Raw genomic sequence first — 72089 nt, forward strand, 5'->3', positions numbered from 1 at the left:
TCCATTTTGAATTTCTTAGGGACCACAAATAGCCATTTTATTTGCTAGGGACTAAAGCGGCTATCGTGAAATTTGCTGAGGACCAAAAAGACTATTTACTCTTATTAGAATTAATAATTAATTAATAAATATGACCCAATAAATTATAACTATTAGATTGACAGAAATAAACGATTAAGATTTAATAGTAATAAGTACTAAAAAAAAAGTAATAACTATAACTTTTCCTATAATAATATTATTAATAATAATAAAGCTGAGTCTGTTTACTCTACACTAACTTAAACATTATTTGCATTTGGAATTTTAACTTACCGTATATGTGTCGATTTTTCCTCAATCAGCAATATCTATTAACTTTTAAAAAACAAAAAAAAAAAATGAATAAAAATGAAAAGCTTAAAATTTAACTAGGCACATTAGGTGCCCTGCTGTTTAGTTTGTTTTGTTTTTTGGGCTGTTTAGCCTCCCATCTACCGAAAAAAAGTTTATTATTTTATACTTAGCGCCATTGTTCAACATCAGAAACAGATATATTCAAATGGCTCTTCTGGATTATTCTCTCTGTGCGTGGCAAAAGTGCCACGGTGTCTACAGTGAAACACAAGGACATCACGATTAGCAAGCAACACTAAAGTGACATCAGAGTGAAGCTTTTTCTCTTTCTGCAGATTGTAACTTACAAAAACAGGAACAACAATCGTTTGAGATCTCCGAGTGATAATATAATATATATTCTTCGTAGAAAAATGAAAAACATGAGAGGAAATAATGAAATAAAATAGCATTTGAATAATAAGATGCCACATTGTTAGATGGAGGGTTGATGAATTTTGCACTGGCTTTTTAACATATGGCCACGGATGTCAAGAGTTAGGGCACCGTTGACTTCACTTATGGAATAAGAATGGACACGTCATACACGTCGTTTAAAAGCTCTCGACCAAGAAAAAAAATTGACCACTTATAAGTAGACATGTGTTTCAGAATTTGGGGTTGACTGCTTATCTAAGTAAAAGTTCTGGGGTTGACACATCACTATAGCACCAAATCCATTCTGTTTGTACGAGTTAAATTTATTAAAAAGTAAACGAAACGTTAGACTTACCAGAACAACCAAACAAAAAACAATAAATTAGCAATTAGTTTGTGTATGAATTTGCATAGTTTTTTTGTTAAAAATACATTGATTTAAAAAAAATTATAATATAAAAAATGATTGTAGCTTTGGTGTCAGAAAACTGAGCAGGTAGACGTGAGAGCATGTAGGAGGGGTTTAAACTTTAAAGCCTTAATATTGATATCCACCCCGAATTGGATTAGTCGTGAATGTTAGAATTTTCCTTTATGTGGGCAATATTAATTAATTAGTTTTCTGTTTTAAAATTAATCGGGTTAAAGAATATTTCAATTGTATTATTTTGATAAGCTCGTTGTGATCATGTTGAGTTGGGCTTTTGACATCTGTTGGTATTGGGCCTAGTTGGGCAGCAGTGTAGGCTTTGGTGTGACCCTGGTTTTTCGTGATGGGTGGATTCAGTAGACACAAAATCTTTTTAGGGTATTTGGCTAGGTCCCCTTTCTAACCTATTTATATTGGGATTAAATCTCATGAGCCGACATGCTCCCATCGCTGAAGGCTGCCATTTTGGAATAGGTCATATAGAGGAAGACTCTAGCCGTGAGATCAAGGTTCTTCGCTTAGTAGATAAGATGGCTCAATCAGGTACATAAATTCCTCTAAGAAGATATATGGTACATGTGTTTTATTTATCATACATGTATCGATCTTTTGTTGAATTATTGATGATGAAAATATGTTACAGTGAAGCGATAAACTGATTAAAATATATCTAAAAAAAAATATACTATAAAAAAAATATAAATTTTAAATATTATAAGTATCTCCTAAGATATTGTAAGATCTTGATATTACACTTGGAAATCATTGTTGACATTACTCCCTCATTGGTAAAGACAGCCAGAACTTTAAGCTTGCACCCAGCACGCTAAGCTAGCCTTTTAAGATCATTACATGATTTTGTTCGCTGAACTTTTGAAGTGCCGAAACAATCAATTTTCTATTTATAAGTAAGGGGTAAATCCAGATATGCATGAAAAGAAAAATAAAGTAACCTAGCAAGATCAAATGGATGCTAGGCTAGCAGCAATCATGAGTCGTTAATTACATCACTTAAGTATGTTTAATTCTTTATACCAAAACTTACCAATTTTGTTACTATCTTAAGCGTCAATACGTTTCTTTCTGGTTTTGCAACTATGTTTCTTCAGTACGTAAATCACCCTGATCTGGTACACTGGTAATCTGGAACCATTGGCATAATTATCTCCCTAGGTTTGATTAAGCTTTCTCTCTGTTTAATGAATGGAGTATTTATTTAAAATAAAACAAGTCATGATAGCCAGTTCATGGTAAGGTGTATAAGTTTGACCCTAGCCTATGATAGACATAATCAAAACGTCATTCACATACAACATAATCTCATTGAGAAATATAAGGCATGTTTCGATATATATATATATATATATATATATATATATATATATATATATATCTTTGTTTGTTTTCATAGTTTGTGCAAGAAATGGTGGGAAAAAAAATCAGATTTGATATGGGCTCGTAGTAACGAGATAAAGGGACAAAGACTTAAAAAGTCTAAAGAAACACGTTCATTCTTCATATACATCATCCCACAAATATAATAACATTAACTCAAAACTCCTGAGCCTCCTCAATAGTCAATGACTGAAGAACAAACACATGATTCTAGTTAGGCCTAAGATGCATAGCCTTCAAATAGGCATCTCGCAAATGGGATAGGCTATAGAAGCCACTTGAATCCGCCAATTAGATTATATGTCGTCATACTAAGGCAACATAAGCAAGCAGGGCATGCCATCATTATATAAAGAAGGCTCAAAATCATGTATGATCATCTTTTTCCATTATAACTTAAGTTCATTGGTTAAATATTAACTTGAGCGTCAGAGATCCTTGTAGTTATCTCCCCACCGTTTGTCCTAGGCAAGCAAAGATTTCAAGTGGCAGCACAACCATCCCGTAAGAGCATCTCGCATCAGAGCCCATTTTGCTGCAGACTCATCTCAGATTTCAATTGGACTTGACTAAATCGTGGGTAGTCAGGCCCAACATCTCTTAACTGATCAAGATATTTTTTAATAAATAAATAAATTAATTATTCAAAAAAAAAATAGTGACATTTTTATAATTATTAGCGAAGATAATTTTTTTTCTTAAAATAAAAAAAAAGTCCTTAACAAAAAGGTTCTTTTGCATTGAGTTTCTTTTAAAATTATTCAAATGAGAATATTCTTTCTTAAATTTCAGCGGATTTTGATTACGATATATTTTAAATTAAATCAATGACAAATATACTCTTACTTATTCGAGACAAACTCAATTCATTAGAGAAAAGTCTAAAGTTCACATTGAGAGAAAAAATAAATGAAAAATGAAAGCCACCAAGTGGTATAATGAAAGAGTACAACACATTTAGTTTTTTTTCCAAATGTTGATAAGGGAACCGAACAACCTTACCGCCCCTCATTCCGAAAAAACATCTAAATCTAAGGTCACACTCAAGTTCAATGATCATTTTATCTCTGTAATCCCATCACACTTTTACAATGAGAAAAAAGTCAGCTCCCCAGTAGTGTCTTTTTCCCTGTTATAAACCTCTCCTTCTACATATAACACAAACATGCACCTGTTATTATTATCAAACTTACACATCAAACGAAGTAAAAATGACATTAAAAGTGACATGTAACAAATCATTTTTCTTATACCTAATGTCGTGTTATGATTAATATATAGGTGCTAAGGTGCATATTGCATGGTATATGTATTGTTTATGCAGTATACAGTATGTATGTATTGCATACGTATATATAATGTATATAATTAATTGAATGAAATGTATATAAATAATTAACATCTACATTGAGAAAGACGTGGCACTGTGGCAGAAGGGCGGCACCAAATCCTTTTGACTTCAAACACATAGCCCTGTTTTCTTGTGCTATAAAAGCAGGGGTCATCTTACTTTGCATTAGAACCAACAAAAGTTTACTTTCGTTCCTGTTTTTATCTTTGGCATTTGAGTGCACTTTTTGGCTACCCTTCTGGAAATCATACACCTTATTACTTCTCATCCGCTTCCAAAATGGGAAGATCACCTTGCTGTGACAAGAATGGACTCAAAAAAGGTCCATGGACACCTGAGGAAGATCTCAAACTTACCAACTATATTCAAACTCATGGACCAGGAAATTGGCGAACCCTCCCCAAGAATGCTGGTACCTACTACTAGTTTTCTTCTTCTTCTTCATATACACCCTTCCCCAACTCACTCTATACACGTTTTGTATGCTCTTGGTTACAGGTCTCCAAAGATGTGGCAAGAGTTGCCGCCTTCGATGGACAAATTACCTGAGGCCTGATATCAAGAGAGGAAGATTCTCCTTTGAAGAAGAAGAGACCATTATTCAGCTACACAGTGTCCTGGGAAACAAGTAGGTGTAAAATTTTCCTTCTATGCATAATATAGAGAGTTAATTCATAACATCATATATGACTAAGTGATTTAGAGTTTCCTTTATTGCCTCGATTCTTTTAATAAAAAGGGATATTTTAGCATAAGTTAAGTGTACTCTTGTATTATTTGCGCTTCAAGTCCAAAGAACTCTTCCGTGAGGTATCCCCATTCAACCTTCTCCGGGTACCATGCCCTCGGGGTACGGCCCGTTTGGGCTAGCCCCTCATTGTAACAGTGGGTGCACTAAGCTTCGCAACCGGAGAAAAGACGAGACTAATCTCTCAACCGAAGATTTTTGGCTTATCCTCTGGCCCCCAAAGATTTTCCAAGAAACTGCTTGAGGCAGGGTTTGATCCCTGCACCAAGCAATCCCTTAAGAGCTCAGCTGCCAACTGAGCTACCTCGGGGGTTAAATAATTATGTATTTCACTTATAAGAAGTATTAACTTTTTTTCATGAATCAAAGAATGATTATGCTTGTGTGATGTAAGTTTTATTTTATATATTAGATGCTAATCTATGTTGTTTGTGCATATTTAGGTGGTCAGCTATAGCAGCTCGGTTACCAGGAAGAACAGACAATGAAATAAAGAACTATTGGAACACCCACATTAGGAAGAGGCTACTTCGAATGGGAATCGACCCTGTTACTCACGCTCCACGTCTTGATCTACTTGACATGTCTTCTATCCTCAGGTCAGCATTAGGTAACCCATCTTTTCTGAATCTGCAAGGCCTATTGGGTGCTCAAGCGTTGGTGAACCCAGAGTTGTTAAAGCTGGCTGCCACTGCCTCTCTGTTATCTATGAAGAATGACAACCAAGACTTGGTTTCACAGAATCTACAACAAATCAATGGTGGGAATTTTCATGTACAAGGCCAAGTTGCCCCACCACTAGAGATCATGAGTCAGTTTCAGACACCAACTCAAAGCACCAACGTTATAAACATGAACTGTTCAAGTTCCCCGGAGAATTCAATTCCTTCTTACCTTGGGGAGAACCTCAATATTTCTCAGCAAAACCAAGTTGATTTGCTACAGAACCCGGAATTAGTACATTGCATAAACGATGCATACCAAAACATAGGCTATGAATCAGTTCTGTCTACACCTATATCGACTCCAACCCCATTAAATTCATCATCCACTTATGTGAATAGCAGCACCGAGGAAGAGAGGGACACCTATTGCAGCAACGTATTCAATTTAGAAATTCCAGAGAGTCTGAACATTGATGACTTCTTGTAAATATGTGCATGAATATGATTGTGTTTGTAAAACTGCTAGTTAGTTTGCATTTATATATTCTTCTTGTAATTTATTTTTGTTTCATACAGAATTTTGTAGTCGGGTTGTTTCTTTGTTCATTTTTGCTTCCCAGTTGTCAATGATTCTTGTTGATAACTATAGTCTTTGTATTTTTTTACCAGTATTTTTCTTTTGAATGTTTTCTCTAGTTGCAATTTTGCGTGGTGAAGTGTAGTTGATTGCACTCCGAAAATGTTCATTAGAGTAAAATCCCCTGGTTTTGGAACTGCAAAATTTCCCTGGGTCATGCAGAATAATGAGTTGAAAACAACATTCTGAACGCTGTTAAAGCTTTAATCAACTTAACCATACATGAAGTTCAATTATAATTACAAAAGAAAGAAACGAAGGGTTATCATGCGCTTGACAGGATGATGATTTTTGCTTATAAAATATAATTAACTGAAAATTTATCTTCAAAATTTATTAGAATCGGACTAATTAATTTTTTTTTTTAAACTGATCCTACTTATCTCTTTGAGGAGAATCAGAACTCCTGGTGTCCCACGGGTTCAAATTAATGATAACGAGTTTTGATACTTTACGAAACATCATAAGTTCAACATTATGTGCTGCCATCGTATCAAAGAAAGCGCAACTTTATTCTTTTTGGAATAGTGATATTAATTAATGTGATAAATGTCAAGATTGAACTCCACTCAATAATTTGAATTGTTATATGAAGAAATGAATATGGTTATGCATTTTTAATGGGAATATAGTTTCTCATATTTATAAGATAAATTTGTTTCATGCAATAAACAAAAAAATTGATATGACCACTTGTTTTCTTTTTCCTCTCTTCTCCCAATTGGTGGGTCTTATCCACTTTTTTGTGTGGCACTAGATAATTTATCTCATACAACACAAGAAACTATATTTTTAATATGCCATCTTGTGTAAAATTATATTTTTACTTAAAAGTAATGTGAATAATACATAAGTTCATTTTACTTATAAAACATAAATTATTCATATACTAATTTTTTAGATACTTAATTAGTACTATACCATGAAATCATATATCTGAAAATAAGCCCTCTACGTTTCTTTCACGGGTTATTTTATCTTTCTTTTTTTTATGTCTATTTTACCTATCACTCTCAACATTTTTAGATCAAAATCTCATTTAACTTTTACTATTTTTATCTTCACTTAAGATTCTGATCTAACAGTGTTGTAAATTAGTAGGTATGAAAAGAAGTAGGTAGAATAATATATTACTTCTTTCATAATATACAACTTCTTCTTTTTTTGATGAATTGCAAAGTCTTTGTTTAATAAAAAAAATTAAATGCTGATTTGAAAAATGGCCGAATAAGTGGTTTAGGAATATTTTTAAAAAAAAGTTGCATAAGAGATCAGCACTTGGATAGAAAAGGAAGAAGGGTAAACAATTAAACATCACACTAAGTCTTTAAAGACTTTGAGCTAATACCGATTGACCTACGTACTCGTTAGATAGTTTAGGAATTGTAAAAAAAAAAAAAAAAAAAGCAGCGTGTGATGCATAATAATAATAATAATAATAAAATTAAGGAAATCTACTTCTTATATTACAGCAAAAAAATCCTTTACAAAAGTACATAGTTATAAAATTATTTTTTTTCTCTTTCTCTTTTCAAAAGTTGCCGGCTAACAGAGTGAGAGAAAAAAAAAATTCATATTATTATTATGTACTCCTTGAAATACATAATTATAATCGATGGCAGAAGAAGACTTTTTTTGCAGTAACAAGAGAAAAAATGACCCTAATAACAATAATAATAATGGGTCCCGTAAACGAAATTAATTGAACTCCGAATAATCGATTGAATATATATATATATATATATATATATATATATATATATATATATATTGGCTTTAATGTTTCTACAGTCAATATAGATAAGTTGTCTACATTCACTTCCAAAACGACTATGGCTTTAATGTTTTTACAGAGAATATAGATAAGTTATCTATATTCACTCCTCAAAACGATGTCATTTTGGGTTGAAAGATTAGAAAATCATAGTGAGAAAAATTATTATATTCCTAAAATAAATTATAATTAGAAAAATATCTTGTTTTTCGCCTCAAGACGACGTCGTTTTGGGCTTAATGTAGATAATTTATCTACATTAAATGTAGAAAAATTAACCCTATATATATAGGTAAAATCATTTTTATAGCCGTTTTACGTACTGCAAAAGACAGATGTATGGTTATGATTTCCCACGTTTAATATTTTCATCTTTTGTATGGTTATGATTCTCCACATTTAATGCTTCACATTCACATATATATATATATATAGCAAGTATTTAACTGCTGCAATCTGCACATACAGCAGCTACAGAAATATAAATCCCATATATATATATATAAGTAAAATCATTTCTGCAGCCGCTTTACGTACAACAACGACATGTGTATGATTATGATTTCTCACATTTAATATTTTCATCTTTTGTATGGTTATAATTCCCCGCATTTAATGCTTTCAAGTATATATATGGCAATTATTTGATTGCTGCATGTACAGCAGCTGTAGAATGTAAACCTCATATATACACACATATATATATATAGGGGAAGGATCTGTTTACAAGTTTTTTTTACAAATTTTTGCAAATTGCACTATGTTCTCCTGGGAGAAGATAGTGAAGTTTATAAGAGTTTGTAAACAAAAAAGTTTGTAAATATAACATGCCTCATATATATATGGGGAATGCTATTCTCATTTTACATGAGAGTGGTTCTCTCATGTTACAGAGAGAAACCACGTGGAGTCCACCATTAAAGGATAAGAAAAGAAAAAAAAAGTGGGTGGAATTTTCAAAGTGATATAATATGAGATAATTATCTCATGCAAAATAAGAGTAGTATTTTCTTACATATATATATATATAATTTTTTAAAAAGTAACGAGTGATGCATAAAAAAAATCAACAATAAAAAATCTACCATAATACGAAAATGGGACAATGGTGTGTATTATTCATTTTATCCTGGAATATTATGCTTCCATCAGAACAATGATTTTCGCTACTCTTAAAAATCCAAGCAACTCACAAAATGTAATACGCTTAAAAAAGAAATGAATTATATGGTGGATAAAAATTGCACAATTTATGGTGAAGGTTGTCATTTCCACTAAAAATGTCTTTTTCCATCTCGTGGCAAATTGCTGAAGGCGAAGTAGTTTAAAATTGTAACTTTGAAGAACAATATGACACATGGACAAAGGAAAGCACACACCACCTCCATCGTGTTTTAATCAATTTGATCTCATGGTAGCCAATCATCATCTTCGACTTATCCTTCTCTTCATTTTCTCCTTTGTTTGCTATCCCTCTAGCCTCCACCGCCCACAAAAAATGGTTGAACTTTGAACAATTGAAACGCTTGCCGCGTTTATTACGAAAGCACAGCAATGGAGAGTTGTCGTTTATCATTTGAAAGTTGATCTTTGACATTATGCGACGCTCAAAAAGTGTACCCTTGTCCTTACGTGCCCACTTCCGACAAATAGGACCATATTTGTTTCCTACGTGAAGTGGGAAAGGAACCTTTTTACCTTTACTCATTAATTAAACCCCTTCTCCTTTTAGACATAAGACCTTGTTGTTGGCACATTTGTGGCCATAACTCCACATACACACTTCATTTCCGAGACCATTGTATTTTGTACCGTATCTTTAGCTTTCACATTTTTATTTTTTTTGGTGGATTTGTTTCTTACGCACAATACAAAACATCATTTCTACAAGCAAGATTTTGAAAAAAGTCTTTCATATTTTTTGCGTATGGGTCCTCCCTAAGTCCTAAAGCAAACTTATATCTTGACAATAAGAAAAAGAAGCAATAATGGATGCACATATCCATCATTTGCTATGAGACTAAATGCATATTGCTGAATTTCTTCATATTTTTCTTAGTACTAAGACCATGAGAACAAGTGGTAGACTGGTAGTGAATACAAAACATAATCAGCAGCACTTTTTGACGGGCCTTGATGTAAAGTTCTCGGTGGACTTAAAAGAAAACTGGGCAGCTGAATTTTTTCCTTAGGTAGTGTTTGGTTTAGGATTTTTGAGTGGTTTCCTAGCAAACTGATTTCTGAATTCTCAGTTCTCCACGTTTGGTAGAAGGATTTCATGAATTTTACCATCACTCTCAGTTACCTAGCTATCTACAATTATGTTAAAAAGGGACAAAACTACTGTTAACGAAAGCAGCCTGGGACGTGGTATTTTTCTAAAAACTGGAGAAGTGAATAAAGTGGTACAAGATTACCCTCACACGTCAGCAAACAACTTTTTACAAAACATCACTCATCTATGTTCTGAAACCCAAAATTGGCGGTTCTGAAGAAACCCAAATGGAAGTTTGAGTGAAGAAAGCCAAATGGTTATGATGGAAGGTCAGGTAAACGAGAATGAAACTCGGTTATTTTTGCAGTTTTGAGTCCAGTTTATGTATATTCTCACATTTTAATGAAAATGGCTGGACCCGATTGTATGCGTTGTGGAGATATGTTAAGACCCTCTATTTGGTAGCTGGTTCCATTCTTGTAGCTGGTCGAAGAAGACGCCCGTGAACAAGATATACCGCGTCAGAGAAGTTACAAGGGTTATGTGTAAAAGGGTTTTTTTGTAACTTCGTTAAGTTTTCCCATCAATCTTTTATCTTCAACCAAACACGGATTCAGAAATTTCACTCAATTTTCCTGGTGAAATTTTGTCCAACCAAACAACTTTTTTTAAACTTTCCTATCTAACTCAATTTTCCTACAGATTCCTAGTAATTACGTTTCTCTAGTAAAAAAAAATTTAACCTGAACCAAACATCCCCTTAAGGTTCCTCACGCTCCATATACGGTGGAATTACATCACCTTCATGATTATGGTTTTCAAATTGCAATTAACAATAAACCCAAAGACTTCTAATTTAGTCAGTATCAGACACCAAATCAAGGTAACCGATTAGGCTTTTGGTCAACATTTATTTGTGATTTTTAAGTTGTGGTTGCTTTACACAATACCTAAAATTGCAAAAAATTGTGGCTGCAATTACAGCGACGATGTTGAGGTTGTGGATCATAATTTGAATTCCTGCATTTTTCACGAACTGAATTTGAAGTTTTGCTTATAGGTAAAATTTGGTGTTTTAAACCCGCCATAACCAAGACATCTATTGCTAACATCTATGATCTTTGTTAGATATAAAAATAGGGTTTTATAAGAGTTATATTGTAGGAAAAGTGATTGTGTAATGTTATAGAGATTCGTTTTGCGTGCCGTAATTTTCTATTTTTCTTTTTTCTTCAAGAAGTGTGAGCCCCACAAAATGTTATGTGTGTAGAAAAGTTTGTTGTGTCATGTTAAATGACAAATGCAAACCCCATAAAAATAGCGGCTTAACTTTTAAAATAGTAAGTATATGACATGGTATAAGAGGTTTTATAATTATATAGTTTAGAATTTGTATCATTTTTATTTTTATTTTTTCAAATAAAAACCAATTAAAATTTCAGCATAAGATAAGTCTGTGTATTGATTACGATTCAAGTTAAACGATTGAATGAGTGTATTAAACATGAAAATCATTGAATGTGAATTCTTTTAGAATATTGAATTGTGACGAAGTCTCATATTAATTGATAATTAACTAAGTGACTATATAAATAGATGGATCAATAGATTTAATATTTTAAAATTTTGAGTTGAAATATAAATTAAATTTATTTATTATTATTGATGTAATTTAACCCAATTGGTAGTGGTCCCCACAATGGGTTCTCCCTCACCCATTTGACAGTGATAATATATGACTACTCGGAGAAAGCTTCCATACAGGGAGAACGTACTATCGTAGTCATGACTCATGAGCTCCCACTGACACACTTTCGGCTACAATTTAAGTTTTTAGAGTAATTGATTTAAGAAAATCTTCGTATATTTCTCTTGCAAAAAGTTATATTTATAAATTTTTTTGTTTACAAACTACAATAAGTATGATCGATCATATTTTAATTAAGAGTGTATGACCGGCCATACTTAATACAATTTGTAAAAAAAAATTGTAAACGGATCCTTCTTCGTTTTTGTTTATCTTCATTCTTTCTCCTCCTTCCACCCCACGCAAGAAGACTGAAGCTGTTTGAAAGCTCAAGATTTCACGCTACTAAGAGCCCAAAAGTGCACCCGTGTCCTTACTAGTCGCGCCATTTCTCTTTCCTGTATAATCACAATCTTGAATCAACAAATTAGAGACCCATAAAAATCACATTGGTCCTGGCTTTCTTCCGCAACTTGGAAAAGGAACCTTCACCCCATTAACCCCATCATTTCCTTTCATAAACAGAAGAAGTAGTTGACCCATGTATCCATTTATGCAATTTTGTATGGACATAATTAAATGGCTACTTTTACTTCAATATTGATACAAGTTATGATTTTTATTAAAAATTTAATCCAATATGTGAGTTGTACCATTGGCACTTTCTTTCTTGATAAGATGTAACTCATGCAATGCAAGACGAATTTTTCAACAGAAAGTTTGACTTCACTATTGACTTTAGGAAATTAGAAGCAATACACAATTTCAAACAAGAAAAATTATCTTTAATGGAAAAAAAAAAAAAACCTTGAGGCCAAGAATTGTATTAAGTAATTACTAATTAGAGGTGGCAAAGCGGCCTGCCTGCCCCGTCCCGTCCCGTCCCGCCTTGCCTTTGAAGGTGGGCTAGATATCTCAGCCCGCTCCGTTCCGTTTGGGCGAGCGGGACGGGCTGCCCGCCAAGCCCGTGACATTTTACACTAAAAATAAAAAAATAAAAGAAAATCAGCCCGGACGGGCTGGCGAACTTGGCAGGGCAGGCTTGGCGGACAACGGATTTGAAAAACTCAGCATGACGGGACGGGGCGGGCCGGCCCGGCGAGCTGGGCCCATTTTGCCAGCTCTATAAGTAATGAGGAGATTAGTCAACAAAAGTGGGTACAGTTGGTCAATAGTTTGGTCCATTCCTCTCAAGGGCGTAGGTTCAAACCGATCAATGTGAGGACTTTGTTGGTGGGTGATATGTAATTCCTTCCGAAAATTTTCAAAGAAATTGAGGGGTTTTCCATAACCTAAGTGAGATACCGATGTCTAATTTCACTTAATCTTAATTTTTTTCAAATAAAAAAAAAGTAATCAGGAGATTATTAAATTTCAGAAAGTACATCCAGTGTTAATTTTTTTAACACTTTTTTATACGTAAACAAGGTTGGCAAAATAAGAAAACAACAGTAACTGAGGTACGGATAAGAGGCACCTCGCACTGATCATACACTGAAACCACATCATGGTATTGTGTAACAATTCTGGTTTAACCATTTCTCCAGTGACAGTATTATTGCTAAAGACATTGCTATGGCAACTTATGTGTTTCGAAATCTAACAGATACTTAAAAATTGAAATAATGGGATCGATTTTATGTTCTTTCGAACAAGGTGTAGATGTTCTCAAATCTTAATATTTGTAAGTTGCTGTACGTATCATTGATCAATACTTTCTGTGCTTGAAGGGAATCGCTGTAAAATCATGACCACCCTACGGATAGATCGAGCTCAATGAAAACGTTGTGGAAATAAAATACATCACTTTTTGTATTACATTTACATTTACATAATGTTTGTAACCATGAACTGTTATTCAGTTAACAAACTAAGCTGGATGGGAATAGACTAGTTGGAGTGCAGGAGTCAAATGGTGTGAGGTACCTAATGGTCTTAAAAATAAAAAGTTTATATATAATATGTTGCATAATAATTTTTATAGTTTAGGGTTATATAAAAGAGATAGGTTAAAATTATAAAAAAATTTATTATAAACTCTTACAAACTATACTATATACTATTGGTAGTACATGCTACATAGTACATAGTATAGTTTGTAAGGGCCTGTTTGGTATGACGTATAAGGCATGATAGTATAAGCTTATACTTTACGTTATGACATTTTCAGTTGTTTGGTGTGACCATCGTATAGTATAAGTTTATACAGCACAATCCCTTAATACACCAAAACGATGTATAACTTAATCCGGCCTAAGGGTGAGGGATAAGGTCTGATAAGAGATTGATATATTAACATCGTTGACCAATGTAATTCTCAAAAATTAATATATTATTTTAATATTAATCTATTAAAATAAAAATTAACTTTTCAATATATTATATTTTTATTTTTATAAAAATTAATTTATATTTTGGACACATTGATCAATAAATTTTTATTAAAATTAATATCATATGATATTTTTTGAAGAATTATATAAATTCTTTATTAAAGGATATTTTTATTAAAAATATTTATTTTTATCATATATAGTATTATACAGTACATTACCAAATACTAGATGATATTATTTTATACAATATATTATTTTATACAATACTGTGTCAAACGCTAGATAGTATTAAAATTCAATCAGGTCTTATACAATCAGGCCTTATACTATCATATCTTATACTATCAGGCCTTATCCTATACTATGCACCAAACATGCTCTTATAAATATAACTTTTAGACTATATAAAAATAGCAACGTCGATATACTAATGATGTTTGCCATTGCCCTGGTAGGCAACCATGTACGTAAGTCTTCCAAACTGATCAATCTGAAAATTAGTCTTCTATGGGCTTGAGAAAAGTGAGCCCAACTAGGAAATGCTTGTTTTTTTGGAACAAGGAATCGCAATCAATAAACTATTTCCATAAAATACTGCAAAAGGACCAGCCCAAATTTTACAAAAACATAAAGCAACAACGCTTTCTCATATAAAATATTTTTAAATAAAATGAATTTAATTAGTTGTTATTGTTAACGTTAATAAGTTTATTATGACATCTGCTAATTTTTGACATATAATAAGTGATTACCTTTATTTAAAATAATAAAACAATGAGATGATAATGGATAATGTGTCAAAATATTAATAAATACCAGTATAAAATTTATTTAAATTAATTGTTCATATCAATTAAACTCGAATATTAAAGAAATGGGAATGTTTAACGTTATCAAACAAAAGGAAAGAACCAACCCAGCCAGAAAAAAAAGGAAGCAAATCTTTTTCTTTCTTTTTTTGGATAATGGAAGCAAATCTACTATATGTTGAAAATTTATGTCTTTTTCATCTTTTTCTCTTATGTAATTTTTGCTGAAATTTTGTATAAATGCTGTATTGTATGGTTTTCCTTTGTGCTAATATCTTGGCTTTGAGCTCCTTTGTTTCACAAAGCCCAAACCACCTAAGAAGACATCCTAAGTGTTATGGAATATATATTTGATGATGATAAATAATTTACAAGAAATCTTAAATTAAAAATGGAGCTTGAAGACACAAGTAATTAGATTTTTAAAATTTTGTCACGCATTATATTATATCACATAATATTTCTCTAAGCTCCATTGCATTATATGCATTTCATTTTAGAAATAGAAATTAAAAGAAATCTGTTTTAATAAATAATAAAATAATATAAAAACTAAAGTAAAAAGTAGTTTTTAAAATAAAATGAAAAGTAGCTTTTACAATTTGATAAAGCAATCAGGTTCAATAATTTAAAAAATATATAGTCACGTGAGGGAACAGTGACCAAAATGTCATTGTTTACCAATTTTTTTATGCAAATACCACGCGAACAATATTATTTCTCAATATGCCGCGAGGGCGAGTTCATCACTGAGAGTAGCGAACTAGGTGACAATTAATATCCCTCTGCTCTGACAAAAGCAGAACATGTGACAGTGTCATAGAAGTTCGCTAGAGATAATAGCGAACTAAGTAAAAGTCATCTGACACACATAATTTCGCTACTTAATGTAGCGAACTATGTGCCACTAAATAATAAAGGGACATCTACTAGTACAAGATTAGGCCAAAAGTGAGTACTGAGGGGTATTAATTATAGGCACACAGTTCGCTACTTAGTGTAGCAAACTTGTTTGTGTCAGACACATGTTTTAACAGTTATTTTTACTTAGTTCGCTATTACCCCTAGTGATTTTCTATAATACTGTCACGTGTTCTGTTTTTGTTAGATCAAAAAGATATTAATTGTCACCTAGTTCGCTACACCTAGTAGTGAACTAGATGGCCACAAGAAACACGCCACATCAGCAAATCAAGTTCGTTTAGCATTGTAACGAACTCGGACACGTGGCATTTTGAGAAATAACACTGTTCGCGTGACATACTGATAAAAAAGTGACCAATGTGTGGTACATTGGTCACTATTCTTCACGTGGGTTTGTTCTCTTAAATAAAATATAAAATTAATTTAGTCATAAGTTTTGTTTTTATTAGAAAAAGTGTAAAAGAAACTGCTTGCACCTTTCCTGTAAAACAAAATGATCGAAATATTTCTTTATAATAATAATAATAATAATAAAAAGGGAAAAGTATTTCTCCAGACACCGGAGATAAAGTTATCTCCAGTGACTCAAAACGATGTCGTTCTAAGGTTATAAAATTAAAAAATTATAATGATAAAGACTAATATAACTCTGCAATATATTATAATTACAAAAATATCTTGATTTCCGTCTCAAAACAACGTTGTTTTGGACTCACGGAAGATAACTTATCTTAGGATTTTACCCTAATAAAAAAGAGAAACTTTTCCAATCATATACATCTTTCACAGTACCTATACTTTTACGCTCTGGAAAAATAGTTCAAGAAGAAGCAATCTCGTTTTCTATCTGTTAACATATTGTCCAAAAAACTTTTGATCTCAAAAGAAGAGTCTTCATCATCGTCTCTTCATTCTTTTGGCTGGAGCTCATATTTCTTCCACACCGCTTCTGCTTTCCTTATTTTCGTGTGGGTTCAGAATAAAAATTTTGGGTATTTTTTTTGTGCTAAAATCGTGAGTCCTCCTTCATCATTCTTCCCGGTGGGTGCATCATTTTTTTGAGAAAAATCTGATTCTATATGTGAGATCAAATCCTTTGAAACAAAAAATTGGGGCTTTTTATGGTATACTCAAGAAACTCAAATCCTTTGTGAATCTTTGATTTAAAGCATTTAATCTGAAATTTTCAGATCTATTAATTCATATGTTTTAGAGATTTTGACTGGTATACTCTGAAAATTAAATCTCTTGAATTGTTCATTGGTTCAGAGATTTACTATTACAATTTCAAATCTGATTTTTCTGTTTATATTGTGATAAATTCTGTTTAAATCATATCTCTTGAAGTTCATTGATTAGAAATTTAATCTTGATATATCGAAGCTCTTTGTTGCATAAATTTTAGGGATTTTGATTCATATATCCTTGCAATAATTTTCTACATACATCATAAATTTTGGAGTTTAGTTTGATATTAACGTGGTATATTTGGTGTGATAGAATATGGTATTTTTTTTTATTAATTTCACTTGTTACAGTTCTGAAAAATTTTGTATTGGTTGTTTAAAGTGAAGTGCGCGTGTGTAAAAAATCTGTGCTAAGTGTGTGGATGCAACCGAGTGGGTTGGCGACCTTGTGCTTAGCTTGAGAGTGTGTCTCAAGGCCTGGAGCCTCAAGAGTCCACTAGAGTGTGTGGAGTTCTTGTGTGAGAAGAGTTGGTGAACTCCATAGATTCGGCTTGAGAGTATTCTCAAAGCTTGGAGCGGTGTAGGCACTAGGAAGATTTTTAATATTTTATTTGATTGCTTATGTGAAGCGTGTTTGTAAAACAGGTACATTTATGATAAATAAAATATCTATGGTTACTTCAGTTTGGACGTAGCACCCAATTTAGGCTTAGTGGATGTGAACCAGGATATATTGTGTGTCTTTGTCTCTCTGATTTAATTTTTGAATATTCTATTTAGAGACTGACAGTTACACTTATTCTCGTTTGAAAGTGTTGTAACACCTTACTGGTTCTAATATAATTGTTGTAGCACATAAACTGTTTTCTAATATTTGGAAGTTAGTCATGTTTTGATTTTTGTAAGAAAGCTTGTTGCTGCGTTTTCTCTGTAAAATAAAAGGTCAGGTACTTTTTCTATTGATATACATCATATAGAAATCATTTTGCATATAGGGACCTAAGGTAAAATTAGTAAAATTATTATAGTTGTGTGATTGTTTACTGAATTAAATTTGTAAAATAATTTTGAATTGTCTATCTTTTGTGTTGGTGTGGTGATTGAACTGATAAAAGTTTACCTTTGTCTAGACTTTACAAATCTAAAGATCTACACATAAAAAGTTTAGAACACCGATTCACCTCCCCTCTAGATGTTCCGCAAGCATCCTGTAAAAAAGCCACTTGCCCAATATCCTAATTTTCTCATGCCGGAGGACAAAATCATAAAAAGATGTAAGCTTATAGATTCTAGTTATGTCTATGTGCTCTATAATTAAGCTATAAAGTTAAGAACATAAAAACATGTTAAGTCTGTTACTTAACAACCATATCTTGACTTAAAAATAACAACAACAAAAAAGAAAAGAAAGAGGATGAGACATTAAAGTATGAGACTTTGTTGGGCAAGTGACTTCTTTATCTAGGATGTGAAAGAACACCTAGAGAGGGAGGGGGTGAATAGATGTTTCCATATTTTTTTTAAACAAAAATTTACACATATCTGTAAAATTGATATGCCTCGACAAAGTTGAACTTAACTGTTCAATCACCACACTAACATAACAAGATTGACTGTTGTCAAATTATTTTACTATTTTAGTTCAAATAATAATCACACAATTATTACAGTGTTATGATCTTACTAGCAGTCCCTATAGACCCAAATGCTAACACAATCCTAAATGAATATATGAAAGTAAATAAATTGTACCTGACCTTTTAAACAAAGAATAAACGCAACAATAACATTTCTTACACAAATCAGAAAGTGATTAAATTTCAAATATCATAAAACAATTTAAGTGCTACAGCACGTATACCAAAACCAGTAAGATGCTACAACACTATAAAAATATAGCGGAAAATGGAATTTATGAAACTGTTACAACACTATGTAAAACATATGAACTAAAGATCTGGAAATTTCAGATTAAATTTTCAAATCAATGATTAACAAAAGAAACTAAGTTTCTAGAGTATACACTAAACAGTCCCAAAATAATTTGATTCAAGGGATTTGATCTCACATGAAGAACTAGATTTTTCTCCAAGAAAAGGATACACCCACCACTAAGAAGGAGGATTCACGATTTTGGTACAAAAAGAATCCTAGAAATTCTTCACTCGAGGAGATACACACACCCGGTTCTTTCTTTTTTCTTTTGGATGGTGTATGGAACAGAGGTGTATCGAACAGAGAGACAAAATGCCTTTTCCTTTTCTCAAAAGTTTAAAGTCAAGAGAGCAAAAAATGAATCACGAACCAATGATTTCTAGAGAAAAAGATGAGAGCCAGTGTTTTCATATTTTAAAACTAATTTTTAATATGAAATAGTTTTTATTTAGTTTTCATATGTTTCTTTTTAAAACTGATTTTTCTAATTGATTTTAAACCAAACCCTTAAAAAAGTTAATTTTAATGTGAAATGCATAAAGCTAAATGCATGTAATGCAATAAAGCTCATAGAGACATTATGTGATATAACGAAGCGTGTAACAAATTTAAAATATAAAAATATCTAATATATATACTTCTTTGCTTCCAATCTTCAATTTAAAATCTCCATTAAACCTTGACATCATCCAAACATTTTAGCAAAATCTTTTTTTCTTTTTTGAGTAAACTCAAGGATATCCTTCAGCCGTAACCGAGAACTAATCCCTTTTCGAGCATGGATCTGACCCTTTCGGGAGTGACTCTCCCAAATCTTTTTTTTCTATTCCAACTCGAGATCATTGATTAAGGATCCAGATTCCTTCCACTTGTACCAAAGGAGTTTGGTTAGCAAAATCTTTTAGCACGACACTTTAGTAGTACTTAGGAGGTCCTTCAGACTTGAGAGATCAAAAAGTTTCGTGAAATATCATAAAGACATCATTGCCTTGTTAAAAGTTAAAAAGTGGTGTACATATGGATTTCTTTGCCAAAACCATTTGAAAATGTTCCGCCAACGTACGACTCCGGTCCCCTCATTACCTACCTAAAGATTTCAAGAAACCAGGAATAGCTCTTCACTGAATCACTTGTCTGAATATAAGAAAAAGTTCTGTTATGTTAATTATAGGCTTTTTGACCCTTATAATCTTTTATTAATAATTAATTATCAAATTGACTTTTATTTTAAACTATTTCAAAAATTTAACCCCCTCCAAAAACATAACATCAATCTGCCCCTGTTTGACCGTTGACTACCAAGCTTACCCAGGTACACCCCTCCCTACCCGGGTAGGAAGGGGTGTACCCGGGTATATTTCTTGAGATCTGGAAAATTGCTTGAACTATTTACCCGGGTAAGGAGGGGTGTACCCGGGTAAATTGCTTGATTTGGTTGAACAGTGATGAGAGGCTCCATTTGGGGAAAGCGAGCAATGAGTTGAGAACGTTTTGTGACTCCTGAATGACCTCCCACTACCGGAACATCAACCTCTCTTGGATCAACTCTCAGTACCTCTGCCTGCAAGAAAAAAACATGACAGGACCAACACCAACCTTACTCATGCAATTCCACTAAAGTAGCATTGTAAATAAATCTCACAATATGGAAATATCTGTTATGTCCAACCCATTGTTATAATTATAAATATTTCTCAAAAAAACTTAAATAAACTAATTGGATCTAACAGTTAACATTTAGGAGTTATGTGAATCCTCATTAGTTATAGATTCAAGACCTTGATTATATTTTAAACTTTCTGTCTCCTTTTCGATATTTTAGTTCTGCAACACAACAAGAAGGAAATTTAATTATGGGGCATAGGCTGTTTAAATAAGAACAGGAAAGCAATGCTTACCACAAAAGTATTTTCCCTCACACCGTCAAGGGTTGTAACACCCAGGAGCCGCTTTGGATCATATGTACCAGCTTTCTTAAAAACCTAAGCAGCAATTGCAACAGTGGAATTCACTGGATTGCTAATCAAGTTGACAATAGCATTGGGGCAGCACTTGGCAATTCCTTCACAAAGGGTCCTCACAATTCCAACATTTATTTTAAATAAATCATCCCTTGTCATTCTAGGTTTCCTTGGCACACCAGCAGGTATAACTACTAAGTCCATGCCAATGAGTGCACTCTCAAGTTGTGGCTGCCCCAAAAAGCCACGAACCTAGAAGCCCCCAAAAAAATTTGCATTATTCGAACACATAGCAGCTAAACCAAGATAAGTTCCAGCATCAATTTAGGCTATAAAACAAGGCAAAACTGCTACAGACACATATTTACCCGGGTACACCCTCCTTACCCGGGTAAATAGTTCAAGCAATTTTCCAGATCTCAAGAAATATACCCGGGTACACCCCTTCCTACCCGGTTAGGCATAAAATTTCAAAAAATATCCGGGTAGGGAGGGGTGTACCCGGGTAGGCTTGGTGGTCAACGGTCAAACAGGGGCAGATTGGTGTTATGTTTTTGGAGGCGGTTAAATTTTTAAAATAATTTATAATGAAGGTCAATTTAGTAATTAATTATTAATAAAGGGTTATAAGGGTCAAAAAGCCATTAATTATAACATCATGATTAAGCAACTATTCATACCATCACACCTTTGATATGCACATCCCATATTAAATGTAAAAAAGGTTATGTCAAGGCCCTCATGGGGAATTAAGCTATTTCATTTACAACGCAAGGTCGTAGTTTGTATCAGTTTCAAGAAGAGCTAAACTAAATTGTTATGAAGACAATACAAATGACACTTTCTAATGTAACACACACGTAAGAGTTTGATTTTAGAAGATGCATCTTGGATAGTTGCGCTGTATTAACAAACACGTAAGGGAGCCAGACTATTTGGAGACAAGAAAAGTGTTAGATACTTTTTCCAAAAGGTTTGACTTTGCAGTCTTGGCAACGTCAATAGGAGATTCTTCTCTTTTTTATTTTTAATTAAAAGTGATACTTTAGTAAAAAAACAACTTTTAAATAACAATAGCTCAGTTGATTACTGTTTTTAAAAATAATTTTTTAGTTTTCAGAAGAAAAAAAAAAAAAACTCGTTTGATAAAGTTTGTTTTGCAAAAAATATTTTAAAAACTATAATTGTTTTTTTGTTTTTAGAATCAAATTTAGAGAACAGACATTATTTTTGTTTTTTGTTTTGATTTTTAATTTTCAAAACAAAAAAAATACAAAAAATAACTGTTTCTATAACTTTTCTACATAACAGTTTTAAGAACAAATTAAAAAATCAAAATATAATCAAACAGGCCCAATGTTTCCTAATTGTTAATTTTTTTTATTGAAGTGACATTTCCTAAAGTCAAATAATGAGGGGAGTGAATTTTCTTATGTATTAATTAGCATTATCATACCACGTAGAGAAATCACAATCATACAAAAGTGGATCAATGGTAAAATTGAAAGAAAGAGAAAAAATATTAAAATAATTAATTACAAAATATCACCATTAATTAAACTTTATATAATTATAATTTTTTTATATAACATAATCACATAAAATTAAATACGAGAAGATCAATTTAAAAAAAATGAGAGACTCCAGTACGTGCCAAAATCAAAAAATAGTAAAATAAATAAATAAATAAAATATGATGAGATTGAGAATAAAGAACAATGACACAGAAGAAAAAAGAGAAAAATGAAAAAGATAAAAGGACAACACAAGCTGCCAAATTCTCTGACAAACTCTTCTTTACCTGCTTTATCCCTATCCTAACCCTCCATTTGTTATCAAAACCCATTTATTTATTTATTTTTCATTTTCCATCGTTTTTCCTCGCACAATACTAATAACAACCCACTTCATAGTTCACATATTCAGCTTAGAAGTAAATAAAAAAAAATAAAAATGCAATCATTCACTTCAATTCTCGCGTGCATTGTTTTCTTAACCTCAATATTACACGTTTCACATGCTCTGGAACACGGTGGCGGTGACTACCCTTCCTCCACCACCGTCCCTGCATCTCCGACTCAAACACAGACCCAAATCTGCCGTCTCGACCTCTCCAACGAGCTATTCGGCGGCGTCAACGACGCCTGCGGCAAAAACCTCGACCGCAGCCGGTGCTGTCCGGTGCTCGCGGCTTGGCTTTTCGCAGCTCACGCACGAACGGCTCTGGAGGTTTCTGCTCCGGCTCCGGCGACCTCCGGCGATCTTCCGATGATGCCAAACGACGACTCGCAGAGATGTGTGAACTCGCTCCAAGACTCGCTTCGTAAACGAAACATTCAAATCCCACAACCCAACGCGAGCTGTGACGCCATAATGTGTTTCTGTGGGATCAGGCTTCACCAGTTAAGTTCCCTGAATTGTCTCTCTGCGTTTAACGTTTCTTCTTTAATTCGCAACGTCTCTCGTGCTCAAAACGCAACCCCTAGTGCTGCCGTTCGAAACTTGGAGAAGAATTGCCGTAACTCTTCCTATGCTGGTTGCACCAAATGCCTCGGTGCCCTACAAGAGGTTATAAATTATTATCCCTATTTCATGCTTGCCCTTTTCCTTCGTGTCTTTGTCGGATTTTGCTAAAGTTGATCTTTCATTGAGAGTATATTAATTTGGGGCATATGATCATAATGCAGCCTTGAATTTTATTTTTTTAAATTTAATTAGTTGAATACTAATGTTGGCCTAATTAGGAATGTCATGAATATGAAAATGGAGTGGAAGTAACTCACCGTTACGAATATTAACAGGGCAAGCAAGTCGAGTCGAGATTTTATCTGGTGTTTAAATGTGTCAGTCTGATCTGACGAAACTTATTAGCTATTATGAATATAATTATTGATCAATGGCTTGATTTATTTACAAAAAACAAAAACCTGATTTAGCCTATATAAAAAAATAAGACAATAAAAATTTCTCCAAACAGAATATACAATCAACATCACTAATAATTTCATAAATATTCGTAAATTCAATGTATATCCAAACAACATAATATAAAATAAAATCATTCGAAATGTCTATTTAACCAATAAAATAGGATGCAATTGATTAAGGAGAGAGATATTATAAGTAGTATAAAAAATATAAAATAAAAATTAATATATTAGGCCAACAACCAATTTTAGACATATAAATTCAGGCCTTCACGAGCCGAGCCAAATGTCTCTGGTTCGTTTAGTACCTCTGCTCACCATGGAAATTAGAAAAATGAATTTTTATTTTAGTGCATGTTATCCTTGCACCCTTATAAAAATAATAAATCTTATACTAATTCTCATTATCCAAAATCAGAGTTATTAAATATTAATAAAATCAACATCTAATATTAAAAATATAATTTATAGATATAAAATGACTATAACCCATTTTTACTATGTCTCATTATAAATGGGAGTAAAATTAATTTACACTTAAGAGTCACAACTCTTACGAAAGATGAAGAGGCTCAAATCTAAAATTGGACTAATCGGACCGATTAGGATTTTTTACATCCACTAGTATTTTCTAAAAAAATAATTTAATATCAAATGAAAAAATCTTATCCCAATCTAAGACTACTTGCATGATTCAAAATGATCTCAACAAATAATTGCCAATTGCTAGAACCTTCTCCTTTTTCCAAATGGTGGGCACAGGACCTAGCTATAATATAGGCTTAACTTTTACATTGTCTACGATTTGGTCTAAGCCAACGATTTGTTATTCATGATCTTGATTAATCCTGTTTTTAAAGTATTGAGTGAAATAAGGTTTGGTTGATTAACACACAGGTAAAAGTATACAAGAAGGAGAGCAAGGAGAATGAGAGGGCTAGGAAGATGTTCAACCGAGACTGCCAACTGATGGCTCTGACATGGCTTCTAGGGAGGAACAAAACGGCGTATATACCAACTGTTTCGGCGGTGTTGCGTGCAGTTATGTACGGAGCTCATCCACACGAAACCAAATGTAGCCCTGACCAGGAGAACATGCCCTTGGCCGTTGATTCTCTGCAATTCGAAAAGAGCCAGGCCTCATCTTCGCCGTTGATATTACTTTGGATAACGCTTGTGCTTGTGCCACTGATCGTCCTGAACTCTGCTTCTGTTTGAACTTGAAGGTTCCCCCTAGCAGCTCGTGATGAGGGTCCTCTTCTCTTATCACGTGAAGCTATTGGACAAAAATATGCAATGAGGTCTTTCTGAGTTTTTGTCTTTTCTCACTGTAAATTTCGTACTTCATTAACGATTTTGTCTATTCATGGTGCGAGTGCGACTAGGAATGCCATTTTACATTTCACGTGTCCTTTTTGAGCTTGTATATAGTTGCTAATATTTTTTTTCTCTCTTTATGGAATATATTAATTATTTTAAATGTATTTATCGTAGTTAGAGAACCAAATCTGCAATAGATTTTTTTTTTTTTTTATAACAAAATCTGCAATAGATTTTACAATATTTCTGATAAGGTAGGCAGCAATCATAGGACATTAATATGGCTGCTAGTTAGAGCTCAGAGGATAAAGAATGGGTTTACGTAACTGATGGTGTCAAGGACAATGGTTAATTTTTTTTTCCTGTAACAACAGTTTTTTTTTTTTTTTTTTGGATCAAATGTCACGTTAAGATAAAGAATGGGTTTACGTAACTGATAGACTGATAGTGTCAAGGACAACGGTTGATTTTTTTTTTTTTTGATAAAATTTATTTTTGATCAAATGTCACATTAAAACCTTAGTCCAAACTCGGCACAGGGGATAAGCGGCTTGAACCCCTTTAACTAGAGGTCTCGAATTTAAGCATTGAGAATGAAAAAAAAGATTTGGGAGAGCCGTCCTCCAAAAGGTCCGATAGTGCTCGATAAGGATTAGTCTTCGGTTATGACCAATGTTTAAAAACTCGGTCTGACCATCGACTCGGTCGAGGTCAAAGGTCACAGGTTTAACTAGAGAGTCATGAACATCACTTCGCTGACCCAACTTTATATATTAAAAAATATAAATATATATCCTATATGAAAAATTCAAAAAATCAAACTACCAATCATCAAAGATTCAAAATATATTTAACATAATTCAACCAATTACATCCACAAGTCAATATTACACAAGCTAATCAAAGTATAAAACACATATTCTCATGGAGTTAATGAAAAGTTATATCATCAAAGTTAGGCTCACCTTATCCTTCTCACGCACCTACAGTAACATATAAAAGGAGATCCCTTACCCAAGAGAGAACGACAGAGGAGATGTGGCGGCGCGAGGAATCAACGGGGGAGAGAGAAGAACTTGCATGGCAAAAGAGAGGGAGAAAAAAGACCGAAAAAGATAGGAGGAACCGCCACCACAGCGGAGGAGAACATTGGATAAGGAGACTGGGTTTGGGTCAGTGAGAAGATCGAAAGAGAAGAAAAAGAACATTTCACATTTCAGATCTAGTTCTAGATCTAGGCAACAACGACTTTTTGTTTTTGTTTTTTTGTTTTTTGTTTAACACACCAATGACCAAACAACATCTTTTCGTTTGTAATTTTTTAAAAAAATAAAAATTAAGTGACCCCCTTTGACCCAGGAGTCTCAGAATCAATTAATCGAGAGATTTCGGGGGTCAAGGACTTGGGGGGGTCAACGTGCATGCAGGGTCTAACTGCTGACCCCAACCCTAAGAGAGAGAGAGAGAAGGGGGGGGGGGTCAGTGACCCGATGGAATTGACCCGTAGACAGGGAAGAATTTTAAAACACTGGTTACGGCCGGAGAATACCATTAAGATTACTCAAAAAAAAAAAACCCTTAGCATTCATTCACAGAACAATGCTTAATAATTAAAATAATCATTTTCCTTTTTATTTTATGAGTTTTATTATTAAAATTGTGATATAATCCGATTAAAAAATTACTTTATTTTTAGAAAAGTTAACTTTTATACATTTTCATTCCAATTCTTTGATTACTTTATAATTATAACCATTTTTACCCAATTCATCATAATGCATCAAATATTATACAATTTTAAAAAAATATAAGACTTTGTTTTTTTAGTAACTAAATATACGACTATTTTTAGTATAGTAAACATAATAATAAAACTAATTTTATCACAATTATTGAATTTTTTCACATCTAATCTAAATACACTTTCAAATCAAAACAATTAAAAGTGATGAAAAATAAATAAATACTTATGTTGACCGAAGAAACGTATGTAATTAATATTTTTTAAAATAAACTATTACAAATCTTGTTTGTGCTGTCTTTTATCCTCAACTTTTTTCATTTAAACTTAGATATTTGATTTTGTATACCTGTTACATTCACCTCTAGTCATTTTTTTTCTTACTCTTCCTTTATACAATTTTGAAACAACTTCGTAACATTACGAGGAAAGGAATCTTCAATATTAGTCTTGAGTTTAAGAGTGAGGAGAAACTTCACAAAGTAAAATAGGGAAAAAAATGAAAATTCTTTTTTAGTCAAACTTGTAAATCAAAAATTAATATTCTTTTATCAAGGTTCTAAGCATTTAGAACAACCAGATTGTGCTCCGATACAGTCGAAACTTGTGAATCACAAAATCACAAGTACCATACAGTCTGGGCTCAAAATCTTTTCTGTGAAAGCATATTTGATTTATAATGTAGGGATTTGAAGTCCATTAGAAGCAACTTATGGTTTGGGCCTAACTGACATCCAAACGAAAAATAATATATGAAAAGACCTTAGATCTTTAATAACATAATAATAATAATAATAATAATAATAACATAAAAGGAAAACCCACTCTTTCAGGGTTAGTCAAACCAATTGGATTAGACCCAAATGGAAAGAAAGCCCAAGTGGAGGATGTATAATTGGTCGATTGGGCTTGGATTCAGAGGTTGTTAACTGCACGCAAATTTAAAACAGACCACATCGGAATTCGGATGATGTATTTTTTTTTTTTTTTTAAATATTCTAATTGGTTCATTCTTTCGCAACTAATTTGATTTGCGACGGGTCCAGGATTAAAGCTTAAACCCCTCCCAAAAGTGATATTGGGGAGACCGATGATGTATCTTTATAACATGCTTTACTCTGCAGATGTAGGTACCAATTGGAACTTCCACAGTCCTGGATCAATTAGGAATGGTTTCTTATGTGACTGTTTCAATTGAAATCATTCTTATACCATGACAAAAGAACAAACCCAAATCCCGCCTAGTAACAAAGAATAGTATAAATATTACAAAGAGAATGTCATGTATCTAATATTAGATTACGAATTTAATATGAATGAAACACCAAAATTAACCAATTCATTATTTTTTTATTTAGCAAAAGAACACGCAATAAACTATAAACAATGGTAAAAAATTTTTTACAAGTCCCCACATCAGAACCATTCTCTAGTTTGGCATGATTGAGATCTCACCACCCTTTACCTATTAACCACAGCCAGTCAAGTGTCACCCCTGCAAATATACCTCCAAGTAGAAACAACACCAACAGGTTTCCCAAGGCATTTTGTTCTGGACCCTACAAAAAGTCAAAAAGTTGAATATTAATGTGTCTCAAATTGAATTCTAAAACATGCAAGTCATTGTGACTGTATTTAACACTTAAATAGATTCACCTTGTAACCTTTGGGTGCAGATGTGAGTACACACACAGTGAGGTAACCATTGGATAACCCCAAGAAGGATGTCAACATTATCATCCAGCCTTGGTCACCATAATTTGCAGTGAAATAAAATGCTGGAACAAGTAAGTATCGACAAAGAATTGCTATCATTATCAACTTTCGGGACTCCAACTTCAAGAATTTCAAGAGGGGAATGTATCTTCCTATTAGATCCCACACATTATACATTGCAATTAAAACAAGTGCATACCTGAAACAATTGGAAATATAAACTGTTACAAATGGTACATATAATCACAGAATGCATATCTTGGCCTATTGTTTTGTGTATGGTTGGTTATAAAGGAACAGGAATGAAGCTAGAACAAGGGCATTAAACAAGCTATGCCATAATGAACATACCAGGTGCCTAAACTATGTGATCCAGTATCTTCTGACAGGAATCCAGGGAAAATAGATAGTGTCAGCACATATATTAGGAACATATCAAGTGCATAATCAATGTTTTCCAATAACAATTGCTTGATTCCCTTCCTCTCTTGTTCTTTTGCATATTCCTCACCCTGAAAAAAATAAAACAAAAAGTCCTTATTGCAAAAGCTGAATCCTGAACAATAAGAAAGTTTTGGGACATATTGGAAAGCAAAAAAGAAGAAGATAGAAACAGTACTCCTCCAGGTAAAGTCTGGATGCCACCAGCTGCAAGGTCAGCTGAAACGGTTTTAGATCCTTCTGATGCTGCTTTTGAACGGTAGTACTTCACAATTGGTAGTTTAGGAAAAACAAATGCATAGAGAAGAACACAAAGAAGCTCAAAGAATGTTGATATGGCAAAGAACAGAACTGCAAGGATAGTATAACATGAAAAGTGATCAGTAACTAAATAGTATGGGGAGTTAGGATGGTCATAACTATATATAGTTCAATGGCAACAAACAAGAAATGGAACCATCATCACAGAATCACGGTGAATAAGAAGAAGTGTTTACATTGTTGGTCTAAATAACAAAGTGACTTCAAATTCATAAGGCACATTATATTGCAATAACATGGTACTAAAAGAATTCAGGTATTGGAGAGTTGAACCTACTGGCTCCTTTGCGAAGACCATCCTTAGAATTCTCAAATGCTGCTTTTGTAATTAACCTCAAAGCAGAGGTTAATGCACCGGATGCTGCCAAACCAGCAAGGAAAGACTATAACAATAAAAATATAAAACCATATTAAATAAATTCATATGCTGAAGGCAGCTTTAATAATTTCATAGTAATTATATTACTGCTGCTGACCTGAATGAATTCTGAACTCATGAAGGACAGGTCTCCCACCATTCCACCTTGAACATGAGCATCAGCAACTCCAAAAGCACCACTAATTGCACATATACCAATGAAAGTTCCAAGTCCCCCTTTACCAGATGTTGCTGCATTCACCTATGGCAGGTTGATAGAAAAAGTAGAATCAAAACCATCCTAAAGGAAACAAAGTTCACAAACAAGTGAATAGGACTTACAATTAACACCAACAAAGTGCTTATGAAGAAAAGAGTATATCCAAATAGGTTCCGTAATCGTGTATTGATTTTTGCTTCATTATAAGCCAGTATTGCAAGTGTTCCAACTGCAAATGGCTGATATACTAGAGTAAGCACCCTAGGGGGGTGATATTTCTGCACAAGGAGAAAATTAAATTAAACTATTTTCTTTACCAAGACAAATCTATTATTAAACAATTACAACATCTAAGAAGCACAAAATAGAGTATTAAAAAAATGTCACGAGTTTGATTTTCACTGCATTTATTTTTCTAATAAATATCAAAACTACATATCATAAATTTCAAAGGACATTTTTTATTCTTTTGCTTATATCAGGAAGCTTGTTTATTTCAAAATATGCAAGTTTGTTGAGGAGAGACAGACTTCAGGGTTCTTAGCTGCCTGAACCAATTCTTTGACAGTTGGCAGGTGATATGATGAGGTTCTATGAAGCACCGATACGCGTTTTCGATACGTTATTCGATGATACAGAATGTAGATTACCAAACAATACGTTTCCGATACGCATATCCGATACGTTGGCAAAAAAATTTAAGAAGTATCGGTGCTTCTGTTTGCTAAAATATGGAGCTTTAATTGACAGAAAAATGAAATTTCAAAGAAGTGGTCCAAATTGGAATTGTGCCTGATTTCAATTTTGCAAACTGGCCTGAAAGTAATGCTTGCTATACTATTTAAATGAGAAGTCAGATAAGCAGAAAAATGCATGAGAAATATACAACATTTACCGGAAACAAGTAAACGTAGTAATCTTCTATTGTCAGCATACTGTTCCATGAGAAAAGACATCCATTGCCAAGAAGCCAGCACACAACTATTGCAGCATATTTTCCCTATTAATGCCAAGAAATGGAAATTAAGAAATAATTCACTTTCCCTTCATTAACTAAAGTAGTAATAGATCCAAGCACAAACCTCAAGACGTGTTGGATGCTCACTGTTTACCATGGCAGCTGTTGATGCCTTTTTTGAATCAAGTTCTACAAGAAAGTGAAAAACTTCAAGGTTATATAGAGCAGCATATATGATGATTCAATTTGTACATAATCTACTTGAAATACAGCAGATACTAACTACTAAGCCACCCCAGGACCCACCTATCTTTGATTTTTAAATCCTTGTGCCATGTGCCACTCAAACAAGTCTTATCACCCCAGGAAGAGAAGAAAAGACAGGCATTTGTAAAAATTGAAAAGTGTCTCTGGAATTAAAAAATATTAAATAAAAATAGAGATATCTAATATATTAGGATTTGGAGTAATGATGATGTTCACATTTGATATTTAATATATTAAGAATTTAAAAAATATATAATATTTTTTAATTAATTATGTAAAGAACCTTGAGATACACTACCCCAAAAGCTAGCTCAAAGGGTGGGAGTGCCCAAGGCCTTATAAACTCCACATTAGTTGCACATACAACCAATGTGAGACTATATATCTCAACACGCCCCCTCACACAAGAGCCCATTGGGCTTGAAGAGTGGACAATGCAACAGGCCAAACCTACCTGTGCTAAGAAACGCCACAAGAGAAAGTGGGAGGCGGCGAGGCTCTGATACCATGTAAAGAACCTTGAGATACACCACCCCAAAAACTAGCTCAAAGGGTGGGAGTGCGCCTTATAAACTCCACATTAGTTGCACATACAACCAATGTGAGACTATATATCTCAACAAATTAGTAAAATTTATTCATTAAATACATTACTAATAAAGGATATTAGAATTGCTAAAGAATATTACTTAACAACACCCTTAAAATAATAGTAATGAAGAGATGGCATCTATACACTCAGTGGAGTTGCCTAAGTCAACGCTTCTATTTCGGGTTTAACGAGTATAATCTTGCATGATGTAAGAAAATTTTTCTACACTCACAATAAAGAGAAGAGAGAAAGTGAAATAAAAAAAGAGAAAAAAATATATATGAACCCCACCTCTTAGTTGTGTGTGTAGAAAATTTTTCTTAAGTCATGTAACATTATACTCATGAAACCTTCTTTTATATATTATGAGCCCACGATTATCGCAATATTATAATTCTTGAGCAGCGCAGGCATTGTTAGTTAAACACGTTAAAAAAAACACATAATTTATAAGATTTGTTTTATTTTTATTAATAAAAAATGAGTAGGGTTATATTGATAAAAAAAAATTTCTGATCGATAATACACGTAGTGTAGTTTGTAAGCAAAAAAATTATAAATATAACCTTCCATGTAAAAAAATATATATTTATTTTACCAAAAATGTTGAAAAAAACGAACAAACCAAAACATTTCATTTCTTTAAGTTCGTTGTGTCAAATGCTTCTTAAATAATCTATTGCGGAACTCCTGCTACTATTACAATAATCCAATACCCAGTGATGAAATAAATGAGCAATATGCAGGAATAGAGACCAACTATTTGATTTTGAGAACATACGGGAAAAGTGTGTGTATTTTGAAAGACACATACTCTTTTTAAAACAGATAGTCACATAGAAGACACCATTTTTCCATACAAAAATATTATCATTTTCGAGGCAATAAGCGTTAATAGAAAATCCGTTGACAAAATAAAAGTAAATATTAATTGTGCAAAAGACATGTAAGAAATCAATTCTTCCTTAAGCTTAAAGACAAAATTGATCCGAAAGATGGTTTTATGATATCTACAATTTTTATTTTTATTTTTTGCTATTTCCAAGGGTGGCTTTCTTATTTTCTGAAACGGGGAGAGATAGTGGATAAGAAAAATAAATTAAAAAAAAACCATGAAGGGACACAGCATAGCACCAAAATTGAATGAAGGAAGAAGAAAATGAAATAGTAAAGGGAGAGAGAACTCACAATATTAGTGTATTACTGCAAGGTAACCCAGACGAGCGGAGAGGAAGAGAAAGAGATGAGAGGAGAGAACCAGAATCAATTATTCGATCCAATGGCCGTGTACTGCAATAAGTCAAAGGTGAAAACTAGAGTTTCGTAATCTTTGAAATCAATATGCTCGAAAAGAATCAATATCTCCAATTATATTTGTTTACATAATACAGTTGTATTCTTTTTTTGGTTAATAATCAATTCATTACAACTTGGCCGTCACTGTTGCGATTACTCTTTAGTCTTCATATTGGTGTCAGCGTGGCTATCTAAATTTTGACAAAAGTTACATATACTTTATTTTATTTCTATTATTATAATAAATATAAATGGGGTGGAAACGGTTGAGAGAATTTTGTTTCCCTATATAGATTGAGGAATAATATTTTTACTACTAAATTTTTTTACTATTAATTTACTACCCATTTAATCGCCATTGAATCAAAGAGAGAATACTAAAAAAAATTTGAAAAAAGAGAAAATATTGATCCAATAATAATTAGATAGGTAGTGAGTTGGTAGTAAAAAATCTTGATAGTAAAAATATTCCTCCTTATATAGATTTATTCGACTGGTCACGAATTAATTGGAATTTAAAATCATTCTCAGATTCTTACCCAAAAAAAAATAAAAATCATTCTGAGATATGGAAAGTTTTATAAAACAAAATGCAGAAAAATATTTCTGCAGGAGGTAATGCAGATAAGTTATCTGCATTTACTTTCAAAACGATGTCGTTTTGGAATAATATCATAATTTGTCTCAAAACGATGTCATATTGGACTTACTGCAGATAACTTATCTGCAGTAATTGCAGATAATCTTGAAATAAATTAAAATTACAAAAATATCATAATTTTTGCCCCAAAACAATGTCATATTGGACTTACTGCAGATAACTTATCTACAGTAACCTGCAGAAAAACGAACCCAACAAAACGAAGAGCAAATAAGACTCAAATCCAGGCACTGAAAAAAAAGAATGTAAATTCTTATTTGAAACTTTTGAGCTTCTCAAACCAGCCAGCTACTAGATTACAAAATAATCATTATATAATTTTTACACTATTATTTAATTAATTATAATTGTACCATGTGAACTATGGTTGAGGACGGTTATGGATGGCTTCTTTGTGTGTTTCAGGGGACAAGAGGTGATTGTGTAACTAAGAAATTGAGATAAAAATTAAGGTGGAATATGCAATAAAAAAAAGGTGTGTACATAAAGGTATGGCCTTTGTATATATAAGAAAGGAAAGCCTATTTATAAAAAGATGGGTTTGACACACCTTATCCCAACGAAGGAGACGTATCCGCCGCTATTTTAGAAACTACCCCAAACAAAGCTCCTGCATTTGTCAACAACTTCACAAACACTGAATAGGTTGACCTATAAACTAAACTATCAAGTGATTCAGTTGAAACATTGGAGCGATTATTCATTTAATTCGGTATAAAATTGATGAATTAGTTTTGAATCGGGTTCAACTGGTATTAAACTGTCACATGTTTATTTGAAAAATCAATTTTGTTGAATTTTGGACGAAATACTTGAAAGATAACACTAATGAGATTCGAACCTAGGGGAATGATATTGTAACAATCAAGTTGTGTTACTATCAAGTTACTACCAATCAATCTCACCGTTAGATCGATTATGTTGATCCAACGGTTATATTTATTTTCATCTTTGCATAGTCATGATTTCTCAAATTTAATACTTTATATTTATTTCCACCTTTGTATGGTTATGATTTCCCATATTTAATGCTTTCACTTTAAATATGGGGAATCATAACCATTCAAAGATGAAAATATATATAACCGTTGGATCAACATAATCGTTCTAACGGTGAAATTGATTGATAGTAACCTGGTAGCAATACAACTTGGTTGTTACAATATCATTCTCCTAGGTTATATTTATAAATTTTTTATTTATAAATTTTTACAAATTACACTATGTGCTACAAGTAGGACATACTCAAATAAATATATTATCCGTATTACATAATATATTTTGTAAACAAAAAATTTATAAATATAATCCTCTTTCAATTACCATAAATTAAAACACGGACTTATGCTATAAAATATTGAGTCTTAGTTCTTAAAAATAAAATAAAATTGAGTTTGTTGCATATACTAAATGATGTTCACTTATATTATCAAAAAGAAAATGATGTTCACTTATATAGGTCTTGGGCCTGGTCAACCATGTTCCAAACAAATTAAATGGGATAATCAATGAATTAGTTGAGAGTTTTTTTTTTTTTTAAAACTAAGTTATAATTTAATTGTTATGATAATTAAACAATAGCATAAATATTATGTAGTAAAAAATAAATCAAAATTAAGTATTATAATATATACAATAAAACATCGATTTTAAATTACAGTGACTACACCAGCAGCTATATAAAAAGAGTTTTATGTTTATCATGTAACATGATATAACATCACTTTCCTACACACACATTAAAGAGGTGGGATCTACATGTTTTTCTTTCTCTTTCATCATTTCACTTTCTCTCTCCATTTTTGTGTGTGTTGAAAACAACACTTAAATCATGTAACATAACACTAATAAAACCCATATAAAAAACCATAAACGTTATAAAACGCATTGTAAGAATTCTAAAGGTTCAATATTTGGCAGCACTAAGCTATGCTTTGCATTAAATGAAATAAATAAAAAATAGAGAAGGACCGGGGGGAGGGGATACCCAGAAAGTGAAAAATTACAGGGAAAAAAAGTACTCATTTTAAGGTTCCTTCTCATCCTATAACTAAGAGCTTCAATTGACAAAATATTGATATGATTACAAGATGTGTATATGCATTAATACAAAACAGATTGTTAGAATTTCAGATTAAATATATATTACCTATGATGCACCGACACCGACACGGGACACGACACGACACGCTGACACGTTAATTTTAAAAAAATATCATATTTCGACACGTTGAGACACATTTTGATATTAAATAAAATTTTTAATATATATAATATAATATATATTTAATACATATAAGAGTTCATAATAAGTCATAATATAACCAATCAAATATTTAAATTTCATAACATAAATATAAATATAAATAATTTTTCGTACTTTGTTAATTTTTCATGACAAATTTCGTAACAGAAAAAAATTAATTTATAAATTAATTTTTTTATATTTAGTTAATAAAATAAAATTAAGATTAAAAAAAAACGTGTCGGAGCGTGTAGGAGCGTTGACCACGTGTCGGAAAAAGTTGACTGTGTGTCGAAAAAACGTGTCGGAGCGTGTTGGAGAGTTGACCGCGTGTCCCTAATGTTGACTGCGTGTCGGAGTGTCCGACACGCAAATTTTCCAAAAACATCTGTGTCCGTGCTTGTTAGTATATTACAATAGATAGACGGCTTTAAGAAGTCTAAGCCCAACATGGAGCGTCACCTGTTCTGAAATCTGTTTCAACCCAAGGAACAAATGCGACCTTCCCATCATCCATATCAGAATGCACCAATGCCAGAGACTGTCCAACAAAAACGAACAAAAATATTCATTACTAAACCAGTAACAGATAAGTGAATAAAATATAACTGAATATTGAACCATTACTGGTTTGGGATAAAATTGATGTTTGTGTTGATTGAACACTATTGGTGTTGTTAAAAAACTAATGATAAGAAGTCTGAACGTATGCTCATTAGTCAAAACATTAGCAGCTAAACGAACTTGTCAAAAGGTTTTCCAATTTGCAGTAGGCCCTCTCACAACTCTTCCCTGATCATTGTACTGAGATCCATGGCAGGGGCAAATGAACTTGTTCTAAGCTTTGTTCCATGGCACAACACACCCAAGGTGAGTGTACACGACATTGTTGGGTTGCATCAGAGCTCTTATTGAAAGGGTCAGTAGAAAGCAATTGGGCTTCTGTTCCCAGGTGAGCGGGCGGGGGTCCGGGGGAGCCGCCCTGGAGGGGATGTAGGGGCAATGCCCCCTACCCTATAGAGGCCTGGTACTGTTGTGGGCTTTTGTAATTTTATTTTTCTTAGTAGTTTGGGCTTGGGCCCATGAATAGCTGTTGTGAGGGTTTTCTAAATCTTATTTATATTCCTTTATAAACTGAGTGACTTATAACGAGTGGTGTTGGGGTAAATATAGTACAGACAAGCTATACGTAATTTACATTGGGAGAACCAGGGTAAATCACTGTGTCAATTTCTCTCTTCCCTTTCTCTTTCCTTTTTCGATTTGTGTGTATGTCGATTTCCAACAAGCATAAAGTTTTGTCTTTCTCCACCACGAGATAGGTAGATTCTCTCTGTAAAAAAAGGGTTGGCAGGATTCAAATTATGTAATGATCAAAATAGTTATTATGGTTGGAAGCTTGAGAAGGAAATCATTTTCAATTCTAAAAGGCCCAACCTTAGGTTTCTGTATCTAAAATAACAATTTAAGTTTCTTTTTCACTGTGACCAGAAAAATTTGGCATAGTGTAGCAAGCTAAATTTGTTGAGGAAAGAGAACTCTAAGAATTGAAGGAAAACAGCAATGAGAAATGGGATTGAAACATAGTCCTAAGAAACTATTGCTTTCAACATTACCTATATGGCATCTGTAACTTGTTGAAGATCTATGAGAATACTAAACACTAAAAAAATGTACACACACCTTCAATCCTTGTGTAAGCGTACGGTCCCCGGGTTGATGTGTGTAGAGCCATTGCTCAGCAATTACATCATTTCCAGTGGCATCCTTGGCAACAGTACCACAAGTTGAAGAACCTGACTTGTAATTTTCCCCAGTCAGGTTATGATTTGTATAGATGAATAAACTAGGATTGAAGAATCGTAAACAGCACATTGGCAGGTCAACAATTAATCATCAAACTTTTGGATGCTAAATGCATTATGTGTTGAACAACATGGTAGATTTTTCTTCTCCTTGTCTTCAACTAATAATAAATTAACAATATATGTGCCACCTTTAAACCAACTAATAGTTTAAGTGCAGAAGATAGATTTTAATGCTAACGTAGCAAGAAAGAAAAGTGAAAGAACGGAGGCAAGATTCCAAACAGTAAGAAACAATCAATTCAATACTCATCCCCCAACAATTGGATGGAATGTGCCAATTTTTAACTTTCGTTGTTTCTTTCCGTAGTGTAAAAATCATAACTATTATTATAAACCACACCAAAAGTGAAATATATGAATTAGCCTCAAGTAATATGATACAACTGGTTCAGATTAATGATAAACAATAATAACAGACGATGATTTTTGGTCCAAAAGGAACTCCCTATGGGATTTTCTATATATTGACGACTGAAAATTACAAAGTAACGAAAATAATAAAATGACTATACTCAGCTAAAATGGAGTAATTCTCCCTAACAACTGAAATAACAGTAAACAAAATTAAGAAGAAGAAATGATAGCTCAACACATTAGAGAGGTGTTGATTCTCTCCCAATCCCAATGCCCAATTCCAGTCTGCCTTTTCTTCACGCCTGATACTTGCCTCAAATAACCACCTCACATTTTGCCACATCATCATTCAATTCTCTCTCCCTACCAGCAATTCTAACAAAATTTCCTTCCTTATTTCCTTCTAGAATATTCACTGTTGAGTCAGCCATCCCAATCAATCCTCTATGACGTTTCCTAGAGTAAACCTTCATTGCTATCGTATCAATACTCTCCCCTAGAACTTTCACCTTATCCCCAAGATGGAAATCTGGAAAATTCTAGTTGAGCCTAGCTGAATCTTCCCAAGAGTTCTCAAATGAAGGTAATTGTACCCATTTGATTAATACTTCTGTGCGTCCCAAAGAATTTTTCCTCTAATCCAAGACTGCTTCAGGTTGAACTTTTAATTCCAACTCGTCAGTCAATATCAAAGGCAGCGGTTACACTATGGTAGACTGTGATACAGCTTTCTTTAGAATAGATACATGAAATGCAGGGTGCACTCTACTCTCAGTGGGTAACTCCAAACGATAGGCTGCAGATCCAACACGCTCCAGTATGGTAAACGGACCATAAAAACGGGGACTGAGATTTTCATTGATTTTTTTAGCTAAAGACCTCAGTCTATATGGCTGTAATTTCAAATAAACCGAATCACCATCCATAAATTCCACATCTCGTCGATGCTGATCCGCTTGCTGTTTCATCCTGTTCTGTGCCACCAGCAAGTGTTGATGTAAATCTTGTAAAATGGCATCCCTGTTATGTAGTAACCTGGATACTTCATCAACAGAGGAATTAGCAAAGAAAGAACGCAACAAAATTGGTGGGTCACAACAATACAACACCGTAAAAGGGGTGGTTCCAGTAGAATCCTTATAAGAAGTATTATACCAAAGCTCAACCCAATGCAACCAATGGGGCCAAGTCTTTGATTTTGGGCCACAAAAACATCGCAAATAAGTTCCCAAACAACGATTGACCACCTCCGTTTGGCCATTGGACTGAGGGTGATAAGCAGTACTATACTTGAGTTTAGTACCAGAACACTTAAAGAGTTCAGTCCAAAAAGAACTAAGAAAAACCTTATCTCTGTCACTGACTATTGAAGCGGGGAACCCATGCAGGTGAACCACTTCCTTGATAAAGATTAGAGTTACATCCTTAGCACTAAAAGGATGAGCCAAAGAAATAAAATGAGAGTATTTGGACAATCGGTCCACTACGACAAAAATGGTGTCAACTCCTTGAGCCTTGGGTAGTCCTAATCATTGCAATACATACAGGCTTTTCCCTCGAACCATTGCTTTGATACCATAAAATGTAACACCCCGTATATATCCGGTAATGTTATCATATCATCGTATTAAGCTGCACTTAATTAAAAATGCGGAACATCTTTTTCTTTTCATTTATGACGTCATTATCATTACCAACTTGCTTAATTAATTGTTTAAATAAAACCATGTCTGTATGTAAATTGCAAAAGACAGCTAACTGAAATACCTCATTAATTAAAATAACAGATATAAGTCTCTAGTCACGGAACTACAACACATAGACTGGACAACCTACTAAGTTATACAACTCAACTCAAAGAACTAACAAAAAGTGGCATGAACAAACCTCATGCTCACCCAAATAAGGCATCAAGCCCAACATGAGTCTCAACATCAACAACATAATAATAAGGCGGAAAACATAAACAACATCTGATCCAGACATGTCAGCATAAATATAACAGCAATATCATCAGCTAAGCTCTGGCCTCCTGCCGCAAGAGGCATCAGCCCCCATATTACCTGAACCTGAAATAAGCGCCCCCAAACGTGGAGTGAGATCTCTAAACAATAAATCTCAGTAAGATAAGGGGTCCTCAAGGATCTTCCACCCTAAGCTCACTTACATGTGCAATATAAGTTCTAAAAGTAGTAATTCAATATCAGTGCAATGCAACAGATATTCATGTCTTGTGTGTTATACCTATTCTATTGATCAGAGAAATGCAGGAATACGTCTATTACCCACATAATACCAGCCCATGCTGTACCCATCCACAGGAATACCCAATGGTTTCCTGTTTAAACGGAACACCACATACATATCATATAGCATTTGCACTTAACAGTTCAATAGCATTTCAGCAAATCAATACATGAAGACACATCATGCATATAAACCATCCCCCCATGGGACATGGTGGAACAAACAATGGCTAAACCGAGGACACGAAAACTTACCTTGCAAGCTAGCTATCTAAGCCAAGAGTCCACAATACCTCAGAGTCCACAAACAGCAAGATCACAATCTGATTTAGGACCAGCAAGCATATCAATAAACATAGCTCATACGCATAAACATAAAGACTACGTTTCTCCTTTTACGTTTTACGTCTTAAGGCTTCCCACAAAGCCACAAGCCCTAAATCCCTTGATTCTGACTTAAATTCATTATTACAGAAGTACCTCATCATCATACTAGGGTCCACAAACCCATACAAGACTTCTGTATGAACAGTGCAGCCACTGTTCTTTGAAAACCCAGAATATCCGGATATATGTTGGGGGCATATCTGGATATCTCTCTGCCAATATCCGGAGATCAATATCCGGATATCCATATTCGGATATTTCGCGACAGAATGCAGTTTCTGCATTTCGCGAAGATATCCATCAAAGGCCCAACTTTTACCAATTAAGAACGTCCAAGCATGCATTCTTAACCTCTTTTAAGTTCATAAACAGATTACATACTTGTTTAACTTATTAAACATGTCAGGACATCTCTTTTAACCAAAAGAACTCATGATCAAAGGAGGTAACACTTACCCAAGGCTCAAAACAGAGAAGGGAGTGCTCTTGGAGCTCACCAAACAGCTCCAAATACTCAAACTAAGATGGTGCATGAAAATACACTACAAGATGGGTCCTTTCTTCACAAAGATGACCACTTGGAGCTCCCACAACCAAGACAAAGCTCCAACCACCAAAGCAAGGAACCCAGCCCCAAAACTCTTCCCCAAACAGTACCCTCAACTCAGCAAAACTGAACCTCACCCTCACAAGAGACCCACTCAAGTGTTTACAAGGTGAAAGAGGAGGAAAAACAAGTAAAAGGTGACAACTTGGTCTTCAATGGTGAAGAGAAGGCAATGAACAATGTAGGCTGACCAGCACACACCAAAACCCACATACAAATGTCTTAGGATCAGCCTAGGGTTGTGTGTAAGTGGTTATTTATAGCCGGTTTAAAGTTAATCACACAATATTAGCACTAATAGCTACGCTTAGTATTTTAATTCCAAACTCAGGATTCTTAACTTACTCAATTTTACAAGAATTATCATATTTTTATTTTATTTTTCGGAGCACCTTTCCAGTACGCGCTTTTCCCATAGCCAGTATCAGTTCTGGAACCAGTTCTCATTATTTTAACTTGAAACTCGTTTTACAAGTCCTATATATTATTCTAGTAATATTCATGCTCTTATTATAATTTTCTGGGATACTTTATCGGTACGGATTTATACCGACTAGAAGAACCGTTATCTGCGCTTTTCGTCCGAAAAATGACTTTTTGCATTATTACTCACTTACCATAATTATTTAAGCCTCATAATACTTATTAGGGTCAATTATGGAATTATGGAAATATTTAATTAATTAATTTCCTTAATTAACGGTGCAGGTTCTTACATCTTCCTTTTTCATCCTAATCTGATGGTAACCAGATTTAAGATCCAACTTTGAAAACACTTTAGATCCTCCTAATTCATCCAACAATTCCTCAATGACAGGAATTGGGAATCTGTCAGATATGGTGATCTTATTTAAAGATCTATAATCCACACAAGCTCTCCAACTCCCATCTTTTTTTCCTTACTAAGATTATAGGACAGGAATATGGGCTTACATTTGCTCTAATTAAACCCGAATTAAGCAACTCAGAGACCAATTTTTTGATTATAGCTTTCTGATAGTAAGGGTACCTGTACGGCCTTATATTTGGAATCTCATTACCTGCTTTGAGAGTTATTGCATGATCTTGCCTCCTCTTTGGTGGTAACTCTTTGGGCTCCTGAAACAAATAATCAAATTCCAGCAACATTTGGTTGAGTTCAGGCCACACCACTTCTGGCTTTGATTCTGCAGCTGCGGTCCAATGTTGATCCACCACGAAGCCTTGCCCCTCCGCAGACAAAGCTTTGAACATTGAACGCAAAGAAGTAGTAGCTTTAGTATTGGACAGAACCAGATCACCTTTCAACTCAATTTCTTTTCCCCCAACGCAAACCTTTAGTGTTAACTTGTTGAAATTAGCCTTCATTTCGCCCCAACTCTTCAACCAATCTAACCCCAATATAACTTTAGCTCCACCTAACTCAAAGAGTAACAGATCCTGTCACGATTTGGCCCCTTGAAGATCAATATCAACCGCTCGGCATACACCTTGGCATTCCACCTTGTACCCATCACCGACTTCAACTTTGTATCTGGGAGTATCTTCCACCGGAAGCCTTAAATGCTCAACCACCGTCTTCGCCACAAAATTATGTGACGCCCTATAGTCCACCATCAATACCAATCGTTCTCCCTGAATAGACCCAAAAAAATTCATGGTTTGGTTCGAAGGAAGCCCTAATAAGCTATAGATCGACAACTGCAACGTCATGTCCTCCTTCGTCTCTTGAGCTTCCTCGATTTTTTATTCTGTTTGACCCACGCTTTCTTCGCCTTCGTCACCCTCTTCATCGACAATCAAGAAATTAAGCTGTGGAATTTTGCAATGATGGTTGGGATTCCATCATTCTTCACAATTGAACCATAATCCCTTTTTGGATCGTTCTTGAAGTTTCGCTTGACGTAATCTCCTACCATCCACCCTAGAAGACAGACTTCCCACGCTCTCAGTGACAAGAACACCCCCACTTGTGTTATCCTGAAGATTGGATGTATTAGAAGCTGTCTGCGTGTCTCCTCCCGTTGCGTCACAACTGGTACGTGTGTCATGTGATGCGCTAACATGGTTTAAGTTGGTCACGTGCTTTGCACCTGAGGACGCCCAAGAGTTTCGAGTGGGCTATTGTATTCTATTAAGCCCACCCTATTAACTACCCATTCCAAAACCATCTTGGACCCAAGCTTGATTTCGCTTCTCCAGCAAGGTCGTCTTCTTCATCAGCTCCCCCAAATTAGCAATGTTCTTCTGCAACAATTCGATTCGCAACCCTTCCTTCAAACCGTGGAGCCAGATCTCTTTTAACATGAGTTCGTCAGCATAATGCAATAGACTGATGATCCTTTCGAATTCAGCACGAAACGCTGCCACGCTTCCCGTTTGTCTGAGACTCATCAACGTTTGATACGGACTACCCATCGTTTCTATGGTGAATCTCTCCAATACCTCAGTTATGAACTCAGTCTAGGTGCTATTTGGGTTGTTCCTCTCCCACACTTGGAACTAGGTGAGGGCTGCACTATCTAACACGATCATGACTGCATCAATCTTATCCAAGTCACCAATACGATTCACTAAAAAGTACCTCTCCACCTTAGTCAGCCACGAATACACATCCTCCCCACTGAATCTGGGCATTTCCAATCGAGTCATTCTTCTTCTTATCACATTTTATGCTCTATGCTCGACCTACTCTGATTCACTTGTCGTTGGGCTTCTCTGACGAGATTTTCCTCGACGACGTCGTCCCTCTTGACTGTGATTTCCTCGATTCCGACGGTCTCCTTGTAACATTTAAAGGATCTCTGTCAATTGTTGATCATTTCTCCGATGTCTTTCCTCAGCCAACTCTTCATTCCTGCGAAAACGTTCATCTATAGCCTCAATTCTTGCATCCAGGTTTCGAGTCAGTACCATTCAAAACATCCCTGGATCAGCTTGCTCTGGTACCAGTTGATACAACTGGTTCATATTAATGATAAAAAATAAGAACAGACGATGATTTTTGGTTCAGAAGGAACTCCCTTTAGGATTTTCTATATATTGATGACTGAAAATTACAAAGTAACGAAAATAATAAAATGACTATACTCAGCTACAATGGAGTAATTCTCCCTAACAACTGAAATGACAGTAAACAAAATTAAGAAGAAGAAATGATAGCTCAACACATTAGAGAGGTGTTGATTCTCTCCCAGTCCCAATGCCCAATTCCAGTATGCCTTTTCTTCACGCCTAAAATAACCACCTCACCTCTTGCCATGCCATCATTCAATTGTCTCTCCTTACCAACAATTTTAACAGAATTGCCCTCCTTATTTCCTTCTAGAATATTCACTGTTGAGTCAGCCATCCCAATTAATCTTCTATGATGTTTCCTAGAGTAAACTTTCATTGCTATCGTATCATAATAGCACAATTATGGAAGTAAGAAGTAGCACATCAAGGTAAGCGGAATCTTATTCAAGGTTTGTTCGGAAGGCTTCTCTGAAGCAGGTATCTTATATTCCTATTAGTTCAAGATGATTATAAACACCAATTATTTCTCCAATTTTCTTATTTAAAATGTTGGAGAATTAATAGATTATTATTATTATTATTATTATAAGGAAAAGCCGATTGTTATTTACCATCCTTCTGCTTCTTGAAATGTTGGTATATAAAAAAGAACATCAAAGGCATGTACTAGAACTATAATGGTCAAGAAAATAAATCCTAAACCTACACATGTTTTGATTAAACCTATATGCCAATTCACACAATTGTACAACCTAATGTATTATCAACAGTGATTTTATTCATTTTCTCAAGTAAATTTATTTAGTTTAACACTACTCAACAGCTTCCAACTAAACTTAAAACCCAAAAGCAACTACCCTATGCTAGTCATTATAGAGAAAAAATTCATAATTTTTTAGTACCTGCGAAGAGGTTGCAGGTGATATAGTGATGGATGCCATGGTTACAGACACTTGTTGTGATGTTGGGTTTGAAAATCTTAAAAGACAGCGCAAACATTTGCTGGATAAGGCACTAAGGCCACGTAGGTGCCACAGGTTCTCCATTCAACCAGCAACTTGAAATTTGGGTTTAAGGTTTTTCCCTTTTGTCTTACGTTTAGGCCTCCTATTACGCCCATGCATCTCCCACACGTGGGAGTTGTTGGGCTTGGTTCTATATTGAAAAAAAAGAATACAAGGCCAGCCCAAATTATATTTAGGCCTAATTCCACACTATCCTCGTCAAATAATGGAAAGCATCAAGTATATATCAGTAAACTCTTTTGATGTCTAAATGCACTTCAAATAACAAAAAGTCATATGAATTGATTTTTGAGAATTTCGTATTTAACTATTGATGTTGATGGGTGGATTGGATCATCCAGGATAAAAAATCCATGTTATATAGAATACTTTTTCATATTTATGTGCCAAACACTCATTTAAATCTCACTAGTAAAGTGTATTTGAGAGAATTTATAGGATTCTAATTATCTAAAATTATTGTAGTTTATTTAAATACAAACAACTAATAACAAATTATAAATTAGTAAGATTTTTTTAAAAAAAAAACATATATCGTCAATTATAACTTTAATTAATATATAAACAACAATTTAATTAGTTGAACTTTAGAATATCTAGATCCATTTACCTTGTCTTCTTGTACGTACGCAATGCACACCAAAGATGACTCGGATTTTACTTCATCTTGACGTTGAGGGGGAGGCAAGAATACAAAACTACCGGAACTTGCACAACTTTTCACTACAGTCTTGAGTGGAAAAGGAAAAAGCAAATGATCAAACCTATGCCTACATATTCTTTCTCTCATAGGTACATTACAATGCCAATGCCCTTCCAAAAGAGCATAAATTGAAACATAAATTGAAATAGTGACCATTTTGCTATGCCTGGGCAAAAAAATTATCAGACTGTCACGCCAACAATAATTTTTTCCAAAATATCACGTGGGATAATTCGCTACACTGTGTAGCTAGCGAAATATACTTGTAAATAGTTCGCTACACAGTGTAGTGAATTATGTCACGTCAGAATGCACAGTCAGCAAAAATGACATGTGTCAAGCAGGTAGTAATTCGCTATCTTGTGTAGGATATTATGTTCGCGAATGATTTTTTGACACGTGGCACACTTTCGCAGAAAAAAGATGACGTGTCATAATTCGCTACTACTAGTAGCGAATTTGGTCTGCAATATGACCACGTGTCACAAAATTATTGGCCACGAAATTCGCTACCAGTGGTAGCGAATTATGACACGTGGCAGTCTGGTAAAAAATACTGTTCGCGCGTGACATTTGGATAAATTTTTTGACAAAACATGATATTTTGGTCACCGGTTCCGCATAAATTATTGATGTTGATTTTTTAGTGTGTCCCAAGTAGCTAGGTAAAGGCTCACTTCCTTGTCTACACACCCCTATTGCAAACACTAAGCATAGAATGATGCTGTTATCTGCATGGGGGGTATGGCGTGCCACATGCACTCATCAAATCATCATGCGCTTCTTCACCTCTCTCTCTCTCTCTCTCTCTCTCTCTCTCTCTCTCGGTCCCTTATGTGTTTTTAATCTTTGTTCCTATTTTTGTTTAATAAAGTAATTTGATTTGAAGCGTGCAATCTCTTTTCCCTGTTGAATTCAGTTCTCCAAAATTAATGCATGTATACATAATTTAGAGAAAGTGAGAGAAGGGAAAGAGCGAAAGGAACGGGTAATAGTCTTCCAATGACAGACAAACAAATTATGGGTCTCTTTTTGCTTTCTCTTGTATCAAGGCAGTGAAAGAGAATCTATGGTTTTCGTCGAAGAAGATAACACCCAACAAGGAAAGCAAAAGGAGTACTCAGCTAAACTATGTATATATTAAAAGGAAAGTTGTACCAGAGAGATAGAGCAAGCTTGAAGCAACCCCAAAGAAGTAGAACGTTCTTCAAAGTCGTTTCCAAGTGGTGAAACACATGAAAAGCCATTTTGGATTTTGCATTGTCCCAAACCTTTTTGTCTCACTACTTAACTCATGATCGGATTAATTTATTCTGAAAACATAATCGTTTCTTGCAATTTTTTAAAAGATTCTTTTTTTAATTATCCCTATCAATTACGGGTTTAATTAATACATTAATTAAAATTTATCTAGAGGGGCGGATCAAGGCCAAATTGGTTAGAAGGGCCAAATACAAAGATTTTATATGTTTGGGGCCAAATTAAAATCAGATTTAAAGTATCTTATTTTATTTTTAATAATTTACAAGCAAAATTTTAATTTTCAAGAAAATTTTTGTGGCACCCAATAACCCCATCATGTACACTGAGGTTGTTGTTGTTGTGTGTGTGTCCATAGATTCTCTTATTTATTTTTCTAAAGAAAATGACAGTGCCATTTCAAACACGGATAAAATAGTAGGTCTATGTATACTTATAATTTTGTCTTTCTCATTTTAAAAATTTATAACACATCACGTTCTTAAAAAAAAAAAAAAGTTTATTTTTCTTCGAGTTTTATAAATCTTTCATAAAAGTTATTTACAATAAATGCTTTCTATAATGAACACTGAAAAAATACCAATGGTTAAGTATAAATTTATTCTTTTACATCCTTATTATTACCGCAAAATATTATCACCATACTCTTAGTTACTAAGAAGACTTCTTCACCAAGTCAATACACTAAACAGGTATCCTATATCAACACCTACAAAGTGTGTAAACCGTTGATTTCAACACAAATTTTATGTGCGGAATATATTTGTTTTGCTGTTCACACATCAAACTCTGCATCGTTGCTCACTTGTCGTAATGGCACCATATCCTTGGGTACTTTATTATACAAGTACTCCAAAGTAGTTATGATGAAGTCTCCTTATAAATAAGATGCAGAAGTAATATTATATTTCATTTGTACGCAACGAAATTAAGACTGATATTGTACTATGTAACATTACTACTCTTTTTCTTTTGACATAAACCCAACCCATTATTGGGTTCTTAGTAAAAATTTTGTTTCATAAACACCATATCCTCGGCTACTTTAATATATAAGTACTCTAAAGTAGCTATTAATTCTCTTCATAAATCAGTTGAAGAAGAAATATTATATTTCAGTTGTATACAACGAAATTAAGACTGCGATATTGTACTCTGTACCATTACTGCTTTTCCTTATCTCTTTTTTGTCTTTTCACATGCTCCCTATTCAATTATTGGGTTCTTAGTCAATTATTTCGTTTGCATACCAAAAGTAAAGGTTACTCAATATTTGTTTGCTACACTAAACATTATTAAATTTTTAAACTAATATATATATATATATATATATATATATATATATATATATATATATATATATATATATATATATATATATGATAGATCGCTTGTATAATCGGACTAGGAGTAGTACTCTGCTTATTCTAGCGTTATGCTCACTAATTTGTAAATGTTAGATAACAAATCAAATCTCACTCGGTCTTTTTATTTTTATTTTTATTTTTTTACAACACACCAATTAGCTAGTCCCGTTTAATAGTAATTATTTTTATTCTTGAATTAAATCGACTGAGTCAAGATCCCAAAGTCTCCCTAACTAACTTTTCCAGCATCTTAATGACATATGTCCCATAAACATATACTAAACAAATTAACGTCAATGATATTGTTAATTCCTTTGACCGATAAGCCACACAAGAGACACACGTCTTCTTTTGTACGTATTTCACGAGCCACTAATTTTTCCTTATATCGATAACTCAAGGGCAAAAAGTCACCAAAGATCTCACCGTATATAAATTCCCAACCACCAGATAGTCTCTTTAATTATTTCTTTTGTAATGGCATGGCAGAGATGTTTCAATATTGTCCCTTGTTGCTTAAAATCTGGCTAGGAATAAAGTTTTATCATTTTTTATATCTTTGTGTGTATTAGTGTTGTCCCTCACAGAGAGTGAACAAAAGGAACAGCGTGCCTCCATGTGGGTTTCAGTCCAGGCCCCCAAAGTAATAGTGCTATGTTTTAAATGAATCGGTTTCAAAAGCGGGTGCTATTGATTTGAGAATCGTACGTAGTAGGTTGTGCCATTTTTTCCCTTAACAATGACTAGACTACATGATCGTTTTTTGCGCTCCAGGGTTCAGAGTGGGACTTGATGTATGCTTTCACGACCCCTTTTAACAACAACATATTGAAGGGAGAAGAGCAGAACACGGACCCCAAAAAATTAGTTCTTTAAAACAAAAAATAACCAAAGATTTTTACATAACAGAGTACTTATTTGATTTTTTCTTGGCTCATGAGTACCGAGTATATGATTCATATATGTTATGCATATAAATAGCATAAACTCAATACTCGTAACCTATGAAGCACCGACACTTCAAAAATCCTGACGTGTCGTGTCCGACACTCCAACACGCGTTATAGAAATTTAAAAAAAGGTTCAAAGGTTGTGTTGCGTTGAGTTTTTAGTTCCAACTATTAGATTCCTTAGATTACGATTACTATTTTATTGAGTTTAATATAAATATTTGAGATATCTTATGTTTTTTTGCAAAAATTATGAATATTATAAGTTTAGATTCATTTTTTGTTAAATTATTGAATATCAAATATAATATACATTACATAAATTAAAAATATTATTTAATATCAAAATGTGTCCAAACGTGTCGAAATTTAACATTTTTTAGAATTAACGTGTCGGAGTGTCATGTCGTATCGTGTCACGTGTCCCGTGTTGATATCGGTGCTACATAGCTCGTAACATATGAGTCACATATATATTTTATGCGTATAAATAATATATTCAGTAAATACTTAGTAAATTTGAAGGTATATAATATTTATGTGGATGCTAGAATTAGAGTTATTAAGTTGGCATGCATTATCACTGAGTGGTACATAAAGAGACATGTACGTCGTATGCGATGGTCCCATGCTTCGTGTTTGGGTTAAAATAGGGTTTGTAATTTAAAGTCTACACAGCTGTATGTAAAGTATCACGGTACTGTAGCAGTTGCTCTTATTTATAGTAATCTACCCGACTATTTATTGGTTATTTAATGGTGTGGGTACATTAGCCTGTTACGAACCTAGATAAGAAACATGATCTCTTTTAATTCTTACCTATTCTTTCTCAGTTTCACACACGTTTGCGGTTCAAAACATGCAAGGTAGGATTTCAAACCTTATCTCTCCTGCTATGGTGTGGTGACGACACACATTTCATGCATGACGGAAGCGTCTGATGTAAATTTCAAGCTACGTACATATCACATATGTCCATTCCATCCATGTTCTTCACGTTGATTAGTTAAGTTTGGAGACGGTGGATAATTACAAAATTGAAGGTGCAGCATATATAATTTGAGAAGGCGGGGAGTTAATTCATATGAAATGTTATAGCTAGATTCCGAATTTCAGCACACGATATTTGTTTTAGAATTGTGATAGGTTTCTAGCTTTTTATAAATAGGTCGACGTTTGAGCTTGATTTGACTAAATTTCATTTTTTAACCTTAATTTGCCTTTAAATTCATCCAACTAATTTTAGTCATACCATCCAGTAAAGAATCATTAATTGAATAAGAAGCTTCAATCCAAGAACGTAGCCTTTCTTTATCTCTTTGCAGAGATTAGCTAGCCATGTGCTAGTCTTTAAACCTTAATACTGAGATAAGTGACAAGAATACAAGTATAAAAACATAAACGAATCTTAAAAATTTAAGATGATTAATACATATACGCTTACTTTTATCCAAGTTGTAACAGTTCTCCCATTTCCTTTCGGGGAAAAAAAACACGAGTCTCCCATTGCCTTCCAATTAATTAAAGTTGAAGAAGTAGACTATTTTTGCATTTAGGCTTAGATTTTAATTTGGGCAGTGGTTTACAACTTTGTATGTTTGCAATAGTTTACGGGGAAGGTTATATTTACTATATATATTTTTTACTATCAATTTTGTTATCGTTAGATCAAAATTAAATCAACGACTTTCACTTGATATTACTTTATAACTATTGATTTGATTTTGATCTAACGATAACAAAGTTAGTAGTCAGAAAAAATAGTAGTAAGTATATATATAACCTATCTCTAATTTATGATTTGTCCTACTGATAGTCTCTTCTTCTTTTAATCTGTTGAGAATTCAAGTGTGAATGATAAAAAGTCTCACACTAGGAAGGAATGGGCTAAACACGATACATATAAGTGAAATAACTCATAAATCTAATATTTTAAAGTTTTGAGTTGAGATATGATGTCAAAACTCCATATTTATGTTATTATTGCTTAGCCTCATTTGGTGCATGGATAATAATATCCCCTAATTGGGCTCCCCTGGCCAATCAGACAAATGGTTGATTGTTCGAGTTTGTAGGTGGTGGCAAACTCATGTTGTGGATCAAGAGACTGACTCACTCTTGGTCGGTTAACCCATTAATACTTGAAAAAGCTTCCGTTTGAACGTGAGTTGACAATTGAGGACTCTCACTTGAGGAAAAGATTATTAAGAATTCAAGTATGAGTTATAAAAACACGGAAGGAATGGGCTAAGTATGGTAAATAAGTGAAAGAACGTGATCAATATAGAAGACTTCTCATTCAAGATTAAGACTTAGTCCAAGCTGTCACCGTGCCGTGAACAAGAGAAAATTTTAATTATAATGTTTGAAGCCACTTGACTGAGAGAAAGGTAAGGTTGATTTTGAAGGTTAACATTTGGAGTAGTTACATGGTTTACTTTGAAAAAGGAATGCAAGATTTCAAAACTTGTCACTATCTACATATGTACAGATATGATGTACGTTGAAAATAATCTGTGTGTCATGTGTCTGGCATCAATTACAACCGTGTCAAGTATTATTGCCAATCAAAGTACCAAATATTGAGATACAAAACGCTTGCTCATATATCTGCATATTTTGAAATAGTAATAATGCATCGACATTGACATGCAATGTGGGACATGACAAATATAATACGCCGACATATTAATTTTAAAAAATATCATATTTTGACATGTTAGGACACATTTTGATATTAAATAATATTTTTAATATATATAATATAATTTATATTTAATACATATAACAGCTCATAATAAGTCATATTACCAATCAAATATTCAAATTTCATAACATAAATATAAAGCAAAAAATAATTTTTCGTATCTTGTTAATTTTTCATGTCAAATTCTATAACAGAAAAAAAATTGATTTATAAATTATTTTTTCATGTTTAGTTAATAAAATAAAATTTAGACCTTAAAAAAGTCAGATGCGTGTCGAAAAAAATTGATCGCGTGTCAAAGACACATGACGGAACGTATCGGAGCATTGATCGCATGTCCCAAAATATTGACCACATATCGCACGCGTGTAAGTGTCCGACACGCATTTTCAAAAAAATTTGTGTGTCAGTGCTTTCTAGGTAATACTTAAAAGTATGAATGTATTGTATTCTATTGTGTATAAAATTGTACAAGAGTCCTTTATTTAAAGAGGTTAAATGACCTAATGGTCTAAGCCCAAATAACCTTCTAGAATAATAAACTAATAATAATAAAACTTATATTATTTCTAACACTCTCCCTCAAGCTGGTGCGTATATATCATAAGCACCCAGCTTGTTATATATATGATCTATTCGGAGACCTCTAAGAGCCTTGGTGAAAACATCTGCAAGTTGATCACTGGAATTGACAAATGTTGTCTCGATCTCGCCTGACTGAATCTTCTCTCTAACAAAGTGACAGTCAATTTCTATATGTTTAGTCCTATCATGAAAGACTGGGTTAGAGGATATGTGCAATGCAGCTTGATTGTCACAAATGAGTTTCATGGGTCGTTGTTCACAGAGATGTAATTCATTAAGCAATTGTTTTAGCTAGATGAGCTCACAGGTTGCATTTCCCATTGCTCGATATTCTGCCTCTGCACTTGATCTGGCAATCATAGTTTGCTTTTTACTCTTCCAAGAGATCAAATTTCATCCGAGGAGAACACAATACCTCGAGGTAGATCGTCTGTCTGAAGGAGATCCTTCCCAGTCAGCATCTGAATAGCTAGACACTTCTGCATTCCCGTTATTAGTGTATAATAAACCTCTTCCTGGTGCCTTTTTGATATATCAAAGTATCCTAATAACTGCATCCCAATGAGAGTCACAAGGAGAGTCAAGGAATTGACTTGTCACACTAACTGAAAAAGAGATGTCTGGTCTTGTCACAGTAAGATAGTTCAACATTCCAACTAGTCGGCGGTAACGACCAGGGTCTGCCAATGGCTCCCCCTGTCAAGGTAATAACTTAATATTAGTATCCATAGGCGTAAACCGAAGGATTGAACAGCGGAACTGAAGCGACTAAACTAGGCCCGAGGAGACTGCTTCAGGCCATATAAAGATTTACGAAGCTTGCATACCATGCCAGAACTCTCCCCCTGAGCAACAAAACCTTGTGGTTGCTCCATATATACTTCGTCCTGCAAGTCACCATGTAAGAAGACATTTTTGATATCAAGCTGAAGAAGGGGCTAGTGATGAATGGCAGCAAGTGCAAGAAACAGACGAACATAGGCCATCTTGGCTACAAGAGAAAAAGTATCCCCATAGTTAAGACTAAAAATCTGAGTGTATCCTTTAGCCACTAGTCGAGCTTTGAGGCGATCAATAGTGCCATCAGGACCAAATTTGACTGTGAATACCCATCAACAACCGACAATCGACTTCCCAAAAGGAGCACGAACAAGATCCCAGTTGCCATTGGAGTGAAGTGCTTGCATTTCATCAATCATCGCCTGATGCAAACCTTGATGAGAAAGTGCTTCACTTGTGGTTTTAGGAATGGAAATAGACGAAATACTAGAAACAAAAGTAAAATGTGGTGAATAAAGTTTATCATAACTCAAGAAACTGTAAAGTGGATGAGGGTTGCGAGTGGATCGAATACCTTTACGAAGAGCAATAGGAGTAATCTCTGATGGAGGATCCATAGGGGATGAGTCGACAGGAGAATGTGATGAGTCAGCAAGGGTCAAGGCCACAGGAGGCTCAGCCTGACGTCGTTGATAGGTGAGAAAAGGGCGGTCCTCTGGGATGGAGGCAAGCGGTTGCTCCTATGGATAGAGTCACCTGCAGCTGGTAAAGATAAGTCAAGAAAAGGAACAGGAAGAACCTGATCAACCTGTGATATCTGAGACGGGATAGAATGAAAATGTTGTTGATCAAGAAAAGCGACATCAGTAGAGATAATATAACGCTTGAGGTCAGGAGAATAACAGCGATACCCTTTTTGAAAATGAGTATATCCCAAAAAAATACACTTGAAGGCTTTGGATGTTAATTTTTCTTTTCCTGGAGTAAGATCGTGAACAAAGCAAGTACATCCAAATATATGTGGAGGCAGAGGATATGAATGTGCTCTGGAAATAATACACTATGTGTAACTTCATTATTTAGAATAATGGAAGGAATGTGATTGATGAGAAAGCAAGAGGTGATAATAACATCTGCCCGAAAACAGAGTGGAACATTCATATGAATTAGAAGGGTACGTGCAGTTTCAACCAGATGTCTATTTTTACGTTTAGCCACTCCATTTTGTTATGGCGTGTGTGGACAGGTGGTCTGGTGTAACGTTCCATGTTTTTTCGAAAAAATTAGAAAAATCAAGAGACACATACTCTTTTGCATTATCACTACACAATATCTTAATAGAAGCACCAAATTGAGTATTTATTTCAGCACAACATTTTTGATAAATTGAAAATAAATTAGAACGGTTTTTCATTAAATAAACCCAAGTACAACGAGAGAAATCATCAATAAAGGTTACAAAATACTGAAAACCCAAAACAAACAAAGTTCGACTTGGACCCCAAATATCAGAATGAACAATTGAAAAGGGAGCATCAACTCTTTTATTGTCTCTATTAGCAAAGGAGGAGCGAGTGTGCTTTTCTTGCTGACAAGACTGATAGTTTAAAGACTTAAGACTGGATAAAAAACGAACCATATGTTGAAGCTTGGGAAGACTTGGATGACCTAGATGGTTGTGGATTAATTCAGGAGACTCTGCGAGAGAGCACACCACTGGAGAAAGTGGTGCAGACAGATAGTAGAGACCTCGTGACTCAATGCCCGCTCCAATCGTCTTCCCCGTACCCGGACCCTGCATAGAAAAAGATTGTTTAGAGAAGGTAATAGTGCATGAAAGAGAATGAATCAACTGGCTAACAGAGATTAAATTGAAAGGAATGCCAGGTATATAATAAACAGAGGTCAAAGTCAAAAAGCGAGTTGGGTTGGCTTTCCCAATTCCACGAGCAGGGGACTGAGTGCCATCAACAAGAGTAACAGAAGGTAGATTATTAGAATAATAAAGTGAAGTAAAGAGATCCTTATTACCACAAAGGTGATTAGTAGAACCTGAGTCTATTATCCAAGGTCCAAGAGATGATTGAGAAAGACAAGCAACATGATTACCAGTGTCTTGAGGAAGAGGCTGAGAAGAAACCTTCTTGAGAAGTGCCTCATAGTCAGCTTTCGAAAGAGTTGTTGATCCAGTAAAAGGTGATGTAACATCAGTCTGAGCAAAGTTGGCAGTTGGTGGCTTCAAGTGAGGGTACTTCCTAAGCAACGTTCTTCATAATGTCCAAGGTTCTGACAATAATTGCAACGAGGCCTCTGTCCGCAGCCACCCTGTCAACTGCCATGTCCGCGACCGCGTCCACTATTCCAATTGGAATCATTGGCACGAGAAACAAACACAGTTGAATTGGTGGCTGGCACATGTGTGGGTGCTGTGGATTTATCCTTGAGATTCAGAAGACGCTGGAAAGTTTGTGACAGGCTAGGAGTCTCAGCACTGGTTAGAATATTTTCACGAACACTTTCTAATTCCTCTAAAATTCTGGAAAGGGTTACGACCGTAAAGAAGCGCTTCACCTGCTTCTTGTACGCAGAGGCATCTGTAACATGAGGTAACATAGCTAAGAATTCCTGCATCAAAGAACGAATCTTACCAATATAAGTCTCCATTCAAGCATCTGGTGATTTGCGCAAGTCCATTATCTGAGAAACAATGGAATAAAACTGCTGAATATCATTGGTGTAGAGATTTTTGGCTTCCTCCAATACGTTATAGCAGGTCTAAAAAGGGAGGAAAATGTCTATAACTGTCGGATCAATGGATTGCCAAAGGATACTCAGTAGTTGAGCATCAATCTTTTCCCATGCATGAATCTGATCCTTTGAAATATCAGCAGATTTTGTCGTGAGATGTTTACTGTGTCCCTGACCTGTAAACCAGTTCTTAACGAAGGTAGACCAGGTCTTGTAAGTAACAGATCTGGTTAATTTCGTCGTTGTAATGGATGGGGTAGTACTGGAGATGATGCCGAAAGTGTTTTGGAGCGCTTTACTTAAGCTCTCCATCACAAAAATAAAGAAGATGACCAGAAAATAGTAAAGAACTGCAAGAAAGCAAGAAATCGAGCAAAAACGTCGCAAAAAGATGTACAAACAACAGGTTTTTCACCGATATCTTTGAAACGGATGGGACCCACAACGAACGGAGACCAGATATGGAAAGAGGATGAGGAGGCGAGCAAGATGGTGGTGGTTCGGCCTGAAACGGTGGCCAGACGGTGGCTCACGCGCCGGAAAAGTGACTCGGCCGTCGGAAACTTCCACCGGCGCGTGGCAGCACGTGGATGCTCCGATCACCACGCGGCATGCGCAGACAAGGTCGCCTCCCTGAGACGCTCCTGATCGTGTGGTGGTTGGCTAGAAAAGTCGCCGAAAAAGGTGTCTGACAGCGGTGAACAGTGGCAGACAGTGGTTTATGGTGGTTTCCGGCGATGAACAGAGGCTGACAATGATTTTCCTGATGATACGAGGTTGAGGACAAAAAAATTGGTGACTAAATAAGGGTTAGGTGTGAAAGGAAGGTTGCCGGTATGATGCATGACAAGATATGCGGAAGCAGGGTTTCCCAGAACACAAGCTCTTATACCAACTTAAAAGTATGAATGTATTGTATTCTATTGAGTATAAAACTGTACAAGAGTCCTCTATTTAAAAAGGTTAAATGACCTAATGGGTTAAGCCCAAATAACCTTCTCGAATAATAACCTAATAATAATAAAACTAATATTAATGTAAAGAACCAATTCAATCCAAAAACTTAAGTTGTTGGGTGATGCTACATTAATGGTTTTATATATCTCAACACTCCCCCCTCACAAGAGAGCCCATTGGGCTTGAAAGGTGGATGATGCAACAGGCCCAACCTACCTGTGCTAAGAAATTCCACGAGAAAGTAAGGGGCGGCGAGGATCGAACCCGAGACACGAGGCTCTGATACTATGTAAAGAACCAATTCATTCCAAAAGCTTAAGCTGTGAGGTGAGGCTACATTAATGGTTTTATATATCTCAACAGTAATAATTAATTTACCAAAAGAAATTAAACTGAAGCAGTGATAAATGCCACTTCAACCCAAAACCTTAAGGCATTGGATCAGGCTAAATTAATTATTTTATATATCTCTAACATACCCCTTTACGTAAGAGCCCTTTGGGCTTGAAGTGTGGATATAACACAAGCCCATTATTGGTCTGCCTTGTGCTGCACAAGCCCATTTTTTTGGTCTGCCTTGTGCTTTTCTTAATTCCACCTGAAAGTGGGGGCGGTGGGGATTGAACTTGTGACCTCGTGGTCATTGAAGCTTTGATGCCATGATAAATGCCACTTTAACCCAAAACCTTAAGGCATTGGGTGAGGCTAAATTAATTATTTTATATCTCTCTAACAAGCAGATTATGAATAATGCATTATCTTTGTAAATATACGACAAGACAATTCAAAAGAAATCCACAATTTGAATTATGGGATTAGAAATAGTCTGAAGGGGAATTCTAAATGGGATTTATATAGTTAAGAAAAGCAGAGGAACCGAGGGGAAAGGAAGATGGCAATGGAGTGGGGGGAAGAGATGTTATAATGAAATCGACGAAAATTTAGGGTTAGATAAAATTTGAAAAAAAAAATCGTGCGTAAATTGCACGAATTTTCATATAACTGATAACTTGAATATAGAGGTGACAAAGCGGGCCTTCCGCCCCACCCCGCTGTCAACTTGTCTACAAACAAGCCAATCCGCCCCACTTTTGGTAATGGGCTCAGAAAGCCAGCCCACCTATTTTTTTTTTTTAAGTTTTCTTTCTTTTTTTCCTTCTCTTTTTTATTATTTAATTATAATTTTAATGTTTTCTTCAGTTTGCGGTACTGTTGCACTTTCTTTCATATATTTTTTTAAAATCTTATTACACTAGTGCACTTTTCCCTTTACTATTAATTTGATACTGTAGCACCATTATTTCTCAACATTAATGGTCAATTTTTTATCAATAAGAAATTATTAGGATAATGACTTTGTGCTTTACTACGTATTTTCTTTTATTTTTAGAGTACATCTTATTCATACGTTAAGCTCCAACAAAAAATAATTAAAATTAACTGAAGTAACAATAACATTTTAGCTTTTTAAAAGTTAAAGAAACTTTTTTTTTAGTTTGATTAAGTATGTTGGCAAGTGAATTTTTATAATAATTTTAGTTCATTGAGAACGAGAATGATGTGTCTCCAATTTATTATTTATTAAGGTGAATATGAGCATGAAGTTGATTTAAAAATAATTAAATGATATGATAATTGTAATTAAAGTGTTATTTTATTCTTAGTAATATTCTCATAATAAATTTTATATTATGCAGTAATTTTCAGCTCACTAAAAAAGATAAATTGGAGAGTTTAAGTGGGTTTATTTTGGATTTCTGAATCATATAATTGATTGAAGATCTTATTGAATATTCTCTTGAATATTTTTAAGGAAAGTTTTCCTTTATATATAAAAGGGAAGATTTTAAGGATTTAATGAAAGATATGATTAGATATTATAATGAAGATTCCATTGAAGATCTTATGGGAAATTAAAAGATGTGATTTCATCATTATTAAAAGGCAACTATTGGAAACATAAAGGAAATGCTGGCACATTCTGAAAGAGAGGAACGTAGATACCAGATGAGTCCCTTTTTTCAGAGCTCAAGACAAGATTAAAGAAAGATCAAAGCTTTGTAGTGACGATAAATCATCATTCTTCTTCTATTCACTTCATCTATTTTTAATTTCTTTTCTTTTGATATTTGGTTAAAGCCAGATATGTATATGTCTCGCTAATTTTTTTTGTAGTTAAGAATATGGATCCAACGTGAATCCTTATTTTGGTTTAAGTCTTTTCATTAATAAACTGGCTCAAATTGTTTGTGTTTACCTCAATTTGCTTGTTTAAATTCTTGTATGATCCGACCAACTAATTATATAGGGATAAAGAGGGTTTAGGTTCACAATAGACATATTGGAATCTTGATCTAGACATAGGCTTGTAGGAATTACAAACTTTTGTAATTCATCGTGCTTAAGGCTTAATCTAAAAGGAATTATTAAGACATTAGGATTCCGATTGGGTTAAAAACTTAAAGAACTAAGACATTACGATTTAACTAATTAATTCTTAGAAGATGAATTATTTGAAACAATTGAGACAAGATATTATTGAATTGAATTCAACCAATTAATGAGGATCGGAGGTAAAGTAAACTTAATTGCATTTTTATTATAATTTTCTGTTCATCTTTTAAATCAATATCTTTAGTCTGCATCTTTAATTGAATTTTTAATTAAATATTGGTTATTTGTTGAAATCACTTTTGAATTGTCTAACATAGATAAAAGCAGTGAATTATTGCTTGACTTTAGTCCTCATCGGAATGATACTCACTTATCATTTTATTACTTGGAATGACCGGTATACTTGCTGTATTCACAACAGAGAGTTCAAAAATAGTTGGAAAATGCTGTAAACTTTCTATTATTTTTTATAATTAAATAGTAAAGTTAGGTTAGGTTAGGTTATGTTAGGTTTAAAATAAAAGTAAAAAAAAAAATAGGTTGGTGGGCTAGCCCGCCCCGAGTTGAAAAACTCAGCCTGCTGGACCGAGCCTATTTTGCCACTTCTTAATTGGACCTATAATCATGTGATTGGTATGTGAGATGTCCTTGTCATGTTTGAGATGCTCAAATAGTGTTGGCTTTGGCTGATTTAGGCCTTGTTTGAATACTGTTTCTAAAAATAGATTTTTGGTTTTAGAAAGAAAAAAAATCGTTTGATAAGATTTGTTTTGTAAATTTTTTTTTGAAAATTATAATTATTTTTTTGTTTTTAGAATCAAATGTAGAGAACATGTCTGAGTTGTTTTTGTTTTGTGTTTTAACTTTTAATTTAAAAAAAACACATGTTTTCAAAACTATTCTACAAAACAATTTAAAAAAAAACAGAACATAATCAGACCCAATTTTTTGAGCTATAAGACCGAATTAAAAATTTAATGAAATTATAGAGGCATATATACTAATTGAACCTTTCTTTTTTAAGGCTGTTATTAATACATGTTAATGGATTAAAACAAAATCAAGACAGACAAGGGCAGTATAATATTCTGCTCGTCCTTAACTTTAATTTATGGGAAAAATGTTTATCTTTTAAAATATATTGAATTGCGTTATTTTAGTTAAAATTATTGTATTTTATGGTGAGACCAATGGTTACATAATAGAAATTATGGTGGAAGAGAATGTGGGGTTATTGATAATTTTTTTAATTTAAATATTAAATATAATACAATATTTTTAACTAAAATAACATAATTTTTATGTCATTTAAAAGGAAAAATATTTTTTTTCCTTAATTTATTCACTTAATAACTTGTTTTAAATTATCATACCACTTTTATTTTATAATGTCAATCGTAAAATTACTGGTTAATTCTTTATTTATTAACAATATTAAATTTAAAACCCATGATATTACTCAATAATTTCTTTATTAACAATTGATAAAGCGTTATTATTTCAATTATTTTATTAAAAGTATAAGAGTATCAATACTTACGAAATGATTACAAGTTGAAATTAACCACATGTAAGAATCTTTCATCAAGTTTTCAAATTCAATTTGATTACAAGGTTAAACCTGAAATCGACCGAGGCTATTAATCATGTTTAATGAGCTAACTCTCTCTTTGTCTCTCTCTTCAATCCGATTCATTTATGCTAATAGTCATCTGACATGAACATGATGCTGAAATAATGAGGGAAAATTATTGGAGTTGATAAATTTTGATGCGGGTCATTAGGGAGAGCTAAGTTGGGTTGAAATAAAGTAATCACACCGACTTGCACTTAATAATACATAAGCTCCAACCAAAATGGAGCGTATGTGTTTAAAACTTTGATTGACCTAAACGTTATAAGATTTTTGTGTAGTTAATTCCACTGTTTATTTCAAACTCAAACTCTTCTCAGAAAAAATACCTGGGCTTCTTGACTTTTATTCCTGAGTTGAGATAGTTCTAATCCTTAAATATGTAATTATGATTAAAAAAGAGAGACAAAAACTCTTATCCTAGCATGTTCTGTCATAGCATTAGCACCATTCTTTCATCTCATGCAAACCTGAGCACACTGCGCAGGTGAGGGACCAAACCAACTACCTTCTGTTTACGATATTTTATTCGCCAATCACAGACAAACCAACACTAATAAAGAGAGAGTAGCAACTAGCAAAGCTAAAAGAACTGCGTAGCTTTCATTTGAAGAAAGCTCAATACTCTCTCATCACTAGCTTTACCTTTTCTCTCTCTCTCTCTTTCTCTCTTTAACAATGCTTGTCTTTCTTGCTGCTCATCACCACTAAGAACAACTTCACAAAGACCACTCCATGGAGTTTGACCTTGAAAACCCTCTAGAAAACTTCCACAATCTTCCCTGTGACTCTGTCTCTTCTCTCTTCGTCATTGAATCTGACCACATCCCACCACCGAATTACTTTCAGTGTCTGAAAGCTAGCAACTTCGACATATCTGTTAGAAGGGATGTCATCTCTTTGATCTCACAGGTAAGCACCAAGCACAATTCGCTTTTTGGAGAATGAGAATCTTGATTGTTGTTTCAAAACATGACATTTCTGAATGTGGGGTTGCATTGGTTTGTTCTTTTCAGTTGTCTTGCACCTTCGATCCTGTTCTCCCTTACCTAGCTGTCAATTATCTGGATCGCTTCCTAGCTAACCAAGGGATATTGGTAAGCGAAAAAAAAACAAAAACGATTTGTTCATTCATGTGATTGTGTGTGCACTTTCTTGCTTTTCGAATCAAATAATCACCTTGGCCTTATACTTCGTTTTAATAACTATACCCTAAACAATATTAAGATTGAGTATTACCAAATAGATTATGCTTCCTAAGGATCTAACTCCAATTGGGTATATCTAACAGCAACCAAAGCCATGGGCCAACAAGCTCCTTGCAATGTCTTGCTTTTCTTTAGCTGCCAAGATGTTGAAAACAGAGTACTCTGCCACTGATGTTCAGGTAAAGCGTTATGTCTTTTGATTAAGTAATGTGCTTGAGATCAAAGGTTTTATACGAGATTAAAGCTGGAGTTACTTATATTACTTAGGCTCTTCTGAATCATGGTGATGGCGGCGTCATTTTTGAGATGCAAACAATACAAAGAATGGAAGCCCTTGTCTTGGGGGCTTTGAATTGGCGAATGCGTTCCATCACCCCTTTCTCTTTCATGCCTTTCTTCAGCAATTTGTTCAGGCTCGAAGATCCAGCATTGAGGCAGGTTTTGAAAGATCGAGCATCTGAAATTATATTGAAGTCACAAAGAGGTATAATTAAGACTTAGTTCACTTGAACATTATAAACAAAATGAGTTAATTTGATAGCGAATCTAGAATCATAGTTAAATAATCACTTTGTCTTTTGTTTTGTTGTTTGTTTTTTTTCAGAGATAAAGGTTTTGGAATTCAAGCCATCTATAATTGCTGCATCAGCCCTTCTTTATGCTTCACATGAGTTGTTTCCCTTTCAATATCCGTGCTTCTTAACAGCAATATCCGATTGTTCATATGTAAATAAAGTACATATTCTCTCATTCTTTTCTTTTCTTTTCTTTTTTAGATGTTTAGCTTGCTGAATTATATCGAGAAAATTGAGGGGGTGAAAAGAAGAGTTCTTTCCTTTCTTTCTTTTTTGTATTACAATTATTAAATGGATAATTAAGGGTACGATCATTTTACTGCAGGAAAATGTGATGCAATGCTATAATGCCATACAAGACATAGCCAGGGATGAGTACGAATCAGTGTTCAATGTAAATTCAAGTTCAGACACACCGGTTAATGTGTTAGACGAACATTTTCTGAGCTTGGAAAGTGAAAAAACCAACGGAACCAACGTTGCTTCCACTACTCTCATAAAAGAGAAGGGTCTCAAGAGAAGGAAAATCACAAATTATGGTAACAATCGCATGGTCCAGTTTTCAGATTTTCATCAATGCTGAAGTACCGAAACAGAAGAAGATAACATTTTAATCCTCTGGTCCATACGAGAGAGATTAATGTCGTTGGTGATATCATTTTGTCGTGGTTAACCAAAAAAAGGGTGGTAAAAAAAGTGAAGGTCACAGTAGTAGGAAGAGATAGTGATGGACTTAGAATGAGAAGGAAGGAACAGTGAAGAAAAGATGGACAAAATCACTGTAACGTGATCCTGGTACGGTCTTCCTTAAATCTTCTGGATGGAAAAAAAGGAGAATGGAAGATAAGATGGGAATTTCCTTTTTCTTCTATATTTCCCTTTTAGAGACCAAACAAAAGACAAAACGTAACTTTGAATTATAGGGTTGAATTTTTCTGAGTCTGTTTTGTAGTTAAGTGTGGTTCTGTCTCTTAGCTTCTGGCAAAGGAATAATAATAGTAATAGTGAAGCAACAAATTTTCTTGGAAACTATATAACGTTACTTATGTCACTTCTTTCTTAAGTGATTTCAGGTCAGCGCAAAGCATGAATAGTAATGCATATTTTATCTAAGATTCGCTATGAATGTGTTGAGCCAAAAACCGTTATATTATTAATTTGGCATCTAAGAACAGTGACTCCAATCTCTATGTGTGTGTCTTTTTGTCTTTCGTTTTCTTATTTCATCTGTCTGTTAAGTTCCTTAATTTTTTAAGGTTGTTAGTCACAAAAAATTCGTCAGCGTTTGGTTTGTGAGAATTAGGTGAATTACTGATAATTTAATATGTATGAATCGTTGAAAGGTCCCAGTGACTCAAATTTCTTTATCAAAGATATTTGTTTGGACCCATTTTTGAGATCTCTGTTCTTGTACCTGGGAGATGATGGCAACCTCACATATGGAATTGGGACCACTATTTTTTTTTTTTTTTAAATAATTTTGCCCATCATAAAGTTTTGTTCTTTGTTTTTTATTTCGTGCATTACGGTGTTTATTATGGTAAAGGCGAGATGAGTGCCGTTTTCAGTCCCCAGATGATCACTTATATAGAAGTATTTTCAATTCAAATGATAAACATTTAATTAAAACCAAATCCGCGGCTGACGACACTTACTGTTGAAGCAATAGAATTTCTTACCTGTTACACAATTAGGTGCCCTGCCTTAGAAAAGTTTGATAATGGTGTGCATTTTTACTTTTGAATACACTGCTATTCCTAATATGAAAGTGCCATTCGTTGAAATTCTTGTTTGACTCGAGATAATGTTCTAGATGGAGCATGTTTATCGGGGGTTCGGGGGATATACTGTTGCAGACTTTCTCCCTACTTGCTTTAGTCAAATAGTCAAGGAGTTTGGTATATCATATATGCACCCCTTATGTCAAAAACCTTATGTTATGGTTCGGTAGTTGAATTTCCCCACGACAAACCAGAAGTACAGTTCGTATGTATAAAACTATCTAATGACTCACATGTAAAACTGTTTCTAAAGTTTTTAAATCTCAATAAGTCATGATGCGTATAGCATTAAACATAAATAAAGGTTCGTATATAAAGAGAGTTTTGAAACTGTATGGTCTTGGGATGGGCCAGCGGTGCTCAAACGGAATTAATCAGATAATCGATTAACATTTGAATATATCCAAAGAAAAAGAAACTGTACCGCAATTATAACCAATGCGAAGAGTTGGGTTCGGTAAATTAAAGTAAACGAACATCGAGTAATTTTGTCATGTCAGGGTAAGTTTACCGAATCTCAATTCAAATCAAAGGAAGGACAAGACATTCTAGCAACAGTGACCAAAGTGTCATCGTTGGCCAAAAAAATTATCACACGCTTACAGTAAATTTTGTCAAAATGTCACGTGGCATATTTCGCTACACTGTGTAGCGAAATATGTGTGCAAATAATTCGCTACACAGTGTAGCGAAATATGCCACGTCAGACTGTTCAGAACCAAAAATGCTATGTGTCAAAATTGAAGAAATTCGCTACATAGGGTAGCGAATTTCTACAATTTTGACACATGGCATTTTTGGTTCTGACGTGGCATATTTTGTTACACTGTGTAGCGAATTATTTGCACACATATTTCGCTACACAGTGTAGCAAAATATGCCATGTGATATTTTGGCAAAATTTACTATTGGCGTGGTAGTCTGGTAATTTTTTTGGCCAACAGTGACAAAATGGTCACTGTTCCGATATTTTATTTTATTGCTTGTGGAACAGATATGAAAAGAGCTTAAGCATCCGCAACAAAATGCAATTAGTTATGAGAAAGTTATATTTACAAACTTTTTGTTTACGAACTCTTATAAGCTACACTAAGTATTATGATCGGTCATACTTCAATTATAACCGATTATACTTAGTATAATTTGTAAACAGATTTTTCTCCTTAATTATACCTTAAAGTGACTCACTCATTTCCTATTTAAAACGACAAGATTTGACAAAACAAACTTTAAAACGATTAAACTCAATCCTTGCAGGTCTTGTTCATAATTTCTAAAGGATATAGTACTTAAGAAGGTTTCTCACTAAGTACGCCCCATTTTGCAACAAGCCCAAACTATTATAGGCAGGCTGGACGAACAATTTTGTGTGTCAAGGAGCGACTAACCAATGCAATTTTTAACCAAAGCCACATCATATGAACGAAAAAGCTGTGTCAGTGAAACACAAATTCAGTGAGTTGGAATTAACCAATATTCATTTAGTGAGTTGAAAACAAGTGATTAGTCCAATAACAATTTATATTTCTTAATTAAAAATTGAGTCACTATTAAACAAATTTACCGGTATGAAAATAGTGTACATGTGCACGAAACACTTAGGTATACGTAATTAATGCAGTGGAAGGACCTTGCAGGAAGAGTTATGGTATAAGTTTCTTGGTTGAGTTGTCTTGCTAGGGTACAGATACAGGGGCAATTAAGGTCGTGGAACCCCCAACCCTGTCCAAACCAAAGTCACATGAATTCCGAGACAGAAGAAAGAGGGTTGGCACTTGTATCGTTGTCATAGAAGTGGTCACAATGACAAGTCTCCAAAATCCATAATACGAGGTGGTCTAGATCCTTGTCTCCATTTGTGGTGCTGAGCTTAGTAAAAACGAAATCCAAGAGATTAAATTGACTGCAGCGCGCTGCGTCCGCTACCTAAATGCGTGCATGGTGCACTGTCTCCCCTGGTTTCATTCAAAATATTGCATTCCGCAATTTAATTGCACAATTTTTAAAACTAATAAGCTCCAAACCTCTCTGTTCAGCCTCTGTGTTCTCCATATATATCATTCGTAAAGCATAATTGCTAGCAAATAAGAAATTACGTACGAATCATTAGGGAATATATAATACTCCTAACTTAAGAATTTAATTAATGACCTATAATTAAGTAATTAAACATGTAATTGACTTCGTGGCCAATTTAATCCTCAAAAAAAGCTCCAAAGTTAAAGTTAATTTTTTCAATTGACAAAATACGCATTTGCCTGGTTAAAATTTTCAATGTCTAAAAGCAAAAGCTTGGTAGAAGAAGTTTAATGGAGATCTCGGCGATTGGTGAACCATCCGCTGAGGAGGTTGATCTCTTGAAGCGTAGTACTGACAAAGCTAAAGAAGTGTTAGGGAAGAAACCGATATCTTATAAGGATACACTCTTACAGTTGAATGGGCTGAAAGTTACGGATGACGTCGAGGAAAGGGATTGGTTTGAGGAGTTGGATGTTCATGGTATGGAGGAGGATGTTCAATCAAATGACCAAGATGATCCTTTCTGTCCTACATACAGATTTTCAAAAGAGCTATATAAGGAGAGTTGCAGGCCTTGGAAGCAAGCTGTGATTATCAAGCTCTTGGGAAAAAAGGTTGGTGTAAAGTTTCTGCTGAACAGACTCTTGAAGATGTGGAATCTGTCAGGGACACATGAGTTCATTGATATGGAGAACGATTACTTTTTGTTTCGTTTTGCGGATTTGAATGACTACAACTTTGTTTTGGAGGAAGGGCCTTGGATTGTGGCAGACCATTATGTTTCTGTTCAACGGTGGCGGCCATTATTTGATCCTTACGAGGACAACCTTAAAAAATTAGCTGTTTGGATCCGTATTCCGGGGTTACCTATGGAGTTCTATACCTCCCAACATTTGCGGAACATAGGTGATCTATTTGGGAAAACACTGAAGATTGATAGGAACTCTATACGTAAAAGTGATGCTGGTGATGGGGTTGTTACGGAAAGGGCCAAGTTTGCGCGTATTTGCGTAGAAGTAGATCTCAGTAAAGGCTTCTTGTCTAAATTCAATCTCATTAATAAGGTTTATACGGTAGGGTATGAAGGCCTTCACATGATCTGCTTTGCATGTGGTAAGTATGGGCATAGGCGTGACACTTGTTCTTCGGTTTCGGTGTCAACCGATAGTCATTCTCACCAAAAGGATGTTCGTGCAGAGGTTGTTAACAATGGTGTCAGGCGTGAGATGGCAGAAGGTGAAGCTTTTGGTTCTTGGATGATTGTCCAAAGGAGTCAACAGGGAAGGAAGGCAAAAGCTACCATGGAGATTGCCGCAATCAATGCTGCCGCAATCAATGCTACCGCAATCAATGCAGCCAGGAATCAGGGGTCATCTGTTACAACTGGCCAAAGGAGAATTAATGCTCAAGGAATAAATCATTCTGTTTCACGTCCAGCTAAAATCAAGCAGCAGAAACCCGATAATCATGTGGGAATTAAATCGGCTACAATGATTAATGCAAAAAATAACGGTTCTGGAGCTTCAAAGGTGGCGTCTTCAACGGCTGGATCAAGATTTTCAGTTATTTCTGACGAAGTTAATGATAATCATGATGTTAATTATGAGAATATTCAAATCATTAATGATAAGCATGGCCCCTCTAAGGTAACCGCTAGTGCTGATTTGAAAAAGGGTTTAAATAATAAGATTTCGAATTTTCCTCGTGATAAACGTCATCTTTCAGCAGCTATTCTCCCTAGCTCAAATACAGTTACAAATTTGGTGGAACCCTCTATGCCAAATCAAAATCTAAGTGGCCCTGAGCTTATGCCAGTTGTTCAAAAAGGTACTGTTATTCCTCAGGTAGAAGAAAGGATTTTGTCTCGACCACAAGAGGCTACCGTTTCCAAGTCTTCTACTTTGTCGCAAAATGGAAAAAAAAAAAGAAAGAGTTACGTGATGAAATTAACAGGAATAAAAAGGCAGTTGCCTTATCTATTGTCCCAAAGAGTTTTAAGCAAAGGGCTAAGCCGTTCATTGCTTCGAGCTCGGCAAAAAAAATTTCAGCAATGGACATTAATGGCAGAAAGCCTCTTGTTCTCTCTTCTAAATCATCTCCTCCACATGTGGTAACTCCCTCAGATTCTGGTAAAAGGGAGGATGGGGTTGATATTTCCATAATAACGCATGACAAGAAGAGTCCGGTTACTCTTTCCAGCTCGAAGGATGTTGAGGCTTCGAATGCTAGTTTGAGACCTGCTGATGTACCCTCGGTGATGCGGGATAGTTTTGATCTCCCCAAAGTCTAATGACAGGGTGTTTTTCATCCTTTCTCATTATTTTTGTGGTTTTTTGATGAGTGTGTGTGTTTGGAATTGCAGGGGGGCTGGGAAAAAGGGTTTTTCTCCCCTTATTAGGGACTTGTCTCGTCATTTTAATATTCAAGTTATGGCTTTGCTTGAAACTCGTATCGGAGCTGACCGTGCTCAGAAGGTGGTGAAAGGCTTTGGCTTTCAAAAGCATGTTATGGCTCATCCTCAAGGTTTTTCTGGTGGCCTGTGGGTGTTATGGAATGATGATGAAGCTCAGATTCAGATTTTAGAGTCTCATCGTCAGTTTATCCATTTAAAATTTTTTTGGCGTAATAGGAGGAAGGAGGAAGCTGTTACTTTTGTTTATGCCAGTCCGCGGCGTCTTGAGAGGGTGTCTCTGTGGGATGCTCTAGGAAGGTTACAACAGCAATCCTCGGAGGCTTGGTGCATTTTGGGGGATTTCAATTCTTATTTGCATGCAGCAGAAAAGGAGGGAGGTGGCCCGTCTGATTGGAGGAGTATTTATGATTTCCAAAATTGTATTATGAACTGCAATCTGGAAGACTTGGGTCATCAGGGGCCTACTTTCACTTGGCATAGAGGCAGATTGAAGGAACGTCTTGATAGAGTTTGTGCGAATGAGCAGTGGCAATTGTCCTTTCCTGACAGGGTTGTGACTCATCTTCCCTGCTACTGCTCGGATCATAGACCTCTTCTTCTCTGGGAGGGTCCTTCTCCTCACCATCCTGGAGGGAGCCGTCCATTTAGATTTCTGGCAGCCTGGCTCACTCATGAGGATTTCCCTGGCCTAGTGCAGGAGTGTTGGAATGGGAGTACAGGTTGGGGCACAGCTAGTGAAACTTTTCGATCGAATGCTTCTCACTGGCATAGGGAGTGCTTTAGGGAAGATGCCAAGCTTAAGAATAATCTTCAGGCGAGACTAAGGGGTATTGACCGTAGTCTTAGTCACCATCCTTGCCATGCTCTAGAAATTCTGCAGAAAGATCTTTGGCGTCAGTTGAATCTCATTTATATTCGGGAGGATCTTACTTGGTTTCAGCGGTCTAGGGCTAGCTGGTTGAAATATGGTGACCGGAATACGAAATTCTTCCATTCTACTACAGCTGCTAGGAGGAGGAGAAATCGTATTGATGCTCTGAAAAATGATGCGGGTGATTGGATTGGTGATCCCTCTATTCTGATGAATATGGCGGTGGAGTATTATCGTAATTTGTTTAAAGAGGATAATACTGCTAGACCTGGGCTTCCAATTAGAGGCTATTTTCCTCACCTTGTGCAAGAGCACAACATTCATATTGGTAGCATTCCTTCGAATGAGGAGATTAGGAGTACAGTTTTTTCCATGGGACCTCACAAAGCTCCAGGGGTGGACGGTCTTCATAGACTATTTTTCCAATCTCAATGGGATACTGTAGGAAGCTCTGTTTGTGATCTGGTGAAAGATGTGTTTAATAATCCCCAAAAAGTTCGGGATATTAATCAAACTCTTATTTGCCTGATCCCGAAGATAACTTCACCTCAATCCCTTAAAGATTTCCGGCCTATTAGCCTTTGTAATGTTATTTATAAGACTATTACTAAGCTTATTGCTAACCGTTTGAAATTGCAGATGGATAAAATTGTTATGCCTAACCAGTGTAGTTTCATCAAAGGAAGGCAAGGGACAGATAATGTAATTATTGCTCAGGAAATTATTCACTCTATGAGGTCAAAGAAAGGCGCCAAAGGTTGGATGATGATTAAGGTGGATCTGGAGAAAGCTTATGACATAATTAGCTGGGACTTTCTCCGAGATACTCTTCAGGATGTGGGACTCCCCCCAAATCTCATTAATCTTGTTATGTGGTGTGTTTCTTCTTGTTCGATGAATGTTCTTTGGAATGGTTCTACAACTCAGGAGTTTTTCCCATCCAGGGGGCTTAGACAGGGTGACCCTTTGTCCCCATATTTATTTATTCTTTGTATGGAGCGACTTGGTCATCTCATTTCCCATGCAGTTAGGCAAAAGTGCTGGAAGCCGATCATGTTGAGGAGAAATGCTCCTCCCATTTCTCACCTCTTTTTTGCGGATGATCTTATTCTTTGTGCGGATGCATCCTTTGATCAAGCCCAAACCATTTCCAAGGTGCTAGATGATTTTTGTCTTTCTTCTGGGCAAAAGGTTAACCATGAAAAAACAAAAATTCTCTTCTCCCACAATGTGAATCATATTTTGGCAGAGGAACTTAGTGGTGAGTTGGGCTTCTCAAGGACGGTGGATCTTAGAAAGTATTTGGGTATTCCTCTTCATCATCGCAGAGTTGGGAGGGCGGCTTTCAGTCATATCCTCGATCAAGTTCAATCTAGGATTAATGCCTGGAACCACACCAGTCTTTCTCTAGCAGGAAGAATTACACTTTCGAAAGCTGTTCTCTCAGCTATTCCAGCCTACACAATGCAAGTTTCTGTTGTTCCTCTCGGAATCTGCAATGATATTGAGAAACATATTAGGAGGTTTTTGTGGGGTTCTAATAGAGCATCTACTCGTCCTCATCTGGTTGCGTGGGATCAGTTGTGCCTGGATAAAGATCATGGAGGGCTGGGTCTGAGGAAAATGAAGGAAGTTAACAGGGCTTTTATTATGAAAATTGGTTATGGGATCCTTTCTGATCCAGACGCGCTTTGGGCTAGAGTTTTAAAGAGCAAGTATAAAGT

The 72089-nt window shown here is 34.6% G+C and overlaps 4 protein-coding genes and 1 pseudogene across 4 annotated transcripts; 3 read left to right on the plus strand and 2 right to left on the minus strand.

The window, feature by feature from the left end:
• The first annotated feature begins 4208 nt into the window (after positions 1-4208).
• Positions 4209-5829, plus strand: LOC133292379 (transcription factor MYB41-like). The gene is made up of 3 exons (XM_061490786.1): positions 4209-4341; positions 4428-4557; positions 5121-5829. The coding sequence occupies exons 1-3, from the start codon at positions 4209-4211 to the stop codon at positions 5827-5829; spliced, it is 972 nt and encodes a 323-aa protein (XP_061346770.1).
• A 14156-nt stretch (positions 5830-19985) lies between these two features.
• LOC133292363 (malate dehydrogenase 1, glyoxysomal-like) lies at positions 19986-22713 on the minus strand (annotated as a pseudogene).
• Positions 22714-22820: 107 nt separating this feature from the next.
• On the plus strand, positions 22821-25012 carry LOC133292364 (uncharacterized GPI-anchored protein At4g28100-like). The gene is made up of 2 exons (XM_061490771.1): positions 22821-23435; positions 24692-25012. The coding sequence occupies exons 1-2, from the start codon at positions 22821-22823 to the stop codon at positions 25010-25012; spliced, it is 936 nt and encodes a 311-aa protein (XP_061346755.1).
• Positions 25013-28140: 3128 nt separating this feature from the next.
• Positions 28141-33028, minus strand: LOC133292337 (equilibrative nucleotide transporter 3-like). Its single transcript, XM_061490745.1, has 10 exons — positions 32917-33028; positions 30994-31058; positions 30807-30911; positions 30034-30189; positions 29810-29953; positions 29611-29716; positions 29191-29363; positions 28923-29083; positions 28512-28770; positions 28141-28414 (listed from the first exon to the last, which is right to left on the minus strand). The coding sequence occupies exons 2-10, from the start codon at positions 31024-31026 to the stop codon at positions 28307-28309; spliced, it is 1245 nt and encodes a 414-aa protein (XP_061346729.1). The 5' UTR covers positions 31027-31058; positions 32917-33028; the 3' UTR covers positions 28141-28306.
• Positions 33029-62062: 29034 nt separating this feature from the next.
• On the plus strand, positions 62063-64043 carry LOC133292376 (putative cyclin-D6-1). The gene is made up of 6 exons (XM_061490783.1): positions 62063-62410; positions 62515-62595; positions 62790-62885; positions 62974-63190; positions 63311-63441; positions 63607-64043. The coding sequence occupies exons 1-6, from the start codon at positions 62234-62236 to the stop codon at positions 63862-63864; spliced, it is 960 nt and encodes a 319-aa protein (XP_061346767.1). The 5' UTR covers positions 62063-62233; the 3' UTR covers positions 63865-64043.
• Positions 64044-72089: the final 8046 nt, after the last annotated feature.

Source organism: Gastrolobium bilobum, unplaced genomic scaffold, assembly GCF_033153095.1.
Source record: "Gastrolobium bilobum isolate Gb01-03AN ecotype WA unplaced genomic scaffold, APGP_CSIRO_Gbil_v1 utg2134, whole genome shotgun sequence".
In the NCBI taxonomy this organism is placed as follows: domain Eukaryota; kingdom Viridiplantae; phylum Streptophyta; class Magnoliopsida; order Fabales; family Fabaceae; genus Gastrolobium; species Gastrolobium bilobum.

Bases quoted from the DNA above. Each gene is read 5' to 3' on its own strand.
- LOC133292337 (XM_061490745.1), bottom strand. From the start codon at position 31,026: ATGGTAAACAGTGAGCATCCAACACGTCTTGAG. The intron at 30,190-30,806 runs GTAAATGTTGTA...CTCCTTGTGCAG, and splicing joins ACTACGTTTACTTGTTTCCG to AAATATCACCCCCCTAGGGT. The intron at 29,717-29,809 runs GTCAGCAGCAGT...TTATTGTTATAG, and splicing joins TGAGTTCAGAATTCATTCAG to TCTTTCCTTGCTGGTTTGGC.
- LOC133292379 (XM_061490786.1), top strand. From the start codon at position 4,209: ATGGGAAGATCACCTTGCTGTGACAAGAATGGACTCAAAAAAGGTCCA. The intron at 4,342-4,427 runs GTACCTACTACT...TCTTGGTTACAG, and splicing joins AACCCTCCCCAAGAATGCTG to GTCTCCAAAGATGTGGCAAG. The intron at 4,558-5,120 runs GTAGGTGTAAAA...GTGCATATTTAG, and splicing joins CACAGTGTCCTGGGAAACAA to GTGGTCAGCTATAGCAGCTC.
- LOC133292364 (XM_061490771.1), top strand. From the start codon at position 22,821: ATGCAATCATTCACTTCAATTCTCGCGTGCATTGTTTTCTTAACCTCA. The intron at 23,436-24,691 runs GTTATAAATTAT...ATTAACACACAG, and splicing joins GCCTCGGTGCCCTACAAGAG to GTAAAAGTATACAAGAAGGA.
- LOC133292376 (XM_061490783.1), top strand. From the start codon at position 62,234: ATGGAGTTTGACCTTGAAAACCCTCTAGAAAACTTCCACAATCTTCCC. The intron at 62,886-62,973 runs GTAAAGCGTTAT...TATATTACTTAG, and splicing joins ACTCTGCCACTGATGTTCAG to GCTCTTCTGAATCATGGTGA. The intron at 63,191-63,310 runs GTATAATTAAGA...GTTTTTTTTCAG, and splicing joins TATATTGAAGTCACAAAGAG to AGATAAAGGTTTTGGAATTC.